Source organism: Sarcophilus harrisii, chromosome 4 (genome assembly GCF_902635505.1).
Source record: "Sarcophilus harrisii chromosome 4, mSarHar1.11, whole genome shotgun sequence".
Taxonomy (NCBI): Eukaryota; Metazoa; Chordata; class Mammalia; order Dasyuromorphia; family Dasyuridae; genus Sarcophilus; species Sarcophilus harrisii.
In genome coordinates, this window is record NC_045429.1 from 347,294,076 (window position 1) to 347,364,273 (window position 70,198).

The 70,198-nt window shown below is 35.1% G+C and overlaps 1 protein-coding gene across 1 annotated transcript; it reads right to left on the reverse strand.

Annotated features, from left to right (window-relative positions):
- Positions 1–24,248: 24,248 nt before the first annotated feature.
- C4H17orf67 (chromosome 4 C17orf67 homolog) lies at positions 24,249–59,004 on the reverse strand. Its single transcript, XM_003767965.2, has 4 exons — positions 58,950–59,004; positions 58,081–58,181; positions 30,563–30,697; positions 24,249–24,705 (listed from the first exon to the last, which is right to left on the reverse strand). The coding sequence occupies exons 1-3, from the start codon at positions 59,002–59,004 to the stop codon at positions 30,581–30,583; spliced, it is 273 nt and encodes a 90-aa protein (XP_003768013.1). The 3' UTR covers positions 24,249–24,705; positions 30,563–30,580.
- Between the last annotated feature and the right edge of the window lie 11,194 nt (positions 59,005–70,198).

Here is a 70,198-nt window from a genome sequence, read left to right on the forward strand (position 1 = left end):
CCTTCCATGTCCCTATGAGTTCAAAGCATGTAGTTTAACTCATAAAAGTATGCAGATTAACCAGGCAAAGTTCCCAGGGCCCTCCCAAGGAGGACTACCCTGGGCTCTAGCTCCATCCAGACCTATTCAACCCATCAATCAAACAATATTACATGTGGAATGTACATTCTATACAAAACATTATACTATTCTTACCATACTTCCAGATCCATGAATGTCATTTAATCTCTAATTTCTCCCAGGCTTTGACATTTACTCCCAGCCTGTGATTTTTTCTTGGCTCCAAAGAATCTGGGTTATTACATCTAATCTAAAAGTTTTTAATCCTTTCCCCCTTCAGCTTCTTAAAAAAAACTCAATTACTTCCCTCCTGATCTCAGAGAAGATGGTGCTCACAATACAATCAGGAAAAGTGGAGAATTTTGAACAATAGTAGGTCTACCAAGCAGTCTTAAAGAAGAGCAAACCACCCCATGAGCTAGTGCAAGACTAAAGGTAGTAAGTGAGCTATCATTTAATTGCATATGGCTCTGAACATCCCCAAATTTTCCTTATTTTTTGGTTTCTTTTCTTAGACTCTTTCCATCCACCCAGGGAAGCCAGCTAGATTCATTAATTGCAAGCGTATGTCCATGTGCATCATAGATTCACTGAATGTATCACATACCAAGCTTCAGATGGACATGTGTTGTTGATTTATATATTGCTAATATGTTATATCACGTGAGTGATTGTTGTGGGATCCTAAATGTTTGTCTTCATTTGTCATTTCATGTATATGAGACATCTTTAAAAAGAAAATGAATGGGGAAAGTGTAGTCATGTGATTGGTAAGATGGCATAGTAATTGTTTAACACAAGCCACTCCAACATAAAAACCTCAAAAAATAAATTTACACCAGTTAAAATAAAAGAACTCAAACTCAAGATAAGAATTATAAAATGTGGCATAAGGTAAAAGCTTCATGAAATAACATCAGAGAACCTGAATACATAAAGGTGCTACTCACTGTCCCCACTCCTAGCCAATGCTATATAGCAGGATTGGCTAGCAAAAAGTGGAGCAAAAATGTAGGACATGGAAATAGAAAATGATAGAGCAAAGATTTTGCTGCGCACACAGAAACATCTGGGAGGGGGAAGGCTCTTATGCCCATAGGAAAAAGGACTGGAAACCTCAAAGGTTTGTGTCTCAAGGCTTGATTACTGGGGTCCATGACCAGTTTTCCCACAGCACTAATTTTTTCTTTCTTTCTTTCTTCCAACTTCCTCTCTCTATCTCTTCCTTTTTTCCTTTCTCTATTCTTATCTCTTCTTTTTCCTCTCTTACCCTGTTCCTCTCTCTTTCTCTCTCTCTCTCTCTCTCTCTCTCTCTCTCTCTCTCTCTCTTTCTTTTTTTCCCCTCTCTCTCCCTCTTCCTCTCTCTGTCCCTCTCATTCTCTTTCCCTCTCTCCTTTTCTTTCTCTCTTTCTCCTTTCTCTCTCTCCCACATACATACACACGTACACACACACTGAGGAAAAAATACAGTAGACAAGTCTTCCCAGCCACAAAAAGGAAGTGGAGCAAAAATGTGGGCTATAGAAGCAGGAAAAGTTTGTACATCATAGAAACACCTAGAAGGAAAGGGGCTTTTATGACCATGGGTAAGAGTACTGAAAATCTAGTTAAAATCAATCCTGTTCTCACATGGTTTTTTTCAATGCAGAAAACCAACTAAATTCCCACAATCCCCAAACTCAGCATTTTGAAGATGATCAACCTTGGGAATCTGTGAAGCTGGAAGGAATGGAATGAAATAATGGAAGAAGGAAAAATTAAAGTATAAGGTATAAAGTATAAGAAAGACACATTACTGGTAATATAAGAAAATGACTGAAAAGAAAAAAAGTCCAAGAAAGAAAAACTTAATGCCCAAACAGATAAAGTAAGAGTGAAACCTATAAAGTTAAAAAGGAAAAAAATTAAACCACTAAAATTAAGGTCATAATACTTTGAAAAAATTTTATATTGTGAAGTAATATGAGCCAAAAATCTTCAGTAAAAAAAAAAGAGAGAGAGAAGAGAAATCTGTGGACTTTTAAAAAGATGAAGAAGAAAAGGAAAACTCTGGTATGGTTCAAAAAAAGAGATATAATTTTTAAAGGGAGCTATTAAGATGGAAATTATGTCCTAATTTAATTGATTAATTGTCACCATTTTAATATCAAATTACCAATTTTGCAAGTATCCAAAAGAAAGGATTTTGCAAGTATCCAAAAAAAGGATTCATCTATGAACATCGATTCCAACAATCCAAGATGACTCTGCAGCCATAAGAACTCAAAAAATATTGCAACACCTCCCCCAAAAAAACATATCTTGAAAAGTTGAACCTCATAATTTATTTTTCTGTCTCAAGTTCCACCCCACTCCAAATCATATTCTTTATAGCTAAGAAAGCAACTTTTTTACTTAAGTACAGGTCAGATGTCACTCCTCTACTCAATAAACTTTGGTGGCTTCTTACATCCCCTAATATAAATAAAACTTTTTCTGTTTGGCTCTTAAAGTCCTTCATAAATTGTGGCCAGCCTACCTTTCCAGTCTTCTTTTACATGTCTTCCTTTTTATTCTACTGTTCTTCCAAACTGACCTTTTTGCTGCTTCTTACACACAGTACTCAATCTCCCTTCTCTACTCTTTGGTATGATTGTCTATTGGGTCTGGAATTTATTCCTTTTCCATCTCTGCTTCTTAATGTTCATTACCTTCTTCAAAATTTAATTCACTTTTTACATGAAACCTTTCCTGGTCTTCTCTAAATTCCCTTACAAACATTTTGTACATATTCTACATATACTTATGTATGTATGTACATAATGTCTTCCCCAATAGAATGTAAGCTTCTTAAGAGTAGAAACAATTTCACTTTCATTTTTGTGTCTTCAATGCATTGCATAATGACTAGAACATAGTACACTTCTAATAAATGCTTGATAGATAAATGGATAGATAGATAATTAAATTTGATGAATTTGAAATATTGAAGGCAAGTGGTAGCCAAAGATTGAAGGGAATAGGAGCCTGTATAAAAAGACTAGCATCTAAATGGTGCAAATGGGAAGCAGACCATCTCTCCAAGAGTTATATATATATATGTATATGTATGTGTGTATATACATATAACACATTTTAAAGTTTAAATCTGCATTGTTAACATTTTCTCCATCACTTTCTTAAGTCTATTCAATCAACAAAACAATCTCTGATTTGTATTGCTTGCTGATTTCTGAGATATAAATACGCTCACCAAAAATTTAACAATCAGCTCTCAACCACATGGATTGGGTAGTGTCCTGTCAGACTATTATTTGGCTCAACAATATTTTCATTTTCACTATACTGATTGTAATGTAAGGAGAGATGTTCTACTCCTATTCAACTCCGGCTACTTTTTATCTACAATATTCCAAATTCATTTAATTTAATTATCTATCTATCTATCTATCATGTCAATATGTGAATATTTCTTTATCAAATTACTAAGACTACAACCTCTTTATCAGAATGTTAGGGGGAAGGGAATAAGCATTTATATACTGACTATTGTGATGGGTCTAATCCTCACAACAACCCTGTGAAGTAGGTGCTGTTATTGTCGCCATTTTACAGTTGAAGAAATTGCAGCAAGCAGAATGCTTTCCCAGGGTTATATAATTAGCAAGTGTGATTTGAACTCAGACTTTTCTGACTTTAGGCCCAGTACTCTATCCACTTCATCACTTAGTTGCCTCCATAATTAATTAATCAACTAGATCTGAGTTCCCAACACATTTTATTAAATAAATCATATTTAATAAAATGGAGAAACTTCTGCCATAAGCAGTTGCTTCATATATATATATATGTGTGTATATATATTTATGTATAAATATATGTATACATGTATATATATACTATATACATATATATATATCTCTAATTAAGTAGATATCAAAGTTATTGGTTATGCATTTTATTAACAAGATGATAATAGCAAAAAGACACAAATAATTATTTACAATAGTTTAGCAATGATCAAAGTCCCAGCTAAAGTCACCTCTAATTTTGGCTTCTATTATACCTCTCTTCACATCTGAAACACATAGTTCCATCATTCAGCTTCCCCAGATAGCAGTCAAAATCTCTCAAGAATCCTCCAAGTGTTAATTCACAATATAAAGATTAACCTCAGCCTTCTCACAGAATAATTTCTTTCTTTGTCCTTTCAGTCTCTCTATATAGCCCTGACAAGTCACTATCCAGAATAACAGTTTGAAACTCTCCAGGATTCTCATTTTTGGTACTATGGGATTCCTCTTTATGATACATCTTCATACAATTTGAATTGATATGTCAGGAAAAAAGTTCCTTTCATCCTCTTTTTTCTTATTACCTAATTTAATGTCTCTTCAGTCATTAATAAATTGTGACTATTCAAGACTATTCAAAAGCCTTTCAAAGAGACAGTTATATTTCCTATGATCTCTGTAGGAGAGTAATTTGAAACTAGTGTTATAATTGTATAAGCAAAAACTAATCATGTGAAACAAAGTGCTGACATAATAGAACCAGTAGCAAAAAATAAACAGAGGGAAACAAATATAACAATTATAATCTTAAATGAGAATAAATTTTAAAAGCAAATAAAATTGGATATGAAAATTGGATATGGAAACAAAATCCAACATTTGCTGCATATTAAAAAAAATAGATCAAAAAAGAAGCTTCAGGTTGTTTCTCAAAGCTCTGTATTATAATAATGTATACATTATAATATATGTAATTAATGTAGATTTGATATCTCCAAATGATTTGGGTACTGAAAACTTTTGAATCTGGGAAGAAATGTAACACTACTTTCAATAGCCTCTCCCACATGAGAAACTATTAATGTATCTTTAAGAGGCAACAAACTCTTGAGGGACTGGCAATTTAATTATCATTCACGAGAGACCTATCATAATTGAAGAGAGACTGAATAAAATACAAAGAGAAAGAGTATCAAGATAATTTCTTTCCTGAAAGAATTGTTTTAACTCTTATCTTAAAAAAGAAACATTATAAAAAATGTTCATGAAATATTTGACTCTATTTCAAGAAAGCTGAATAGTTGGCTGTGTTGCCAAAATTGATGAAAAATCAGCACTTGTCATATGTTTGGGTATAATCTTTTAACACTATAGATTGTACATAATCTTTCTTTTGTTTTTGTCAATTAATACATTTTAAAAGGGAAATATAGGATAAATGAATTTGTAGAGTTCTTTATCTGATATGATCTTTGCAACAACCCTGTGAAATCTCTAAAATAGAGGTTGTTATCTCTATTTTATATGTAAGGAAAATAACACTGAGAAAGGTTAAAGGACTTGCCCAGCATCACAGAAATAGTAAATTCCTGAGGCACTTACTGAACAAATTGTTGGAGAAGTTATATCTAAAAGACTTTTGGTATCTTGGGGATGACAACATTGAAGAATACATATATCTGTCAGCAACACAAGGGCCCTTGACAAATAAATACCATATACTAGGGCAAAGAAAAATTATAAATACATATGAAAAGGCCTAAATAATAAACACATTCTTTTGTAGAACATGATGCAACAAAAAAATTCAGAGAAAAAAAGCAAAAGTTACATTTGCAAATAGACTTAATAATGATAACCCAAAGAATGAGCGGGACAAAGAACAAATCATTGAAATAATCAGCAATTACAAAAGAATGATAATGACAAAACAAACAACATAATTTGGGGGATGCAATGAAAACAATACTCAGAAGAAAAAGTATTCCTTAATACATACATTAGCAAATATGTACAATAACTAAAAGTCAGTCTTTGAAAAGAATAACAAAATCAATACATTTTGAGCTCTACAATATTCAAATGAATTTGTGCTCTCATCAGTTTGGTAGTACTGCTCTTCAATGCAGATCACATCCCATGCATGCCTTCCCTTACTATGTGTCTCTTGTCCATGTGCTAGAGGCTTTCTTTGTTTCCCAATCTCATGATTTATAGTCTTAGAAATACTGAGAGCCACTGAGAGATTAATCAAGATGCCCAGGGTTAAATAGTCAGATGCATCCAAGGTTGTTTTTAAACCCAAGTATTTCTGAAAGGAGACTGACTCTCTTAGCCATTATTCCAGGCTGCCTCATAATATGAAAGCATTGAAGAACATGTTGGTTTAATTTGGAGAACCTAGTTGAGTTCTTTGCAGAATTTCTCTGCATCTCCTTACTATGCAACAGAGGTTGAAGCATAGACTATAATTACTTTCATACTAAACTTTTTGTATATACTTGTCATGGACATTGCAATTAAATCATCTTAGTCAATTCATTTCTTTACTTCTGAAAGAAGAATCTGTGATCTATACTTCCATATGCAAATAATCAAATCTATGATATCACCTATTTAAGAGTTTCCTTCAATATTGCAAATTACAGTCCATCCATATCTGCCTATCCAGTGTGGTTTTTACCCAAGTCTTTCCATAAGTTGGTCACAGGGCATTTACACAACATTACACAACATTTCTCAACTTCTTCCTGACACAGGAAATGGAGCACTTTGACCATCTACCAATTATTTCTTACCTTTGCAATCTAGCCAAATCTAGCCAATTTTTTTCCAATGATACATTTCCTTAATAATCTCTGTTCTTCCTTGAAGTCCCTCAGTAGTTTTATGTTGAAGTGTGCTCATTTTCAACATGCAACTCTCTATTGCCCTCTGTTATATTCATTTTTAATTATCCATATATATTATTCCATATCTCATTGCTATACTACTACACCCTTAAAATATTAGTATTTTTATTAAAGTTTTTTTTTATTTTTCAAGACATATGCATGGATATTTCTTCAACATTATTCCTTGTAAAACCTTGTGTTCCAATTTCCCTTCCTTTCCCCACACCATGCCCTCGATGGCAAGTAGTCTAATATATGTTAAACATGGTAGAAATATATGTTAAATCCAATATATGCATATATATTTGTACAATTATTATGCTGCACAAGAAAAAAAGAGAAGCAAAATAAAATGCAAGCAAACAACATAAAGAGTGAAAATGCTATGTTGTGAAAATGCTCAGTTCTCACAGTCCCTCTCTCTGGGGGTCAACTCTCTTCACTTCATCATTACAATTGGAACTGATTTGAATCATCTCTGTTGAAGAGAGCCATGTCCATCAGAATTGATCATTGTATAATCTTGTTATTGCCATATATAATGATCTCCTGGTTCTGCTCATTTTACTTAGCATCAGTTCATGTAAGTCTCTCCAGGCCTCTCTGAAATAATCCTGCTGATCGTTTCTTACAGAATAACAATATTCCATAAGAATGTTAATATTTTTAATAAGTCTTTGCTTCCATGAGATGCTTAAAGTCATTAGGAATTTTAAAATTTCCTAAAGACAATAGAGCCTGCTCTCTTATTATTTAACATGGCCCAATTCATGAACAATTTGTTCTATTTGTCCAAAATATACATGGCAATGAATAAACTTGATGGGTTATCTATCCAAGCACCCTGACATAATCTAGGAAATAAGTGATCTTCATTTGGTCTTTCCTTAGTGGCTGGTCAGATCAAACTCTTTTAAATATTATAGACCTTTTTTTACTAAGTTTGGCAATGTTTCAGGGTTTGATACAATCATATAGCATCATCCCTAAACTGGATACATCCAGAGAACTTCACCATCTTCAGGAAATGCCTCTTCAATTTGGACTCTGTGAAATCTCTATGATCACAATGATAATACCTTCAGTGAGCATTCAGATAGCTAATGAACTGAGTTATATCTGTTATGTCATTCATAGAGTCTATAATGATTTTGACAAGTGGAATTAAGAAATACCTTTTGAGGAATGAACTTTTAAAGAAGCATTTTGCTCCACCAAATAAAATGACAACAAATGGCAAACACTGTGATGTCTTATACTCATTATATCTTTCTGTCAAATGTGAAATGGTAAAAATATGTTCCATCATTGAATCTTGCCTGTAAAAGTCTTTTATCCTTTTAATATACTTCATCAAGTATGTTCCCTGATTAATGTAAAATCACTCACATTAAAAAAAATTGAATAGGTGGGAGAGTAAAAGTTTGCTGATGTTATTGAAGTCTCCCTTTTAAAAAGAAATAATGAAGACCAGGATTTTTTTTTTTTTGCATTTTACCCCTCCTTCAAATATTTGTATTTTTATCCATCAGGATGCTTATAACTGCATCTTCTGCCACATGATTTTTTTTGCATATATTTGATACAATCCAAGTATTTTTCACATATTTTTTCTTCAGTGTAATTTCTACCTCCCTTATAAATACACCCACTACTGTGATGTGTACACTCCCGAGTGTGGAGATTTCACTGTCCTTGATAATTAAAACAATTTGTCTCAGTAACCTTTAGATATCTTTTATCTTTTATTTGTTGTCTTTTCATTTTCAACCTATAATGCTCTTGTGATGACTTTGCTAAATCTGATTTCTTGCCAAACTTATTTAAATTGATTTTACCTTCCATGGTTTCTTTTTGCTTTATGAGACAATATTCTCATAACAGTTGTTGTATTTCTGCATGAATGTAGTCTGTGGCTCATAATCCACTTGCATAAGATTCTCCTCATTGGTGGAGATTGATTACTCAGTGCTCAGCACCTACATGAATGAAAGAGTTGGCAAAAGCTTGAAAGAAAAGAGATCTTGGTCTTCTATCTTCTAGGGTTGAGGGAGGGAAATGCATGTAGTTCCAGATTTTTTTTTTCAGGAAGAAGTTCCAGAAGGGAGAAGAGACTGACAAAAAGATGACATGTAGATGAAATGGCACGTTGATCTTATCATAATGCCCAATTTAGTATGCTAAAAACTCCCCCTTGAGATGAGACCTAAGATTTTCTCCTATAGATGAGATAAGATATCAATGCTCCCAGCAGGAGAGCTCACTCACTGTGTGTATTCACTCACTGTGTGTATTAACCAGTATATCCTCATATGTATACCTTCTCTGATTTCTGTTTGCTATTGGCTTGGATAAATGGGCTTATTTGCTGTTTGATGCATGTGCTCTTTGTGGAACTGGCATTTGGTGGGAAGGGAGCAAAACCTTGGATATATAGCTTGGGGCACTCATTCCCTGTTCAAAGATAGAAATCAGGAGCAGAATTTACAACTAAAAATTAATTTCCCTAGATATATAATATTTAGGGGGTAGATAGATACAATTCTAGCCCAGTAACTTTTCTCTCTGAGGAGAGGAAAGTGGCTAGCCTCTGGCACAAATCCCCTGCCTCTCCCTCTGGCAGCAATCAAAGTCTCCCTTGGGGAGGAGTAAAGGAGACTCAAGAGATATCTATTCATGTTTCCCTGTAAGCATAAGCCATATCTAGACAGACCCATGTGGACACACATAACCTACATGGTCAACAAAACACACACACCACACACCTCCTACATAAGACTTTATAAATGAGTTTATATTCTAAATCAGTGTTGCCTTTGGCCACCATTTCTCTCCACCTAGCAAGTAAGTCAAATATTTGCTGACTAAGACTCTTTCTGGGCTCTTTTTGTCTGCTTGTACATTTACAGAAGTTAAGTTTCTATGCAAAATTATTATATTCAATGACAATGTCATTTGTATTATCTGATGTTTATTTCTCATTCCTATTTACTTTTCAAAAAAGTCCAAATTTGAATTGTTTCCATTTTATATCATTTTTCTTATTATTATTCTTTCTTTATACTGTTTTTGAGACAAGTCAGTGATATGACTATATGTAGAAATTTGATTCAGGAATAACTGCTACATATGTTGTGAGTCTTTTCCTGTCTGTAGGAATTTAATCTATTTCATTTTTATGATGGTATTGAGACTTTCCTCCTCCAATGCCTACCAAATCTTTCCCTACCTTGATCAAAAGATGAGAAAAAACAAAAGACACACAGAGAGGAAACAAATCAGCAAAACAAAAATTATGAATGAGGTCAAATCACAATAAGAATCAATCAATAAGCATTTATTAAGAATTTACTATGTCAAGCCCTATTCTAGATGCTAGAGATATGAATACAAAAGTGAAACATCTGTTTACAAGGAGCTTACATTTTAAGAGAGGAAAAATATAAAGAATTATCAGAATCTACTATGCATAATTATATGCTAGCAGAATTTAGAATTTGAAGAAAATAAATAATTGCCTGAACAAAATAAAACATCTGAGTTAAAATACAAGAAATTATGATCTCAAGCAATCCAATATCAGAAAATGAAATTGAACAAGCCATAATGGAATTCCTGAAGGTAGCTGGTCATAAAAAAAAAAGCAAAAAAACCACAGAATATATAAAATAATTGTTTTCTATGACCATGTTGAATGTATACTAGATATGTAAAGTTTGTTCAACATTAACAAAACAATTAACATAATAACATTAAATATTTTTAAAAGTTTACGTTTAAAACCAAATATAAATGTCTAAAAGCATTATTTGTAATAGAGAAGCACTAAAAGCTTTGTCAGTAAATACAGAGGTAAAATAAGGATGTTCCCTCTCCTCAGTAATGATTGGTATAGTGCTAGAAATGTTAACAACAGTAATTTTAAAAAAAAGATGGGAATTAAAAGCATATGTATTTGGATATGATGTATAAACCCCCCAGAGAATCAGCTAAAATATTAATAAGTAAAATAGCAAGATACCAAAAACCCCTAAACTCCTCAATATTTTATATAATAATAAAAAACCTCAGAGGAAATAGCAAAAAGAAATATATTTGAAATGCTACAAAATGCATAAAATATCTGGAATTTATTTTAAGACAACTACTCAAGACTTACTTATATGCATAAAATTATAAAACATTCTTTATAGAAATAAAGGCATAGTGGAGAGAGTGCTAGGCCTGTAGTCAGTAAGATTCATCTTCATGAGTTCATATCTGACCTTAGACAATTCCTAGCTGTGTGACCCTAGAAAAGTCTCTTAAATCTGTTTCCTTTATTTTTTTTTCATCTATAAAAGGAGCTAGAGAAGGAAATAGCAAGAAAACCCCAAAGAGGGTTACAAAGATAGACATAACAACAATATTCACTTAAGCCAAACTAGTGTATAATATAAAAATTATAATTTTACCTAATTTAATTTTCAGATTTAGTGTTATGTCAAGTGAGTTATTAAAGGTTTAATTTATAGAGCCAAACAAAGAAAAATTCATTTGTAGGAAGAAAAGATCAAGAATATCCAGGATAAAGAGGGGGAGAGGAGAGAGAAGGAAGGAAAAGGATCATCCAGACCTTAAATTATATAAACTATTATATATAAACTATATTATAGAGAGTGATATTCAAAAAATTTTTACTAGTTAAAAATGGAAAAGTAACTATTTAAGAAAGAATCAAAAATAATAAAACTCAAGAACCCAATATTCCATTAATCCAAGATCATAAACTAATTAGGAAACAATTCCCTAATTAACAAGACCTGGAAAAACTTGAAAATAAATTGGCCAAAAAAAAAAAAAAGCCACATCTTTTAGATCAGCATCTTACATTATATACTACAGTTAAGTTCCAAATGGATATTTTAATTAAATGAAGTATCATTTTTAAATTGAAAGAAAATGAATGGAGATACCTTTCAAAACTATAGTTAGCAGAAGAATCAACAAAACAAGGAAATCTAGAGATAAAAACTAAAACAAGCAATTTTGATTATCTGAAGTTGAAATTTTTTGCATTAATGGGTTCATTATTATAGAAACTATTATAGGAAAGAAACCATCAACCTTGGAAATTGGAAATTGGGAGAGAAATCTCCACACCCAATATCTATGATATTCTAAGATAGATAAATATCTATGAGATTCTAAGATATTCTAAGTGGGAAATTAATACAATGTATTAAATCAATAACACATTCTTAATAGGTAGGAAGTCAAAGATCATAAACAAAATGTTTTTTAAAGGATTTAGATACTATTAATCTGAAAGATTATTCCACATCATCAATAATTAGAAAAATTCAAATTAAAAGTGCTCTGAGGTTTTATTCATATATAGTAAACGGACAAAGATGACAAAAGATGGAGTCTATTTTGAAAGAACTATAATAAGATAGGCATAGTAATGTTGATAGAACTGAATCATTCCAAACATTATGGAAGGCAATTTGGAAGTATGTTAAAAAACAGATCATTAAAATGTCAGTACACCTTGGGTTAGTTATAAAGACATTACTGGGCATTTAACTCAAATAAGTCCAAGACAGAAAGTAAGGTCTGGTATATATCAAATTCATAGCATCGCTTTTGGGGATAAACAAAGTAGACATCCATCAACTGTGAAATGATTCAAAAAGCTGATACATGAATAGATTATTACTATACCTTATAAAGTGACAAATAGGAAGAATTCAAAGAAGTATGGGAAGACATAAACTAACATAGAGTGAAGTAAACAGAAATAGGAAAGTAATAGATGTAATTGTTACAGTATAAATAAACAATTTACAACTAAATAGTATAATTATAACAACCTTGGCTTTTGAAAAGATATTGGAGAGGTCAATATAGAATGTAATATATGCTATCAGTTGTTTTGATTGGCTTAAGAAAAACTCTTTTTCTCCATTTTTATTCATTGCAACAAGGGAAAAGGTATAGGAGAGTAGAGTGATATTTGGAGATATATATGATTTGTAAAAAACTAAAGGTCATAAAATAAGATTTTTTAAGCAACAAATGTTAGAAAACAAAAAATAGAGAGGGTAGATCCCAGATGTATAATGTAACCTGCGAGTAAGACTGCCTGGATTAGGGCGACAGAAAGTTTGGGTAGCATCTGTTGGTATAAATATGCTAGGCTTAAAGTTAATCAATATGAACTTAAAAAGAATAAGGCTACCAGAAAGTAGATTTTTACAAAAACAGGAAATATGGTCTTATACCTGCCCTGACCACAACTCACAGTTTCCATCCCTATGCTGTTTCCACCTGTTGTAACTCAGCCCAGAGTCGTGGGGAAAGGGAGTTTGGTGGTAGGTGGTAGGTTGTATTGTTGTTGTTCTTTACTTGTTTTCAGTCATGTCTTATTCTTTATGACCCCATTAGGGGTTTTCTTGGCAAAGATACTGGAGTAGTTTGTCATTTCCTTCTCCAGCTCATTTACAGATGAGGTAACTGAGGCAAACAGAGTTAGATGACTTTTCCAGGATCATGCAGCTAAGAAGTGTCTGAGGCCAAATTTTAACTCAAATCTTAAATCCAGACTCATCACCTTATCTATTGCACCACCTGGAATTAAATCCTGCTTCGGTTTCTTGTATGTCATATGTGATATTTTCTCTCCGTGACCCTCAGTTTCCTCTTCAATCAAAGCATCCCAGATATACCTTTCACCTCTTGAGACACAATGTGGTAAATAAGATAGGACATTGGAATGAGAATTGGGAAGCCATGGGACTGAATCCTAACTAGCTACGTGACCATCAACAAGCTACTTAACTTCTCTAAGTCTCAGTTTCTTACTTGAAAAAATGGAATTAAAAGCATAGCTGTAGATTTGGAAGGAACTTCAGAAAGATATTCAAGAGAAACTCCCTTATTTTATAGAGAAGGACACAGGCACATAAATCTATGCCTAGACCAAGACACAAAGAGAGTAAAGACTCGATGTGGAATTTGAACCTTTCTCCTCTGACTCCTGAGTGAATGTTTTCTCCATTGCACCATGATATTTCCCATAATTCCTACTTCACAGGGTAGTAGCTAGAATATTAGAAAATCTTGAAAATTTGGGTTCAAGTCTCACCTAGTCTGTGTGATTATATGCCAGGCACTTACCCCCTCAGTACCCCCACACAACTCTCTCAGACTATAAGATAAAGAACAGTTGTCCCTCTGTATATAGATAGGAGTTTCCTCTCTGCAAGTGAAATCACAAATCCAGACAGACTACAACAACAGCAACAAAACTCATAGAAATGTTATGAAGCGCAAAGATATTTGAATTGTAGAAAGATCCTTAGAGATCTTCTAATAAAACCCATGGGGAGGGGGGGGGCAGCTAGTTGACACAGTGGATAGAGCACCAACCCTGAATTCAGGAGGAAATGAATTCAAATTTGACCTCAGACACATAACACTGTCTACCTGTGTGACCTTGGGCAGGTCACTTAAGCCCAATTGCCTCAGGGGAAAAAAATCCTTCATTTAAAGATGAAGAACCCCATTTATTAGCTGTGTGATTCTGAACAAGTCACTTAATCCTGACTGTCTCATGCAAAACAAGCAAACAAACTACAACATAAGATGAAGATCCCAAAGGTCAGAGAGATCCCAAGAAATATCAATACTTTTGTCAAAATTTTATTAGCATAATTCTAACTTCCTAGAATGAACTCCAGCAGATATATCTGCCACCTTGCATAGTCCCTTCCACACTGCCTATTTCCTTCTTTTGTCCTTGTCAAGGTCTTTAATCTACCCAAGGTTATACAAATATTAAATAATTGAGTAGGATTTCAGCCCAGGTCCAATGACTCCAAATACAGAATTCGTTTTACCATATGCAATTTACAAACCTTAACGCGCTATATAAATGTCAACTGTTTTTATTATTCTTAAATCCTGGGAACTTATGGTTAATTCTTCAACATTAGCACATTGGGGAAATGGCAGAAGACAATTTTCCAGGCCGGTCAGGATGTTCTCAAGTGGGTAGATTTCACTCCTAGTGGTTGAATCTACCTGGGAATCTAGTGATATGGTTGTCACTTCAAACATCAACATTCAAAAATTTGGAAAAGAGAAAAAAAGCCAAATACCTTTGTACCACTCCCACTTATCTGCTAGTTAGCAGAATGGGAGATAGAATTGCACATGGGTTCTCTCCCAAGAGGCACTGGAGAATAAAAAAGACACAGTATGAAGTTGGGTTTGGGATGGGATTTTTTTCCCCAAGTGTCTCCTCAGCAGGACCCTGCCAATCCGTCTCCTGGGGAGAATTTCACCCTTCAGAAAATATGACATTCTGTTTCCTGCCCTTGTTTGTTAACACACCCCATTGCTATCCATCTCAGTTTCGAGCAACTGCCAGACTACATTAACACCCTCCTCCTCGGTGAGACAGAAAATAGAAAAGAAATAATTCAGCAGATTTTATTTTCCGTGGCCCACCGAGTGGCACCACGATAACCAGAGAGGAGGAAACCACAATTGGATCCTGATTGATGCCGCCCAAGACCGGGAAGGGAGAAGACGGTTTAACCACCTCCTGCATTTCCTCGCAAAGAACATTGGCTTGTTATTTTAGTTGTCTGGGCTCCCCTTCTCTGCTAAGGAGAGATGCAGTAATTAAAGGGCAGAGGGAGGGAGCCCCCTCCCCCCAGGAATGCTACAAACTGTCAAAAGTGTCACTCAGAGCCCATCAGAACGGGGTGGTGGTCATTTGTGCAGACACAGTGACACCTAGTGGGCACCTGAGCAACTTACAGCCTCTCTACAACCCTTGACCTTAATGTGTAAGGAAAAGACTAGATAGATGATTGATAGATAGATCCATCTATAGATGATTGATAGATAGATCCATCTATAGATGATAGATAGATAGATAGATAGATAGATAGATAGATAGATAGAAATAGAGAGATCGATAGAGAGATGATAGAGATAGATGATAGAGAAAGAAAGAGAGATAAAGATAGATAGATGATAGAGAAGGATAGGAATAGATAGAGATAGGGATAGTTAGATGGTAGATAGGTAGAGATTGGTGGATATATGTAGATACAAATAGAAATAGAGATAGATAGGTAAGTAGAGATAGATTTAGAGAGAGAGAGAGAGATACAAAAATAGAGAGACAGAAATAAAGAGGGAGATTATATAGATAAGTATAGATAGGTACTGTATGATAGACAGACAGATAGATAGAAAGAGAGATTAGATAGAAAGACAGACACAGAGAGAAAGAATGATTAGATGGACAGATAGAAAGATAGAGAGACTGAATAGGTAGAAAGATAGAAATTAGAAAAAAGAAAGATAGGTGATAGATGATAAAGAGATAGAGGTTCAGTAGAAAGAGAGATAGAAAAAAAGAAAGATAGATGGATAGATAGATACAAAGATAAAGAGAGATTAGAGAGATACAAAGAAAGAAAAAGATTATATAAAGAGAGATAGAGACAGAGAAAGAAAGAGGGAGATTAGATAAAGAGATTAGATAGCAAGAAAAAGGGATTAGATAGCTTGAGAGAGAGAAAGTTGGCAAGAGAGAGATAGAAAAAGATAGATAAATAAATAGATACAAAGAGAGAAAAGAGAGATTAGATGAGAAGAAAGAAAAAAAGTAGATCTAGATAAATAAATAGAAAGATGAGGAGATTAGATAGATAGCTACAGGTAGATGGTACATATATACATACATACATATAGTAAACGGTGAATAGAGAGAATAAAGGGAGAGAAAAGAAGAGAGAGAAAGAGAGAAACAAAAACAAAGAGAACATTAAAAATTTTTCCCATATGCCAGGCACTATGCTAAGGACTGAGGATACCAAAACAAGAAAACAATATGGTCTCTACTCTCAAGGAATTTATGTTCTAAAGGGGAGCTGGAAGAGAAGAGAAGAAAGGAGAAAAAGAAACTAAGAAAGTGAGACTGCTTTTTTTTGCAGAAAGATAAAGATCAGAAATCATATGATTATTAATTTAGAGGTGGAAGATATCTCAAGTGCTAGTAAGTGTCTGAGAATGAACTTAAATTCAAGCCTTTTTGACTCCAGACCCAGCATTCTATCTACTGTGCATCCTGGATGCTTCAAGATTGATGACAACTCTATGGGATAAGTAGTGCAAGTCTTTGTATTCCCATTTTACAAATGAGGAAACTGAGGTTCGGGGAAATAAAGCAATTGACTAGGATTACTGCTGGTCAGAGTCAGAGTTGAGTCTCAAGTCCTTGTCTTTATTCCCGCATACTAATATTCCTACTATCTCATTACACTAGTTCTAAATGATAATGCCCAATTCTATAGATTAAGATGCCAAAGTTGGACGACCTGAATTAAAGCAGATGTCTGTGTTCCAAGGGGAAAGTTCCTGCATTTACCACCAGGTGGTGACTCTCCTAGAAGAAGAGACTGCCTCTTCTAGTTAACAGAAACCCAACAGAACATCTGATCCAATAATCCTCATTTTATCAGGAAGAAAATTAAGCTCATACAGCTAGTTAGTGACAGAATTAGGATGAGATCAGCTCTCTTGATTCCCAGTAGATGGGAAATAGTGTTCCATTTGGAGCCAGATGACCTGGATTTGAGTATTATATACTACTTATGTGACATTAGACACAATCCTTTGGGGATTCAGTTTCCTGATTTAGAAATTGAGGTTGGACTCAATGGTCTCAAAGGTCCCTTTCATCCCTAAATCCTGGGTTATAAATGCACTTTCATCACTTAATCACTGTGTGATCTTGGAAGTCCAACTCCATAATCCTTAAACTCCCAGTCCAATGCTTTTTCCATTGGGTCAAGCTTCCATTTCAGTTACACCTCACTTCCCATCTTGCATTTCATGGTCCATCCAAATTTGTCTCCTTGATATTCCATGCATAGGATGCTAACATTTTCTATATTGGTGTCCTTGCACAAGCTAAATTTCATGCCTAGAAAATACATCTCACCTCTTCCTCTTCTCAGAATCTCTAGATGCCTTCAAGGATCCATTCATAAGCTATGTCCTCCGTTAGATTTTTTCCAATTGTGTCAGTTGCTGTAGCCCTTTACCAACTTCTATATTGCTTTACATTCAGTTTGCATTTAGTTTGTCTTTGCTTAATCTGTGTACATGTAAATTCCTTGAGAGGAAGAAATGATTTTCTTTATATCTTTGAATAGTTGTTGAACAGTATTTCTTCCTTTTATCCTCCCTACACCAATGAAATCATAGGTTCAAACAAAAAAATTCTAATCAATAAAATTCTTATTGAGTACCTCCTCCCTTCCAGGCATTGTGTTAGATGCTAGAGATAAATATATGCAAGAGAGTGATAATTTCTGACCTCAAGGAGCTTACTTACTAGGAGGATACAACACATTTTGGAGAAAGGTGGCCAAGGAAGGAATTTTTTGTCTAGAGAGTCACAGGAATTATGAGTAGGGATATAGAGCCATAGATTATCCCACCTTTCCAGCATCAATAGCTTTCCAATACTATATAAGTAATGTCAAGACAAATATACATGATGACTCATACCTGTTGCTGAATCCAGTGAGATGATGCATATTTGTAATCATTGTTGCTGGGGAGACTAAAGCTAGTGGATTCCTTGAGTTCAGGAGTTTTGATCTGCAATTGGGCTAAAACCAGTTGTGTTCATTCTAAACTTTACATCAATATGGGAAATCTCTGGGATGCTGTTGTTATTATTATTACAGGAGGCTTCCAGTCACCAGGACTCCAGACCTCTCCAACTACACTCTTGCTAAGCTCAAATTATTTTATGGAGTAATATAACCATATCCTGATAACTGCTTAATAAATGGAGGGAAATATATATGTGTATATATATATATATACATACATAGATATACACATGCATACAGACACACACACTTAAGATGAATCTGCATTACCAACATTTTCTCAAGCCTAGACAACAAGGCACAAAACAATAAATCAATTCCTAATTTGTGGCAATTGCTGCTTCTGAGGTATAAGAGAAGCTAGATGGCACCATAATTCATAAAGTGCCAGGCTGGGAGTCAGAAAGATTCATCTGAATTCAAATCTGACCTCAGATACTTATTAGCTATGTGACCTTGAGCAAGTCAGTTAACTTTACCTCAGTTTTCTCATCCATAAAAATGAGCCTGAAAAAGATAATGGCAAACCACTCCAGTATTTTTGCCAAGAAAACCCCAAATGAGGTCATGAAGAGTTGGACATGGCTAAAAGAATTGAACAGAGGTGTAAATACTCACACTGAAATGTTAACAATTGGTTTTCACAAGGACATCTATCTATATAAAACTGTCATAAGGATAAAGATTAATACTTATTTAGCAAAGGTGGCCCTGTCCACCCTCATGCTAAACAGTCTTTCATGTAGGAGAAGTGTTCTGGGGCCAAGATGAGCAAATAGGAGCAGGGTGATATTAGATTAGCTAAGCTGTCTTATGTTGTCATAAAAATTGGCCTTGAACCAAAATGTTTCTAGGAACAAAAAGAAGCTTTTAAAAGCAGAATGAGTCTTCCTTCTGGAAAAAGAAGGGAAGAGAAGGGTTGGCATATGGGAGGAAAATGAGGATTTGGTAACTTTGGAAAGAGCAGTGATAGGGTCAGATGATTGCTAGCAGGAAGAGATTAGTAAGAGGAAAGGATGGAGGCAACAAGTAAGAATGAGGACTTCTTTTCCACAAGAAGTGGAAAATTTGAAATCTAGAGAGAGAAAAGATGTGATTGTGGTGGCAATTAGTTGGAAAAGACAGAAAGGAATAGAATCAAGAGCAAAAGTTACAAGGGAGGGTTTTCCATTTTACAAAGAAGGGTTCAATAGAGGAGGACAGGAAGGATTGGATGTAGCAGGAAATAACTGATTTAAAAATAAAAGGCATCAATAAAAAATGAAGAAGCAAACAAGTTCTGTAATAAAATGATAGCAAAATCAATCACATATGGGCTAGTTGACTATCTTACCTAAGATCTGCACTATAATACAGTAAATAATTATTGGTCACTAACCCCTTAGTGTGAATTAGTTTATGAGATTCTATCTTCCCTGACTGCTAGCAGAGATCAGGGAACCAAGGAAATGGGAGTTTGGGTGGTTTTATTGTTACCCAATAATCCAGGAAGAAACATCCCTTGATCTCCTATAGTGTGACAGATTACTAAAAAACAGCAACCCTGACAGAGTGGAAAGAGTGATGAATTTGGAATGAAGAAATCTGGTTTTGAATTTTGCTTTATTTATCAAATGAGAACATTGTGCAAAGAGCTTTACAAAACTCAAAGTGCCATATAAATGTCAGTTTTTCTATGCCCAAAGGGCTATAAAATCATGCATATCCTTTGACCTAAAAATATCACTACTAGTCATGAATCCCAAAAGAGATTTAAAAAAAAAAAAAGAAAAGGATCTATATATACAAAAATATTTATAATAGCTCTTTTCTCAGGTCAAAGAACTGGAAATTGAGGGGATACCCATAGATTGGGGAATGGCTAAATAAATTGTGGGATGTGATTGTGATGGAATATTATTATTCTATAAGAAATGATGGGCAGGATGTCCTCAGAAAAAAACTAGAAAAGTGTTCCATGAACTCAAAAAAAGTGAAATGTACTGTGTATAAAGTAATAGTAATGTTGTAAGATGATCAGCTGTAAATGAGTTTGCTATTCTCAGCAATACAATGATCCAAGACTACTCTGAAGAACTTATGATGAAAAGTACTAACCATACCCAGAGAAAAAACTGATTGTGTCTAAATACATATTGAAGCATATTTTTTAAACTTTATTTTTCTTAAGGGTTTTTTGGAGAGAAAGTAAGATTTGTATTTTCTTTCATAACATGACTTTTATGGAAATGTTTTATATAACTTCACATGTGCCTTTTCAATGGGAAGGGTTGGGATGAGGAGGAAGGGAGAGAATCTGAACCTCAAAGTTTTAAAAACAAATGTAAAAAATTGTTTTCCATTGAACTAAAAAAAATAAAAATGTTAATTTTTTTAAGTCACTTATCCTTATTACTACTTATTACATCATGATAATGATGATATTGGAGGAAGCTAAATAGTATAGTTCACAGAGTTCCAGGCCTGGAGTCAGGAAGATCTGAATTCAAATCTGGCCTCAGATACTTACTAATTATGTGATCCTGGGCAAGTCCCTTAACTTCTGTCTGCTCAATTTCCTTAATTGTAAAATGAAGATAAAAACCTTTATCTCTGGTAATTGTGAGGATTAAATGAGATAATATTTGTAAAGAACTAGCACAGTGCCTGACAGAGTAAGCACTTAAGAAATGTGTGTCCTCTTCCATTTTCATCATTATTATTACTATTACTGTTACTGTATATGACCTTCATTTCTCTGAACTCTCTGGGAATCTAAAAATGGATATCAGCTCAATGTGTCCTTCTATTTCTACATCTACAGTCTGCTATAAACTATTAACCTCTCAAAAAATACACATTTCAGTATTCACAAGCTCTATACTCCATCCAAACTGGACAACTAGTCATTCCCAAAGTTGATATCTTCCACCTGCATTATTTTTTACAAGTCATCCTCTATGCCGGGAATAGGACTCTCCCCTCAGTCTTGCCTCAAAATATCTTGTCTTCCTCCAAGATTTTCTTGCCATGTATTCTGTGATGCCTTCTCTAATCTCCCTAGTTATTCCTACTCTCTCCCTCTTCCGGTTTTTGTTTTTTTGGGGTTTTTTGCTCTATACTTAATGCATGTAGCCCTTCCTGCAAGTTTCCAAAGAATTCTCTCCTTGGAAGCTGCCCTTCTCCCTATGACTAATGGGATTGTTCGATGGAAGTTTACAAGAGGGTCTGGCTACATGTGTAGATGTTGTAAAGCAAATTTCTCCCCTCCCCTTTCCCCCAGGAAAATGTAAATTCCTTAACCGCAGAGACTTCACTTTTGTCTTTGTTGCCTCAGGACAAAACACAATGTCTAGCATACACTATGTTCCTTAATCTATGCTTAGAGAAAGAAATAGAAACATCTTTAGTATCCTATGTTGAATAAATTGAATGGGATGAACCAAGCTCAGAGAAAGGAAAGGCCAGGTGAAGTCCCAAGGTGGGCTGTTCCAGGACACTGGGGGCTAGAAAAGAGACATAGAGATATGAAAATGAAATATTAGAAAATATCTTGGGGCTAATGGACTGTAACTCCCAAACTTATCCTGGCTCTCCTTCCCATATCCACTTCCAAAAAAAGAGGTGTCAAAGACACAGTAGGTAGAGAAAGTAAGAACAAATCCTCCTTCCCTCCCTCTGCCTCAGTGATCTACCTTAAAAAAAAAAAAAAAAAAAAAAAAAAAAAAAAAAAAAAAAAAAGATTCAACAATTAACTTAAAAGAAGATATGGAGGAAGGAATTAGGGAGATAGTTGATTAGGAGTGAAAGTAACTGAGTTTGAATCACAGGGAAACTGAGGTTCAACAATATCAAATTCAAGGCTATAGGTGTATTAAGTAGCTAAATCAGCACTACAACTCAAGGCTCCTGAACCTTAATCATTGGTTTTTGTATTATGTTGAAAAAGAAAGCAACTTGAGGGAAGTGTGTCAGAAATATGTGATTTTTAAAAATCTGTAGCTATGCTAGAGGTTCATGCTCTGTAGATGGGAACACGTAGAATTCATTAAGTTTTTCACACACCATTTTCCCAAAATTGTACCAGTCACTAAGGTGGAAAAGACACAAGAAACTAAAGAGCCTCCTTCTAGAAATAAAGTCTGCTGTTGACTAATGCTTTCTCTATATTCCCAGAAACCCTCAAGACAGAAGAGAGAAGAATATAAGCTCCCTGAAGTCAGTGGCTTTCATTTTTTTTTTGTCTTTGCACCCATTTCTTAACAATAAATGCTTATTGATAATTGGGGGAACATGTATAAAAGAATTGTACATGTTTAGCACATATTGCTTGCTGTCTAAGGGAGTGGGGTGAGAGGAAGGGAGGGAGAAAAATTTGGAACACAAGGTTTTACCACAGTGAATGTTGAAAACTATCTATGAATGAATTTTGAAAATAAAAAGCTGAAAAAACCCAATAAATGTTTGTGAGTTGAGTTAAAACCCATTCCCTAGCTGCTAGAAACATTGTTGTTCGATCATGTCAGATGTGTCAGATTTTTCATGGCCCTATTTTGGGGTTCTCTTGGCAAAGATACTAAAGTAGTTTGCCATTTCCTTCTCCAGTTCATTTTACAAATTGGGAAACTGAGGCAAATTGGATTAAATGACTTGCCTAGGGTCACACAGCTGGTAACATAATACAGTGCCAAGCTTTTAAACAAAACTTGCTAAAATGATAAAAGTTCTGAGAAGAAAACTTCCACATGTGTGTAACCCTTCAAAATGTGGATTGAAAGGCTATCAGCCAGCCAATGTTGAGAAGAGGAGTTGAACTCCTTACTGCACTTTGGTCATAGCACAGGTCACTGGTTGGCTGGGGTCAGTGCACAGGAAGTTATAGGTGAGAAGAGCTGTCAGAGTTTAGCATATAAATGGGTCAGTTCAGGTTCAGTAGATTAAAAAATTAATGAGCTAGAGAGTACCTGGTAAATCAGCGGATAGAATGTGTAATTGGGAATGGTCAATGGGTGGAGAAAAAGGAGATTGTGCAATGGATGGAGTACCAGGACTGCTGTTTGCAAGATCTGAGTTCAAATCTCCTCTCAGATGCTTACTACATGTATGATCCTAGGCAAGTCATTTTGTCTGTTTTCTTACCTGTAAAATAAGAATAATAATACCACCTACCTCGCGGGATTGTTACAAGAACAAATAAGATAGAATTGTAAAATGCTTAGCACAGTACCTGGCACATAGTAAGCTTGATATAAATTAAAATTATTATTATTATTATCTTTCTACCTGTTGTATCTACCCAATGGAATGTAAGTCACTTAAAGAGAGGGGCTATTTTGTTTTGGTCTTTGGGTTCCCAGCACCTCTCCCAGACATTTTCACATAGTAGGTCCTCAATAAATGCTTGTGGGTTGAGTTAAAAACCCATTCCCTAGCTGTTCCTTTGCTAAAAATGCTGTTGTGTTAATTCAATCATTTCAGGCATGTCAGATTCTTCATGACACTATTTTGGAGTTTTCTAGGCAAATACTGGAGTGGTTTCCTATTTCCTTCTCCAGTTTATTTTACAGATAAAGAAAATGAGGCAAACTGGGTTGAGTGACTTGCCCAGGATCATACACCTGGTAAGTGTCCAAGGCCAGATTTGAACCCAGGAAGAGGAATCTTTTTAACTTCAGATTTAGCATTCTGTTCACTATGGTGTCACTTAGCCGCCCTTTATTAAATATAGTCCCTAGTTGTACCCAAAGCCAGGCCTGGCCCCATGTTCTTTGCTGATCCCCGGGTTTTCTCTTCCACTTGTCTGTCTGGCTTTCAAAGGAATCAAAGCATTACCAAAACAGATTGAATGCCAGTATTTATTTATTATGATAGGTAGTGGGGAGAGGAGGTAGGGCCCAGAGAATGCTAGTAGAGTATAACTGAAGCAATCAAAATACTAACACAACACAAGAGCTGTGCTTCACTGCTATAAACAATGTTTTCACCCAAATTCCTAAGCTCAGAGACCTCTTGGCAGCTCCTTAACTGGAACCTGTGCCTAACCTGCCCTGCCTCCCTCTTAAAACTAATAGACACTTGTGCTTCAAATTACTAATAACTAGAATCTGGGCAGGTGGGCAGCACGAAGCAGCAAACAAATGGATTCTCCATCCCTTAAGCAACCTTTGCAATTGGTGCATTGGTAAGATGGTACCAAATTCCACAGGTCCTGAAGACACCCATTCTTATAGTCAGGAAAAAAATGCAGGTGGACATTTATACTGATTAAATGCAATGTGGGCTGTTTCCTCAAAAAGCACTTGTTGGTATCTGCAAGAGAAGGAGAAAAGATCTTTTAGAACCAAAGTGAAGGCAGTGCTAGAAAGGCACTAGAGGGATGGTAGGGAAGGTATATGACTTGGGAGTCAGGAGATTTAGACTCAATCCCCAGCAAATACTACTAGCTATGTGACCCCCCCCCCCAGCAAGTCCTAAGATGGAGATCTAAAGCTGGAAAGAAGCTGAGGTCTGTGGTAAAAATCACTCTCTTTCAGGGTCCTCTCCCTCATTTAGGAAAAGGCTAATTTTTTGCCTAAAAGTGAAAAGAAAGATATCCCCAAATTTTGACTGGCCAAATGCATAAGACTGAAACTATGTTTTCCTGGTGGCCTTTGTCCCTTTTGATGTGACATAAAAAGGCCTGCCCATGTAGAGTTAAACTTTTAAACTTGGTAAATATCCCCAGGGCATGAGAATCATCATAACCTACCCTATTGACCCCTGTCTGAGTTAAGTGCTATAATATCCTTGTGAAGTATCATTTCTAGCTAGACTAAGTATACTTCCTCTTGTCAAGCACAGAATGACCCACAAGAATCCCCTTTGGTTCCAATATAGAACCTAGACTAAGGGGATTGGACTGAGTTGGGTCCATCCATTAAAATCCTTGTATTTTGCAAATGAGGAAACAAACCCAAAAGAGTTGAGTGATTTATATAAGATCACACAAATATTGTCAGTGATGGGATGTAAACTCCAGTCCTCTGCCTCAAGAGCCAGTCCTCCTTCCTCTGTGCCATACATTGTACCCCAATTATAAACTGTCCATCACAATAAGGGCACTACCTGTCTCACAGGATTGTTGTAAAGAGAGAACTTCATCAAACCTAAAAATGCCATAGGAAGATGAGCTACTCATCAATATTTACTGATAGGTTCCTTTGAAAGAGTTGGGCAAAGATCTTAGTCTGATAGCCACCTGAGATATGGGTTGTGCCATCCTAGAAATCTCAGACCCAGTGTATCCATGAATCACATAGTCATATGTGTATGTGTGCTTAGAACAACTTTTTAAACATTGGAAAATAATATGTTAGATACTGATGCATTTTTAAAGGAAGCTGTGATTTTAAAGTTTGGTTTCTTTTAATCAAATTTATGGGAGACTATTAGGAAAATGGGTATTAAAAAAATCACTTAGGGGAAGAAGTTTATCCCAACAGCAGAATTCAGCATTATCAGGTCTATTGCAAAACAATGTTCATGACTCCCTTAATAACAAATATAATCATTCATATTTCTATAGTGACTTAATATTCTCAAAGTACTTTCCTCACAACTCTGAAAGATGAGCAATGCAAGTATTATGAAACCAGTTTTACAGATAATAAAGCTGAGGGTCTGAAAACCAAAAGACCATTGAATCCAAAACTCAATTCTCTAAGTCCAAGGCTCTTCCTAGCATACATCATGCTTCCTCTTCTGGCCCAGAAGTTCTACTTGGACTTGTATATCCTTGTGAGAACGAGATCTAATAATGCTAAAATAGTTCACCTGAAGGAAGTTTGGTGTAATTAAAAGTATACTGATTCAGGAGTCAGAAGGCTTGTGTTCAAATACCACTTCTGTTCCTACTTATATTTTCTAGGGCAAGTCACTTAAATCCCTGGGCCTCAATTTCCTCATCTGTAAAATGAGGGGATAGGCAATAGACAAATGGTCAAAGAGTATGAATGAAATCCAAGATGTCAATAAACAATTATTTTAAAAAATGTTCCAAATCACTAATGGTTAGAGGAATGTAAATTAAACCAATTCTGAGATTCTCAGATTATTAAAGATAACCAAAAACATGGCAATTGTTGAATGAGCTATAGGAAAATAGGCATATTAACTCACTTTTGATGCAGCTATGAATTGGAAAGCAATTTAGAGTTATACTATAAAAGATACAAATCTATTCACATTCTATGATCCACCTGTATAACTAATACACAGGAGAAAGAAAAAAGAAAAAGAGGAAAAGAAGAAGGAAAGATAAAGGAAGAAAAAGAAAAAAGAAGGAAGAAGAAGAAGAAGAAGAAGAAGAAGAAGAAGAAGAAGAAGAAGAAGAAGAAGAAGAAGAAGAAGAAGAAGAAGAAGAAGAAGAAGAAGAAGAAGAAGAAGAAGAAGAAGAAGAAGAAGAAGAAGAAGAAGAAGAAGAAGAAGAAGAAGAAGAAGAAGAAGAAGAAGAAGAAGAAGAAGAAGAAGAAGAAGAAGAAGAAGAAGAAGAAGAAGAAGAAGAAGAAGAAGAAGAAGAAGAAGAAGAAGAAGAAGAAGAAGAAGAAGAAGAAGAAGAAGAAGAAGAAGAAGAAGAAGAAGAAGAAGAAGAAGAAGAAGAAGAAGAAGAAGAAGAAGAAGAAGAAGAAGAAGAAGAAGAAGAAGAAGAAGAAGAAGAAAAAGAAGAAGAAGAAAAAGAAGAAGAAGAAGAAGAAGAAGAAGAAGAAGAAGAAGAAGAAGAAGAAGAAGAAGAAGAAGAAGAAGAAGAAGAAGAAGAAGAAGAAGAAGAAGAAGAAGAAGAAGAAGAAGAAGAAGAAAATGAGGAGAAGAGGAGGAGGAGCAGAAAAAGAGGAGAAAAGGAGAAGAGGAGGGGAAGGAGAAGAAGAAGAAGAAAGAAGAAGAACAAGAACAAGGAGGAGGAGGAGGAAGAGAAGGAGAAAGGAGGAGGAGGAAGAAGAAGAAAATTCATAGGGACAAAAAATATTTCTGGAAGATCCTTTTTATAGTAGAAAAGAGTTAGAAATTTAGGGGTGATCATCTGTTAGGTAGTGGTTAAACAGATTGTGTTGTATAAATATAATAGACTATTACTAGACTATAAGAAATAATAAAATGGACATTTCAGAGAAACTTAGAATTTCTTGTTTATGTTCAATGTTTTTCTTCTATTGAGTATATAGAAAATATTCACTTAGTGCATGGTTTTAAAATTCAAAAATTAAAAAAAATTTAATGAGGGGATAGAATTAGAGGGCCTCTGAGATTCCTTCCTAGCCTTAACTCTGTGATCTTTTAAAAAGGAATGACTTGTGGAATAAAAACATGAGAGCTGTCATCAAATATCACAAGGCAAGAAGTAATTAATCACTTATTCCTTGAAAACTCCAAAAGAGAAACTAGTGCCAATGTATGAAAGCCACAGGTTTCAGATTTTGCTTAAATATAACAACTTTCTAACAATCAGAACTATTCAAAAATAGAATAAATTGCTTTGTAAATTCAGTCTCTTTGGAAACATTCAAGCAGCGGCTAAAAGAATACACTAATCAGAAATAATGTAGATGGGAATGTTGCATTTATTTGGAGGCTAGACTGGACGGTCAAGATTAAAATAAGTGATTTTGAGTTAGCTGGGACCTCAGTCATCTATACCCACCTGCTCATTTTAGAAATGAGATTACTAGGACTCAAAGGAAAGTGATTTGTCTAAAGTCTTACAGGTAGTTAAGTAGTAGAGTTGGGATTTGAATTCAGGTCCTCTGTCTCTCAATCTGGAATTATTTTTTTCTGTACCTCACCTCACTCCAGTTTCATCTTTAAAGTCTTTAGAGGCTCTAAATCCAAGTCTTTAAAGACTCTAAATCTGAAGTAAAAACCAAGTTCATAATTAAAATCACCTCCTAAATGCATATTACTACTAATGGGTTTTGCTTTCTTTTAAATCACATCAGATTTCCCCAAATTTAAGTTACCTTTAAAATGATGCCTAAATGAACCCTATTCCTCTTTCATTACTTTCGTTCTCTTTTTTTCACCAGTTGTTCCCTTCATGTTTCCTCCACCTCAAAAATGGATCCACTTTGCACTTTCTCCAGACATCTTTTTATTTTACCAAGATGTTACTGACATCTGGTGGTAAAATAGTTAACTGCAGATTTAAACTTAACCTCAGAATTGTATATAGACCTTTCTCCCCACTTTGCTTGCATCCCCTAGTTTCTAGGAATGCATCAGGGGGAAAATAGGATCTGCATGCATCGTATACCAGATCACTTACCACCTCAAGAAGGGGAACAAAAGTAAATGAGGGATAGAATTCGGAACTCAAAACTTTTTATTAAAAATTAACATGTAATTAAGAGGAAAATAAAATATTATTTTTAAAAGGGGTTCTTTAAATCTAGATTTCTTAAAATGAATAATAAATAAGTCATCTTTGTGGCCACTAAAAAATTGCTTCTGCTATGGACCAATGCTGGGTCACTCCTTTCCTTCCATCCACTTTGGATGAGAAGTCCCCCTCAACTTTGGGGATAAAAATTCTCCTCCCTAGCCCACTGCTCCCTTTTCTCTCACAACCACTACCATCCCCCCATCAGAAGGTAAGCTACTTGAAGGCAAGAATTGTCTTTAATTTTTGTGTTTGTATTCCCAGAGACTCCTTGGCACATAGTAAACTCTCAATAAATGCTTTTTATTCATTCATTCCCCCATGGATCTCCTTTAGTTCTAGCACAAATTTAAAATTCATTTTCTTGAGTTCTGGAGTTTTTCCAAAATCACCCAAGGCAAATACTTGTCTAGTCTATTTTTAGAGCCTTCCAGAAAGAGAATTCTACCATCAGGCAAAAATCAATAGACAAAAGCATTATTTTTAAGTGTCAAATTATAGGTTCAACAAAATATTATTCAATTCAATAAACATTTAAGTGCTTTGCTGTATACAATGCGCTGTACCAAATACTGGTAATCCAAAAATAGACATAACCCTGATCTTCAAAAAGTATCCATGCTAAAGAGGGATACAAAATGTATCTAAACAATGTAATAAAAGATAAATCCACTTAGAAGGAAGAATAAATACACTAGAAATCAGGGTGTACAGGAAAGCTCTCTAGAGAATAACTTTAAGTCCCAGGTAAAATTCACCTTCTACAGGAAGCCTGTCCCAATCTCTCTTAATTCTAGTGCCTTCCCTCTCTTATTTATTTCCTATTTATTCTGTACATATCATTTGTATATATTCATTTGCTTACTGTCTCCCCCATTTATATTATGACTTCCTTGAGATCAGGGATCTCCTTTTGCATCCTCAGTACTTAGCACTGTGCCTGACACATAATAGGCACTTCATAAATCTTTATTGACTGACTGACTGACAATGGAGAAAACCCTAGCAATGGAGTTTTGAGGAGATGGGTTCTGGTGTCTATTCTCTATGATTGTGGTTAAGTCATTTATCACTTCCTGGGTCTCAGTTTCTTGACCAATAAAATGAAGATTCTAAACTAGATTCCCTCTGAAGTCCCTTTTAGTTCTGGATCTGTGATCCAATGATCCTTAGAGGAAGATCCCTGAAAGGTTGAGTTGAAGAAAGTGTACATTCCTAGCATGGCAGATAGAGAGCCTGTACAAAAATCCAGAGAAACACTATGTATACTTTGACTGGAAGGTAGAAACTGTGAAAGGGAATAATGAGAAGTGAGGTTGGGAAGAAAGCAGGGAGACAAGAGCTTCCATGGAGGGCTTCATATTCAAGGCTGAGGCATCTGTATTTTCTCCTCAAAAAGATAGGAAGCTACTGATCCTGATCAGAACTATTTTGTATTTTGGCAGCTATATAAAGAAGGATTAAAGAGGAGGAAAGATTGGGAGTTAGAAAACAAGTTGAGTATAATACAAATAATGCATATTTTCTTTTTACCATCCAAGGTAGCATACAAGATTCTATAGGTCTTACCTACTCAACAGAATCAGAAAACAGGCACAAAATATAACCAGTTGCTGGCTCACTTTGCCCTCCCACGTATCAATTCTCCCCTATCTTAAAGCATTAGGAGAGAAACAGTGATAAGTAAAAAGAAGAAAGAGGAAAATTCACCTAAATGAGTCTATTTTACAAGGGAAAGAATTCTGGGAGAGAATGTACCTGATCATTCTGGACCTATTAGACAGGATGGACCAGATTCCTATCACAGTGAGGCTTGCAATGTGGATTCAGCCAGTGCTCCAAAAACTGCTCCTCTGCTCTCTGTTCCAGCTGAAGAAGGTATAGCATATACTCCTATTGAAAATAAAACATCACATTATGGAGTGGGGAAAATGAATTCATTTAGGCTCATCTGTTCACTCAATCAATTGGCTTATTTTAAACACTGTTTTAGGCAATGGATTTACAAAGAATAAATATGAAATATCCCTGAAGGAAATTACAACTTATCAGGGAAGACAGCATATATACTATGACTAACACAAAATATATGTGAAATAAATACAAGGAGGTTTGGTGGGGAGATGCTAGTCTTTGGGAGAGATCAGGAAAAACCATGTGGAGAAAGTAATGTTTGAAGTGGGTTTTTAAGGCAACTAAGGATTCTAAGAGACAAAGATGGGGAAGGAGTGTATTTCCACCATTGGGGATAACAAACACCAAGGTATGGACATAAGAGAAATGGAATATTGTCTCTGAGGAATACTGAGGACAGTCTATATAGACCATGGAATGCATGAAGAGTAATACATAATAATACTATTAAGATAGGATGGAGCCAGATTGCAAATAACTTAAATGTCAATCAAATGAATATATATATATTATTTTGGAAATTACAGGGACACTTGGAATTTGCCAACTTGGCTAGTAACATGTTCAGATCTGGGCTTTAGGAAAATCACTTTGGAGGCTTTCTGGAAAAGGAGAAAGATCAATTAAGAGGTTATTGCAATAGGTCAAGTGAAAGGTAGAGTGGTAGATATATAAAGTATTTTTTAAATCTGCATAGAAATCATCTTTAAACCTATACAGACTAATGAGATCATCAATGGAGAGGGCAAAGAACGAAGAAGGCCCAAGATGGAATTTAGGAGAAAAAAATAAGTGACTCAGCAAAGGAATCTGAGGAAGAATGTCAGATACGAGAATGTAAAACAGAATCATAAGGGACGATGTCAACTTCAGAGTAAAAATGGTACAGTCTTATGAATGAAGACTATGAAGATTCAAGTGGTGCTATAGAATAAGTGGCTGAAGACTCATTTGAAATGTGATTTCTTTTCAGTGATTTAACCAAGATGTAATTTTACTAGTGTAGAAATTGTATCTATGGTGCAGCAGATAACTACTCCTTTTCGTAAAAATAGTCTTTACTCTAAATGGATTTCCTATAAGGACTATTAACTCAATATATTCAAAATAGAATTCATTATCTTTCCTTCCACCCATTTCACTCCTCTTCCTAATTGCTCTATTTTTTGAGGGGTCATTGTCCTTCCAATCACCCAGATTCACCTCAAATTCATTTTAAACTCCTCATTCTCTCTTACTGGACATATTCAATCAATTAAGTCTTATGAAATTTACTTCCATCATATCTCTCACATTTTTCCTTTATCTCCAATCACAGGACTACCCTAATTTAGGCCCTTATTCAATTTTAATCTCGACTACTGCATAGCCTCCTAATTGGGTTCCCTGATTCAAATTTCTCCAAAACATCCTCAACACAGCAGCTCAATTAGTGTTCCTAAAGCACTGGTTTGACCATGTCATTCTTCTACTAAATAAATCCAAGAGGCTTTCTTTAATTTCTAGGATAGAAAAAAATTCTTCTGCTTGTCACTTAAAAGCATTCATAAACTTACAAAAAGTGATACAAAGTGAAGTAAGCAAACCAGAAAAATACCATACCCTATAAACAGCAATATTGTGTAATGATCAGCTGTAATTGACTTAGCTTTTCTCAGCAATAAAATGATCCAAGAATATTCCAAAAAGCTTATGATGGAAAATATTATCCACATCCAGGAAAAGAGCTAATGGATTATGAATGGAGATCAAAGCATATTATTTCCATTTTATTCTTTCATGGTTTTTTTTTCCTTTTTATTCTGTTTCCTCTTTTACAACATGACTTATATGGAAATGTTTTACATGATTGCATGCATATATATATATACCTCATATCAAATTGTTTATGGAGGGGAAAGGGAAAGGAAAGGAGAAAATTTGGAACTTAAAATTTTATTTTAAAAATGAATGTTCACATGAGTTTCTTAATAGAAGGTTGGGGAGAATAAAAAAATGTTAAAAATTGTCTGTATATGTAATTGGAAAAAAATACCATTTAAAACAAAACAAAAGCCATTTACATCCTAGTTCCAATCTATCTTTCCAGCCTTATTCCACATCCTTCCCCTTCAAACATCTTTTAGTCTATCCCAAGTGACCTTCTTGCTCTTCCTCACAAATGACCTTCCATCTCTGGCTTCTGTTTTGTCCCCAGTGCCTAAAATGTACTGCCTTCTCACTTTCCCCATCTTGGAATACCCAGCTTCCTTCAAATCTCATTTCAAATCCTACCTCCCACTTCCTAATCTCCTCATTTGAAATGAATGTCCTCCAAAATCACCTTACATTTTTGTATATACTAAGATGTGTATATGCTGTCTCATATACATTCAATAAAATATGTTTCATTTTTCACTTCTGTCATTGTATCCCCAATGTATAACACAGTAACTGGTACCCAGTAGTTTTTTAATAAATAACCACTCATTGAGTGATCCATGAATTGCAGTGGCCAATTTCCTTTAAACTGGGAGAAGAGGGGGAGGCATTAACGAATAGAGCCATTAACAATGCCAGAAAAATCACAGCATCAAAAAGGACTTTAGACATTCTCAAATTCAACCACTTACCTAGGACAAAAAATCCTTTCTGTGTCAACCATCCTCTGCCTAGGTTGCAAGTAAAGAGCTCATTCAACATAACACAAGCCATGCCATTGTTAGATAGCTCTGTAACTGTTTTCCCCATTACATCTGTAACTGTTTTCCTCCTTACATTGACACTGAAACCTGTGCAACTATAACCTCCACCCATTGAATACAGAGAGCAAATGCAGTCCCATAAATCTTTGACTATTTTAAGATCATTTTCCCATCTACCATCACTGCAACCTCAAACCTTCCTTTCTCTAGTCTAAGTTTCCTGAGTTCCTTCAATAATTCTTTTATAGGATTAGATTCAAAAGTGGACAAGATCTTGGAAATCTTACAGTTTTACAGATGAGTGAAGAGAAGCCTGGGGAGTGACATGACTTGATCAAAATCACCTGGTGATTGTTGTTCTTGGTCCGGCATTTTCAAAGAGGACCAGTGACATCATAGGTGATGTCCTAACTTGTGCATGAATTGGACTTAGGGGAGGCAGAATTGCACAAAGTCATCAGCTTTGAGCTCTCATCCAGAGTCATCAAAGGTCAGTGTCAAGACAAAAGTCAAGATGACTGACAATGACCCAGGATGCAGTGGATGACCTTGATGTCTTTGATGTCTGACTAATTTCTAAGCACTCAGTAGTACCTGCTTCAGTTGTTTTCCCGATCATTGGATCACATTGTTCTCATCCATTTATTCCACCAGGGGAAGTCTTTACACTCTTGGTGTGTCTAGATTGCAAGTAAAGAGCTCATTCCTTACTTGCCTTAACCCTACCTTACCAATGGATTTGGGACTTGTCTGTTATCCTCAACCTGATTTAGCCCTTAGATGGCTTACTATGGTATGTGGCCACTGCACGTGTTATAGCTTCTTAAAGCCACAGGTGAGAGTTGGATGAGAGGTAGACACCAAAGGGTTGAGCATCCCAGAAAAGGGGTCAGCAAATCCTCACATCAGTAATGCCAGTCTAAATACCCCATATACTCCACACTGGTAATAAGTAACAGAACAGCATTCAAGCCAATTCTTCTGACTGCAAATCTATCAGTTTTTCCACTGCTCCATTTTTCCTCCATTTGAGAAAACATCTAGACCTCTCATCATCATGGTCATCCTCTGATGAACACAAATTGTGTCCATGCCTCTTTTAGCCTTGAAAAAACTTTAATTAGGTGCTACCATCTCAAATAATTATCATCTTACAATTGTCCCTTTCTCAACTAAATTCCCTGAAAATGTCATCTGCATTGTGACCCTATTTCCTCTCCTTTCATTTTTTTTCTTTTCATTTTATGCTTCCAATCTCATCATTCAATTGAAATTCTCTCTCCAAATTTACCTTTGTATATCTCTTAGTGCTGAATGCATAGCAAGCACTTAATAAATGTTTGCTGATAAATCTAATTGTTCTTTCTCAGCTCTCATCCATCTTCACTCCTTGTAGCATTTTGACCCAACTGATAGACTTCTACCTGGATTCTGTTCTCTGAGTTTTCATGGCACCACTCCTTCTGGTTTTCTTTCTCCCTATCTGGCCATTTGACTTCAGTCTCCTAATTGTTATATGATAGCTATGCTGACGTTTCTATACAGCCAGCCTTAGTCTCTCTGCTGAGTTCTAATCTTGCATCACCAGCTGCCTAATAGACATCTCAGAGGAATCTTAAACTCAGCATGTCCAAAAGTGAACTCATTATTCCTCCTTGCCCAAAACCTACCCCTCTTCTATAATTCTTTATTACTGCCAAGAGCTTCACTATCTTCTTAGTCATCTACATTCACAATTCCAATGTCATTGATTTCTCAAGTTAACTCACCCTTTATATTCAGTCAATTGACAAATTTTATCATTTTTATTTCCATAACATCTCTTGCATATGTCCTCATTTCTCCCCCCACACAGTCAACATCCTAATTCATATTCTTATCACCTTTTGTTTGAATTATTGCAACAGATTTCTCATTGGTCTTCCTGACTCAGGTCTCTCCCCACTGTAGTTTGTTCTGCACTTAAGTACCAAAGTTGTGGCCCTAAAGTATAATTCTAATCATGACACTCCAAATCAATAAACTTCAGTGCCTTTCTATTACCTCTAGGACCAAATATAAAATTCTCCATTTGACAGTTAAAGCTCTTCATAATGTGACATCTTTCTATATTTCCCACCTTCTTATTTTTTTCTTCCCATCATTATGTTTTCTATGTGAAAAGTCTCTTGTATTCTGTCTGTTCCTCACCCCTCTCCTTCGGAGGAAGCATTTCTTCTCAACACTCCTCAGCACAATGAAGATATAATCACCAGAATGAAGATATAATCACCAGGGTGAGTATAGTACCTAACTAAATAGCATCATGTTAGTAGATATCAGTACTGCCTACTGATTAAGCTTAGGAGTTGAAGGGAAACTTAAAGAAGAAAGCCTAAGCATAGCAAAATATCTACTAGTAGCTGTTGATTATCTTACAATTATCAAATAATAAGAATAATATGATAAATAGTAAATAATAAGAATAGATTTAAGATCTATTTTATTAATTCTCCTAGGAGAAAGAGCTCTAGATTAAAAGTCAGAAGACTAGGATTCTAGTTCTGGTTCTGCTATAATTAGCATGTGACTTTGAAGAATATAATACAAAAAAACATTTTAGGGATTAGCACCATAGGTGCTAGGGGAGATACAAAGTTTGGACAAGACACAGTCTCTGTCCTCAAAGACTGATCACTGTACCCTTTCTGGACTCAGTTTCCTCATCTTTAAAAACTAATTATGTAACTATAAGCTCAATAAGGTCTCTTCTGTTTCCATAATTATTACTGCAAGTGTTTTTTTTTAATCCATTGGCTTTTCCTCTCCACTCCACATCCTTAAAATTTGATACCAAATCTCTTACACACAGACATGTAAGAAGAAAAACATACTGATGTTATTCATGTCACTATTTAAGTATCTCTTGGTGAGAAGGAAAAATAATTATGTTGAAGTGCAGATGCTTCATTGTAGGTAGAATAAGATTTGATACTTTTCTACAAGACTTCTATCCTGTCTTCCTGCTTCTACCCATTATTATTTTTTTGGCTAAGGCTGATTGGCTGAAGGAAGTCTCTCCTCAAATCCTTTACATATTTTCAGTAAGAAGCCAAGGGAGCCATTGTTCAGACTCACAAGGAGCTCCCTCTTCCCTACTGGAAGTTTGGAGCTGACTGAAAAAACTGCCTACTGGTGACCTAGAGACTAGGACATCTGTTGCATTCTGATTAGTTTGATTAAAACAACAGTGATAACCAAAACAAATTAAAACTGCATGGTTCCCACTGAAAAGCAAAGGAACTCAGTCAAGTTGGACATTACACAGTTCATTCTTTTGAAGCTTCATGTCATGCTTTCTTTCTTTAAAAATGAAACACACTCAGTAGTGAATTCAGACTTCCTAAATGTCTTTCCAAAATGTTTAGTAATCTCCATTTGCATAATAATTAATACCTCACATTTTTATATTATGTCAGCATGGTGTAGTGGAAATAATATTTTATTTAGAATCAAGGGACTTGGGTTCAAGCCACAGCCTGTCCACCTGACCATTTGTGTGACTTTGAGCAAGGAAATTTATTTCTCTGGGGCTTAACTTCCTTATTTGAAAAATCTGGACTAGACAATCTTTAAAGTCTCTTAAGGTTAACAAAACATTTTTCTCACAACAAACATGGAATGGATTTTACAAATACTATCCTCCTATTTTACAATTAAAAAAAAACGAGGTCTAATGAGGTAAAATGGCTTGTTCAGAGTCATATAACTTATGAGAAAGGATACAAGGATATGAACAAAATCTCCTGACTTCAAATACTTCTATCATACCATGTTGTATAAATACTTCTGTTTATTGTATAAATGTTAGTATTACATTAGGTTTTTTTTAATTTCATCAATGAGAGGTGGAGCCAAGTTGAGTAAAGGCAGAGAATTCCCTAAATTCTCCCCTAAGCCTCTCTAAATAATTTTAAATAACTCTAAACAAATTCTAGAGCAGCAGAAGCCACAAGAAGACAAAGAGAAACAATTTTCCATCCCAAGATAACTTGGAAGGTTGACATGTTTCTTTAGGGTGAGAGTGGAACACAATCCAGTCACAAGCCATGCCAGCAGAATGGGCCCTAGCAAATCAGAAGCCAGTCTTGGGAGCCAATCAATTAGCAGGAGCAATGGTGATTTCTGGCTCTGAGGCCACAGAAGATAAGGTGGTCAAAGAACTGGTCAGAAGGAAATTATAGGGAGTCTCTTTGCTAGCACTGTTTGTTGCTCTGTTCATATTCAGATCCTCACAGTCCTGGCAGTCAGTCCCAGAAGAGGAGGAGTATTAGCATATCATACTTGCAGTCATAATGGAGCAAGGACCTTCCTTATAGTACCAGGGGAAAAAATAGTAATTTTAGTTGCAGACCAGAGCACAGGCTAGGAAAGTAGTAAACATGTCTCATATTAGATCATATCTTCTTGGAAGAACTGAAAACTTAGCGATCCCTAGAACTATCTCTGAAAACAGCTACACAAAACCCCTGAGGCTTAGGACAGTGCACACTCTACTCTGGAAGCAGAATTTAAGTCAAGTAACAGACTGAGAAAATGAGCAAACAACAAAAAAAGATTCTGACCATAGAAAGTTATTATGGTGAGAAGGAAGATCAAAACACACATTCAGAAGATAACAAAGTTAAAGCTCCTATATCTAAGCCTCCAAGAAAAATACGAATTGGTCTCAGGCTATGGGAAAACTCAAAAAGGATTTTGAAAAATCAAGTAAGAGAAATAGAAGAAAAACTAGGGAAATGAGAGCAATACAAGAAAATCATGAAAAACAAGTCAACAGCTTAGTAGGAGACCAAAAAATGCTGAAGAAAAGAACACCTTTAAAAAAAAGACTAAGCCAAATGATAAAGGAAGTACAAAAAGCCAGTGAGGATAAGAATGCCTTAAAAAGCAGAATTGTCCAAATGGGAGAAAAAATCCACTGAAGAAAACAAGTCCTTTAAATAAAAATTAGGCTGGTGGGAAAGGAGACATGAAAGCTCACTGAAGAAAATAATTCCTTAAAAATTACTACGAAGGGAGGATTCTGGGAATCTGGTGGAGTCGGTTGGCAAATTTCAAGTTCTCCCAATTTCCCCTACAAATAGAATAAATTTGCTTCTGAACATAGATTGGTGGAAAAACCAAGAAGACTTGGGGCAAAACGGGGGTCCTCCTGATATAACTCAACAAGATCTGAAGAAAGGCCCTGGGCTGGGGATTAATTTGTCTGAAGTGCAACCATCTCCAGGTTACCTCTGCAGAAACATCAAGTGGGGATCCCCAAGTTATCTGGCTGTGGCTGGAGCCCCAGCAGGAACCACAGACACTTTCATCTCCCAGACAGTTTGTCGAATGAGGATTTGAATCCAGGAAGACAGAATGAACCTCCACTGATTAGGAACGCCAGACCCAGCTGTGCTACTGGTCATGTCCCTGGATGAGAAGGAATCAGTATACCAGGAGTGCAGAGGCAGTGAGGCAGGGGTGCTACTGGTTGTGGAAACTTGCAGGAGGGTGGAGCTCTTGGTTTGGGGTTCCTGGTCAAAATGGAGAGCTGAAAGGATGCTTGAGGCATCATCTCCCCCACCCCATGTTTAGAGGTGCTTACACTAATGCTTTTTAATTTTAAAAAGATGAGCTGCCAAGAAGAAAGAACCTCACCATTAAAGTATATTATAGGAACAGGGAAGATTGGGATTCATCTTAAGAGGGAGACATTTTAGTAAAAAAAAAAAAAAAAAAAAAAAAGCTTCTACCTCAAGGAGTACCATGAAATGGCTCCCTGATCAGAGAGAATTTGTAGAAGAATACAAAAATCAAATGAGAGCCATTGAGGAAAAAGTAAAGAAAAAAATTAAAATCATCCAAGAAAAACAAGATTAAGAAAAATATTTAACCAATTAGAAAAGGAGGTAGAGTCTCAAAGATGAAAATAATTCTTTAAAAATTAGAATTGGTCAAGAGGAAGCCAGTGAAGCTATGAAAGACCAAGAAATAACAAAACAGATCATAAAGAATGAGAAAATAGAACAGAATGTGAAACATTGTATAAGAAAAACATCTGCTATGATAAAAGACCACAGGTCTTAGAATCCTTTCTATAGATAAACAAAAGAATTAGGGCTGCTGCCAAAAATATCATCTCTAGCAAAATTATCTATAAGATAAAAGAGATATTCAAGGAACTTGCAGAGTTCCAAGATTTTCTATCAATCAAACCTGAACTTAGAAATTTTAACATATAAAAACCAACATTAAAGAACAATTTTAAGGAACTCAACATGGACAAACTGTTTAAATGTGAACAAATTGATTATGTCTTTTTTACTTGGGAAATATACTTTAAGATTTACATCAATAATAAGGTAAGCTCAAAGATTGGCAGAGTAAAGGTAAAAATAGTAATCAAGTTACAAAAACGAGATGCACAGGAAAAATAGACACAGAGGCATCAGAAGAGGGAGGAGAGCTCCTAATTCTGAAAACCTATTCCCATCAGGAATGGGTTTAATATACATATTTCTACATTTGTATAAATAAATATATCTTTTCTTAACTGCGGCTTGCTTGGGAGTGGGGAGGGATGATAGGAAGATATGTGTGTGTCTATTTGTGTCTGTATGTATGTACATATATTCTTTCTTAACTATATTCTCCTTGAGGGTGGTGGGAGGTTTAAAAGGGGAAAAAAAGAATAAAGTAAATAAAGTGTGCTGCAGAGAACAAAAGAACAATTTACAAGGAATTAAAGAAAAGATGGAACATGCATGAATATAATTTCTTCTATTTATATATATATGTGTGTACAGACATATATATGTATATATATATATATATATATATATACACTTTTTTGAATTGATAATTTGTTGTTATATATTTTGAATCCTGATGTTCTGCTGGCTCTTGATAATGTTCTCTTTTGTTTTATATTGCTTTTCTGTTTTTCTTTTTGCTTACTCTGTTTCTCCAAATAAAATAAATTTGAAAAAAAAAATTAGAACTAAGCAAATGCGTGCTAATGACATTATGAGAAATCAAGAAACAATAAAACAAAGATAAAACATCTGATCTGGGAAAAAGATCCAGGAGAGATAATTTTAAAATTATTGAACTACCTGAAAATCATGATTTTAAAAAAAAGGAGCCAAGAAATTGTCAAGAAAAATTGCCCTTATATTCTAGAACCAGAGGGCAAAACAGAAATTGAAAGAATCCACCATCACCTCCCAAAAGAGACAGCAAAATGAAAACTCCCAGAAATATTATAGCCAAATTCAGAGCTGCCAGATCAAGAAGTAAATCTTGCAAGTAACCAGGAAGATGTTTCTTCAAGTATTGTGAAGCCAGGGTCAGGATAACATAAAATTTAGCATGATATTCCAGAGGACAAAGAAACTAGGATTACAACACAAGAATCACCTACCCAGCAAAACTGGGTATATTCCTTCAAAGGGAAAATACACATTCAATGAAACAGAGGACTTTGAAGCATTCTTGATGAAAAGACCAGAACTGAATAAAAAATTTTACTTTCAAATACAAGTCTTTGGAGAAGTATAAAAAGGTAAATAGGCAAGGAAAATCATAGGAGACTCAATGAGGTTGGATTGTTTGCAACCATACATGAGAGATGATACTTAAAATTCAAAAGAAAATTTTCATTATTAAGGCAGTTAGAGGGAGCATATATAGACAGTGGGCATAGGTGTTACTTGAATGTGAAGGAATGATGTCTAAAAAGATGAAATTAAGGGGTGAGAAATATAGTGGGAGAGAGGGAAATTGGCTTAAAGAGAGAATAACATACACACCCAATTGAGTATAGGAATCTACCTTAACCTACAGGAAAGTAGGAAGGGAAGGATATAAAAGGAAAAAGGAGTGATGGAAAGAAATGCAGATTGAGGGCTAGAATAGTCAGAAGCAAAACACTTTGGGAAGGGACAGGGTGAAAGGAAAGACTAGACTAATACAGTTGGCAAGAGTAATTGTAGGGAGGGTAATTTGAAACAAGTTTCTCTGCTAAAGGCCTCATTTCTCAAAGACAAAGATCTATGTCAAATTTATAAAAATAAGAGCCATTGATAGAGTTTTGAACTTATTCAACAGTTCTATAGAACAAATTGGGACTATGTCCAAAAGGCTATAAAATCATGCAAACCCTTTGATTTAGCAATACCACTACTGAATCTCTATACCAAAAGAGACTTAAAAAATAAAAAGGAAAAGGACCTATATGTACAAAATAAATAGTTATAGTAGTTCTTTTCTGGTGGCAAAAAAAAAGAAAAAAGAAAATTGAGGAGATGCCCATCAATTAGGGAATGTCTAAATAAATTGTGGTTTGTGATTATGATGGAGTACTATTATGCTATAAGAAATGATGAGCAGGATGCTTTTAGAAGAACCTAGAAAAATTTCCATGAGCTGATGCAAAACGAGATGTCCTGTGTACATAGTAACAGCAATATTGTAAGATGATCAGCTGTGAATGACATAACTATTCTCAGTATACAATGATTCAAGAGAACTCTGAGGAACTTATGATGAGGAATGTAATCCATATTCAGAGAAAGAACTGGTCATGTCTGAATACAGATTGAAGCATATTTTTTTCATTTTCTTTATTTTTTGATGGGATTGCTTTTAGTCTGTTTTCTTTCATAACATGACTGTTATGGACTTGTTTTACATGACTGTACATGTGTAACATATCAAATTGCTTGCATTTTCAATGAGGGGGAGAATGGGTAAAAATAAAATGCTAAATTAAAAAATTTAATTTCATCAATGATATTCTCCCTTTTGAGAATGATTAGCCTTCCTACACCTCTGACTTTTTTTCTATTTTTTGTGTTCATGTATTTAACTTTCACTCACTCCCTAATATTAGAATGTAAGCTTCTTGAGGGAAGAATAGTTTTCACCTTTTTTATATATTCCCATGTTTTAATATAATGTCTGGAATGAATTAATAAATGCTTTTGATTAATAAATGATTTTAATTTAAAATGCTTTCTGATTTGATCAAATGATTTTGATTATTTGAATTAATACAATTCATATTTCATCAATGAGATTCTAAAGTTTTTGTGAGTTATTATTGCCAAAAAAGAGTAACTACCAACCCATCTGCATTCTTTCTCATCGCTATAAAATCTTTATGAGAATATTTTATGCACATATTGGGAGTTTCCTGGATGAAAAGATGAGGAAGCTTTTGCAGCCATTTTCTATTGATTTTTATAGTTATACAATTTGCTGGAAGGTGTTAGATAATACAAAATTCTACTGTGTAAATTGCTCCTTGATAATTGCCCCAAATTTTTAAGCAAATTTTGAGTCACCAAAGAAAAATATACAAAGGTAGCTGGATGGCACAGTAGATAGCTATCTGGGCCTCGGATTAAGAAGTCACTTAACCATAAATTTTTTTTATATAAACTGAGGATAATTAGTAGAACCTACTCCCCAGGGTTGTTGTGAGAATAAAATGAGATAATATTTGTTAAAAAAAATTATAAATCTTAAAGTGTTAAATAAATGTTATCTATAATTACTTTATAGTTTATATTTCAACAAGTCTCTTTTGCCCATATTAAATTCTCATACTTGGAAATCAAATCAGTTTGTGACAATCAATATTTATGCCATACATCCTGCACAATTATGGCATAAATACTGATTGTCACAAACTTATTGGCAGTCTAATTTAAGTATGCAATTTCATCAATGGAGGAAACTTTTTGAGGCTTTTACCTTTTTCTTAACAAAGCAAAGCATTGAAAGGTCACTCAACTGTGTAGTAGTTATAGTACTAATAAGGATCTTCTAGAAACATGTTTTGAATTATGTCAACAAATGAGGAAAATAGAGAAAGGGAGAGAAAACAATCCCCAGTATCCACTTCTGGTAAACAAAGTCTAATCATGAAGGCAGTTGAGCAAATAAGACAGGTAGCTATTTTCCTTCATAAGGGAGGAGAATTTGATACAGAGGAAGGTCAAGATGCAATTGCAAAGGAAGCTTTGGCCACTCGAAATTAGAGAGGTTTGGCAGAGAATGAATTCTCCAGGTCTGTGGAGTCAGGACAGGAATAATGCTATCTCCAGTTGTCCTGACTATATCTGGACACTAGACCCTGATGGTTCTGGGAGGAGAAAGTGAGACTGATGACTTTGCTCAGCCTTCCTTCACTTAAATCCAAATCATTTCCATGTCACAGCATCATCTCCCTGATAGTCTCTTCAAGAAGAAGGGAAAACAACAACAAATGCTAGTTTGAATAACTTTGTTCACCAGCACCACCCAGAGGTTATAGAAGAAAAGAACCATTGAAACATTTTAACAGAATATAAACAAATATGACCATAAATCATAAATGGCCTTAGAGGCCACTGAATCTAACCCATTCATTCTACAGACAATGAAACTGAGACCCGCGGAAGTAAACATTAAGGAACCTATTTAAACTCAGGTTCTCTAACTTATTCTGCCTCCCCAATATTGTATTCTAATGCAATAAGTTCCTAACCAGAACCATCCAAAGAATACAGTAAACAAGGTTACAAGAGACCATACAGTAAAAGTACAATGGTACATTTGCTTTGTATCACTTGTCTATTTGGCAAACTCTAGTAAAATATACTTTTTAAGCAAAAACCAAAAACTGACAGTTTTGCACTCTCTGTACTCTTGGCCAGACTATTTGAACAAAACAAAAAAAAAAAGTTCAGAAATATTTCCCCCAAGTCGAGTGAACAAAAAAGAAAGCAAGAACAGGGATTCTTATATATATGCAAGTACTTTCTATCAGGGAAGTATCTATCTGTTTATCCTTAGAATCAGGGAACTGCTGTTGCACCACTCAATAAGAATAAAAGGGAAAACTATATCTTAACTAAGGCCATAGGCAAATATGTATATATGGATATCACAAGTGAAGCTAGTATTATGATAGAGAAGATAAGGTGGGCATCTTTACTTGTTAACAAGAATCAGATTTATTCTAATAGAAGAGAGGTAATTCTTAGATTTTCAAATACTATAGTAATTTCCCATCTGTAGCAATGACAGTCCTTTGCTGGAAGTTTCTCTCCAAGTCATTATTTTATGAGAGAAAATATCTGAGATTTTAATAAATAAAAGAAAAAAGATTTGGAATACTTGCTCACACATTCAAATATTTCAATAATCAAGATAACTGGAGAAAAAGCAGCCACAGAGACATATAACTGTTACCCTCCCTCTCCAAAAAATGTACTTTTTACTATTGTCCTTAAGAGGTAACCAAAAGGTAGAAGGGCCACAGCCACTTCTGAGTCCTTTCCAAGGGGAAAGTTATTTAATTAATTATCCCTATATGTTAAGGTCATCAGGTAACATCACAGTTTCCCCACTCCATCTCCAAATTAGGAAAGTACAGTACTAGATAATAGTGTTAGAACAAGAAAAGACAGGGTGATATGGAGAATAATTGATTTCAATGGTGTAGGGAACCCTGATGAGAAAATAATCTCTATCAATGAAGGTCAGTAGCTTCTCTGCAAGTTACAGTCTTGGAGAGTTAATTGGGACTCTGAGAGGTTAAGGGATTGTCCAATATCACAAAGTCAGTGTTATTATTATAATTATTGAGGAAACAGAGGCAAACAGAGTTTGTTTATCCAAGATTGTACAGTAAATATCTGAAGATGGATTTGAATTCAGGTCTTCTTGATTCCAGAGCCATTCTACTGAGCTATCAACTGCCTCTCCATTACTGTGTGAATTGGCTATAGTTTTGCCACCAATGACCAGAAACATGTCAGAAAAGGAAATGGACTGGTCATCTGACAAAGTCAATAGGTCACCATTGTATAACATTGATTTAAAACTGACTTAATGGTCAATTGATGTTAAATGTTAGGAAGACATTTAAAAGGTAGGTTTCCAAAGCATCATGGTAGGACATAAGTTGAAAAGGTAAGGTTTGTTGCAGTCTTATAATGAAATGGAATAGTCACATTAATGAGATCATAGGTCCCTTGAAGTATCAGTGTCTTTCATTAAGCATTGAACTGAATACCTAATTACAAGAACAAAACAAAATGTATATACTAGTTTATTCTTTCTACTTTGCCTGCAAACACATAAAGCAATCTTTCACCATTAAGCACAGAGAGAATCCTGAAGAAAGAAGAACTGTTCTAGACTTCAGTTTATTTTTTCTTTGCCAAATGAGTAACTCTGGGTGACTCACTTTTCTTCAATAAATTTAGAAGCAAAACTTAAAAATTAATGAAAGTCACCATGGGTGGTAACGGACCAACACGGAGAACTTAAGATCATACTGGAAAGTTCCTCAAAGATCACTTTATCCAAACCCTCCTTTCACAGCAAAGGAAGCTGAGACCTAGAGAAGTTGAGTTACAGGCCAAAGGTTGCGAGTGATAGAGCTGGGATTAAGACACACATGCTCTGGCTCTAAATCCACTTCACCACATTTGTCATCATTTGCCCTTCCTCATAGTGTCCAAACATTATGGAGATAGAGAGGGAATTGGTGAGTAAGTATATGTCTCTGGGCAAATCTTCTCTCATATATCCTCCATACTGATATTCAATATATGATTGGTTGTCCTGAGAAAGCCATTCAGACCTATTTGACCAGTGTTACCTATGTTCTAAAATCAGGGGTTCTTAACATGGGGCCCATGAATTTGGACCTCTTGACTCTAGGGCTAGCACTCTATCCACTGCACCATCTAGCTGCCCCCATGAATTTGGGTTTTTATAAAATATACACGTATATGGGCACATGTATGTATATACATAAATATCTGTATGTGTCTAATTTCACTCTAATTGGTTTTATTTGTAATCCTAATATTTTGCATTTAAAAACCATTATCCTAAGCTTATACATGAGTTTCACCAGACTATCAAAGGGCTACGTGTCATAAGAAAAATTCCTCTGCAGTCTAGACCCATATTTTCCCTTTCTCTATTAAAAATCTGCTCTCAGCTAAGATTTCTACTCTGAAAAGGGATTGTCCAACATTTTATGTTCATGTGTTTATAACCACTTGCTACTTATTCAATAATCTGCTCTCCTATATATTTGCATTTCGATAAAAGATCTTTCCTTGACCCAGAAGACAAAATTCCTCTTTTTTGGAGATAAAACTCCCTTTGAGGTGGGCTCAGTTTCTTTTTATTTTAATGTACTTTATTTTTCCAAATACATGCAAAGATAGTTTTCAATATTTACCTTTGCAAAACCTTGTATTCCAAATTTTTCTCCTTCTCTCTTAGCCCTCCCCAAGACAGCAAGCAATCCAATAGGTTAAACATGTACAGTTCTTCTAAATATATTTCCATATTCATCATGCTTTGCAAGAAAAAAAATCGAACAAAAGGAAAAAAAACACAAGAAAGAAAAAAAAGCAAACATACAATAACAACAAAAAGATGAAAATACTATTATTTTGAACCACATTCAATCAATTTCCTTAGTTCTCTCTCTGGATGTGGATGGCACTTTCCATCACAAGTCTATTGGAGTTGCTTTGAATCACCTCATTGTTGAAAAGAGACACAAGATTAACTTCCTAATATCTTTATTTAAAGCTTTGGAGATGTGGCCCTTCAGGTTTTGCATCTTAAAGACCATTTAGTATACTCAATCCCATTTTACAGATAAAGAGCCTGGCCTGAGAAAGGTGAGATAGCTTACTCAGGGTCACACAGCTACTGGAAGATCCAAGGCTGGGAAAACCTGATTCTCCTAATGCTCATTTGATGCTTATTCATTAAAAATAATAAAATAGCATTCATATGATGGTTTAAGATATGTATTTTTACATAAACTATTTTATTTGACCCTCAAAAAAACCCTATAATTTCTCATTTTACAGATTAAAAAAAAAAAAAACTGAGGCACAGAAAGTGAATTGCCCATAAAAACATAAAGAATAAATGCAGTAAGAATCAGAAGTTCTTCCTGATGCCAAATCTATCATGCAAATCTAGTATTCTGTTTAATGCTCTACATAGTCTTTGAGGCCAGGAACAATGAGAACATAAAAACACTTCAAAGAATAGTCAGTACATAGTTCCCTTTCCTAAAGGCCAGTTGAAATCATTGGTGCAGAAAAAACAAGCCCAAAGCCTGCAGGAGTTTCCATGGTATTTCATTATTTATTGAAAATGTTATGAAAATGAATCCCCCACAAGGCTGAAAAATGATCATTGTTCAAAGACGAAGAGCCAAATGTCCAATCTGCTGGAAACCACAAATTCAGCAGCGTCACCCAGACTTAATGATTGACTCAAATGTTCCTGGACTGAGAAAGAAGGGGCAGATGGAAAATCGGTTTCAACTACTATAGGTTAATTGCTGAAGAAAAAAATAATAATAAGGACCAGAGTACCACCTCAGATGTCAAATGAAACTAATTGTAACAGGCCTTTCATTATGGCATTTTAAAGGTACAGTAATCAAATGACTGACCTCACAAGGAGCTAATTAAGTCAGAAAATAATAAGGATGATAACACATTTCGTTGATACATTAAGGTTTACAAAGCATTTTCTCATTTCAACTTTATGGAGTAGGTAATATAAATATTTTAATCCCCATTTTATGAATTCAATTCAATTCAAATAATGCTTAAGGCATTAAAATACAAACAGAAAAACAAAATGGTCCTGTCTCACAAGACTTACATAATTTTGGAAGCAAAACAACATGTACACGTATAATTCCTATAAAATATGTACAAAATAAATATAATAGTGTGGGATCATAGGGGAGCAATAACAACAAAGATAATCAGATAAGGCCACTTGTAGGAAGAATGCTTGAATTCAGCTTTAAAAGGAGCTAAGGGTTCAAAGAGGGAAAACATTGAGTCATGTAGGAAAATGTCTATATAGACACAGAGAGGGAGATAGAATATCAAGTCCAGAAAACTGCAAGTAGATTAATGAGGAGACAGGGTTAGAGAGACTTAGTGACTTGTTCGGAGAAATGTAGTGAGGGTATGAGATAGATGGAAACTAAGCATCCAATTCAAGTTTACTTTCATTTAAGTACTTATAATATACAAGGCATCATGTTAAGAGCTGGAGATACAAAAAAACCAAAACAAGCCTCAAGAAGCTTACATTTTAATCTGAGTGGAGGAGATATTATGATATATAAACAGATGCATATATATATGTGTGTGTGTGTGTGTGTGTATAAATTGTTTGAGGAAAAGCAGAAGACCAGAATGCTTTCTTGTCAAATAGCAGTCAACATCCCAGCAGAAACTTTTTTTAGAGTGGTTAAATCCTTCCATTGCAATCTTCACTAGGAGGTGGGAGTTCAGGGGAGAGAACTGTTCCATCAACATTTGGAAGAAATTTTGCTCATTAAATAAACTAAAGGCAAGTTTATAGGCAGAGGAGTTATTTGATGGTCAATGAACTGTTTCCCAAAAAGGAAAAAGTGAATATGTCCCACCATCCAAAAAATACCATAGATTAATATTTTAAATGATGAAAATCTCAATAGCCTTGACTCAGGCTTTAAGATCACAAGGAACAAATGGATAATGAAGTTACTATGTCCAGCAGGCTGAGTGTGAAGGGATATTTTAGGATTATTTACAACAAAGCTACTATGATTTATATACCACCATGAAGAACATTCCTTGAGGGCACATGGACCAAATCAAAGAATATTTGCTTAGAAAAGAGGTAGTCCCAGAGCACTTGAGCACTTAAACATGTATTCACAAAGGAAATAATTTATACTTGGATGTCATCTTTCTAGAGATTTCCATTGGTCATCCTGGCAACAAAACCATTTTCCTTCTTAAATTGGGGCTTTAAGAGAAAACTTGAATTTGGTCAGTTTAGATGAGGTGATGGAAAAGACCTCTTAAAAACAACCCAAGAGTTCCAAGAATTGTTCTCTAAAAGAATTACTCTCCGTAGTAACTAACCTGTGCCACAAGGAATGGAATTTCTGGCCGAAGATATTCAGTCACCTTAGATCAGGAAAGAAGAAACTTAGAGAAAGAAAAGAGCAGAGCCATTTATTCGTTATCACATGGCAAGCCAGGTCCGGAGATAAGGCAGCTTGAGTGGCTACCTCTCTCCAGCTAAAGAGCTAAACAAGTTCTTCCTCACTCACTTGAAAATAGTTGGAGAGAAAGAGAGATTTCATTTCTTCTTTCTCGGTTCCTTCTCCCCTCTCTAGCTCCTTTGGAAAGAACGTGATAGGTTGTTTCAGTCCTGTGGAGATGTCCCTCAGACTTGCTTGGTATTCAGGGGCTAAAGATGAAATTAAATACACACACACACACACCTACACCTGATAGCACTAACAATAGAAAAGAAAGGGTTATCTGGATGCCTATATCATTGTTTGGAATGGAATAAAATAAAATGGAAATGTATTTATTAAATGGTTATTAGATGGTTATTAAATGGTTATTATTAAATTGTGCTACATGCTGGAAATACAAATATAAGCAAGTAAAACAGTCATGCTCAGAGGTCTTGTATTCTCATAGAGGAAATTAACATATAGATGATTGCTGGTGAAAGAGAAGTATTTTGGTAGTTTTTATTTGATGACCATTTTCAGAGCTACAATTAGAAAAAGGGCATTCAAGGACAGAGGCAAGGTGTAATATGGTGGGTTTAAGTTCTTATAGAGGGTCCTGGTGGCTTCCCTGGGGAAAATTCCAGATGATAACACTAGATTCCACTCGCAAAGTGATGAAAAACAAAACTAAGAATTGAGAGGTCGTCAGAGGATGTGGAGACCTTTTATATCAGGAGGAAGTCTTTGACATAATTATAGATATCTTAAATGCCAAATGAGAGAAATAGACAGTCAGTGACTACAAAGGAGTGACTGCCAGAGAGTGGGGAAGTTGAGGAAGGTTTTCCTAATTGAGATAGAACTTGAACTGGATCCTGAAGAAAGGGCAATATAAGTTGAGAAGACAATAAAAACCATTCTAGGCAGGAGTAACAGCAGGAGCAGAGGTAGAAAAGTGAAAATACGTGCTATCTAGGGGGGAAACTGTGATTAGTCTGGTTTGGTGAAAGAAAATGGCTCATGTAAAGAAATAATCAGAGCTAAGATGTTCCCAGAGTAAAGCTCACTTGCAGGAGCTTCAAGGAAGCCATTCCAAACAGTAGTTCTTAGTATGGCACCAGCCTTTCTCCCACACTTCTAGACAAGACATAAAAACTAGGAGAAACATAATTCTTGGCTGGTATTCATAAAGGCTGGCCCATTATACTGTTATTTCGGAACTGATTATCTTGGAAGAAGAAAGATTCAATTAGCTATTCTGCTTCTTTGTGGCAGGGCATCCAGGAAGCTTAGTAGTTTCCCTGTACATCCCTGTGTGTGACCTAGGAAAGCCTAGTGTGCTACGTTGGACTGTCACGTTATCAACAATCTTGGGCCCAGAGAAAACCAGGGCCCATGCTAGCCGATCTTCCTAGCAGTTTTGGACTTTCTGGACCATATCCCCATATGAGTTTCTGCTCCTTTGTCCTAAAGCTTTTTAGTTCTCTTTCATGAAATCTTGTTCTCTATTAAAATAAAAGCTTCTCAGGGGAAGAGGTTGTCTTTTTTATTGTTTTTGTATCTTCATTCCTTAGCACAGTGTCTAGAACATAGTGAACATTTGCATACTTGTTGCCTTGCTTCCTTATCTGTTAGACAATCAAGTGAGAGGGAATAGCCAATATCAGGTCCTGTTCTGTTTTTAAAAGCATCAGGGAATGAAGAGAAAATAAAGGTTTTGGATATCTGAAGTTAGGAGAGAGAAGGAAGACTGAATAACATGGAGGGGAAGAACAAAAAGTTGACATTGGAAATACAGAAGTTTAGTCAACAGACTTCATAACTTTATTGAGAGGCAGTACCACTTACTTTCAACTCAGTGAGAACAAATGAATATTTTGTGATTGTGGTCATCAGATTAAGAACTATGTGACTTGCCTAGAGTTACAAAGGTCTGAAATGCCTGAGGCTCCAGGCCTGGCACTGCTTGCACTATGGTGCCACCTTGCCACCTTCAAGGTGGGATTACAATTATTAGAAGTAGAATTGAACAATGAGGATCAAGTCCAATCCCCTCCTTTTATAAAAAAAAGAAAAGAAAAGAAAAAGAAAAAAAGAAAGAAAGAAACCAAGACCCAGAGAGAAATGATTCACTAAGGCTATAGTGAGTTAGCAGAAAGCAAGACAAAACTGAGGTTTTGACTTTAAATGGTGCAGGGTTGTTGACTCTTAAATCAGTTTTTTTCTCATTATTTCATAATTCTTCTCAGTGTGGATGAAGGAAATGTGGCAGGTGGACTCCATTCCCTAGGCTCAGTAGGAGTTCTTAACTGCCGAATACAGGATCCACAGAGTTAGAACTTCTTGGAAGTCCTTGGAGTTCCCACAAAAAGGAAAATATTTTGGTCATGGGCTGCAATGGAATGTATGCCGCTGATCTTCAAATGATTTGGGAAGAAATTTTTTTCCTTTTTTTAAATAAGGATTTCATTATAAAGGATTTTATTCTCAATGGATTTGTTCACTTAAATATTGTTGTTTAAAATAAATTTAAAATAAATCCATGAATTGAAAATAAAATAATTTTTTTAAAGTGAAAGGCATGGAACGACTTGCACAAAGTAATGAAGAGCAAAATAAACAGAACCAAAAGACCATTGTATACAGAAACAGCAATTTTTTTTTAAAAAATGACTTTGGACAACTGAGTCCTTTTGAGTATCATAAATATGCAAATTAAAAATAAAGGACATATGAAGTAAACAGAGTAAAATAAAATAACTGAATGATGCTACTGTAACAAATTGTGATCACTACATTTGTAAGTGATCCATAAAATCCCTCCTTTTTTCCTGTATGAGTAAATCACTTCCCTCTCTCTCAAATCATCGGTAAAATGAAAGGGTTAGACAGGTAATACAAGTTCTACATCTTAGTCCCTTCTAGCCCACAGGGCTTGAACATCAAAACCATGGACCCTTTTCCCAGGGGCATTTAGTGAAAGGAGAGTACCAAACAAACATTTCTCCCATAAATTTGAGGGACATTCTCTCTTAGATGCATACAGCCTTTGCAAGAAGAGTCACACACAGGAAATACACATAAAGGGACACATACATAGGAAACACACCCCTTTGATGCTGAAGGGCCACTGCCATCTTGCTACTGCTCTTACCAATCCTGCTCTCCTCCTGCCTCCAGTTAACTTCTCTGTGATGCTGTTTGGCCAAATAGATGCTGCTCAGTTGGATGCAGCAATCAGAGCTCAGCAAAGACAAACATATCCAGCTGACATTGGGCATTGGGCAGAATGCAGGAGATCAAAGGGTCTACAAGATCATGCTGATGATATCACTAGAAGAAATCAACAGCCCTGTATCATTTAAAGTCAAAGTTGTCCTAGCCACATGTTTAAAGTCCACTTATGTTTCTTATATGGAAGTGTTGTATATGTCCCAGATATATAAGAGAATTTTTTTTGCTACTTTTCTTATAATTTCTTTTCACTAAATTCCTTGGCTTTGAAATAATTATTTTCTCCATCTGAGCATCAAAAGTGAACATATAAGCTCAAGAATTAGTTTGGGGGAGGGAATTCAACATATCTTGAATTTGGGAGACATACCCTGAAAGTTGATGGGGGAAAAAGGAGTGTTACTAAATAATTATATCATCTTGCATCCTACCCATCTGTTGGGTCTTTTTATTCCCTATTGACCCAAGTCTTTTTGTTGCTCAGTTGTTTCAGTCTTATTCATCTCTTTGTGACCCCATTTAAGGTTTTCTTATCAAAGACACTGAAATGGTCTGCAATTTCCTTTTCCAGCTTGTTTTACAGATGAGGAAACTGAGGCAAACAGGGTTAAGTGACTCACCCAAGGTCACACAGCTAGTAAGTATCTAAGGTCAGATTTGAATTCAGGTCTTTCTGACTCCAAGCCCAGTGCTCTATCCACTGTGCTATCTGGCTGCCCCACACCAAATCTCTTTGTCTACTATAAACATTTCTGATAAATGGGGTAATGGTGATCATAGATTTATACAGGTAAAGAAAAAAGATCACCTAAGTTCATAAACTCATACACTTAGAAGGGATCTTAAAAATCATTTAATCCAAGTCCCTCATTTTATAGATGAGGAAACTAAGGCCAGAAAGTTGAAATGAATTATATAAGATGAAAATGGCAAAGTTTCAGGGATATGTTTTAATGATTACTTAATCAATTGTCACAAAAGTATATTTCAGTTATGCAATACCAACAAAACCTTTGGGGAAAAAAATCACAAAATACTTTGAGTTGAATCCCTTAATTTTGCAGATAAGGAACATAGAGTTCATTTGCCCAAGGTCACACTTAATTAGTAGCAGAGTTGAAGCTAATACATTAGCATAATTCTTTAAGAGGCTTTTAACCAAGACGACAGATTGCTCAGCTCCCCCACATCTACTTCAGGAAGAATTTGAAATCCACACCAAAACAAGCTGATTATGAAACACTATGAGAAACTTACAGAAATTGTTTCCACCTCAAAACTGAACAAAAAGCCACCCAGAAATTTTCAAACAAGAGAAGTAGGTGCTATCGGCAAAACCAGGACCAGCAAAGGCAAATAACCCAACAGTCTCCAAACATGGAAAATACTGGTCCACCAAAATGTGTAGCCCACATGTCTCCATGTCTGGAGGCAACAAAAGCAGTGGACTTGGAATACTAGCAGGGGTGTTCCAGAGCCAGCTCTTACCAGCTCCAGAAAGCTGATTGTCACCAAATGTTACAAATCAGGGTTTGACAATTTGACAACAGCCAGTGTTTCTGATAAAAGCCTCATTTCTAAAATATTTACAAAACTAAGTCAAATTTATAAGAATACAAGTCATTCCCCAATTAATAAATGATCAAAAGATATGAACAGATAATTTTCAGATGAAGAAAGTTAAGTTATTTATAGTTATATGAAAAGATGCTCTAAATCTCTATTGATTAGAGAAATGCAGATCAAAAAAATCTGACCTAATACTTCACACCTACTAGATTGGCTAAGAAGACAGGAAAAGACAATGATCGATGTTGAAAGAAATATGAAAAAACTGGAACATATGCATTGTTGGTGGAGTTGTGAACTGATCCAGCCATTCTGGAGAACACTTTGGAACTGTGCCCAAAGAGCTATCAAACTGTGCAACAGTGTCCAGAGTGTTGACCCAACAGTGTCACTGCTAGAGCTGTATCCCAAAGAGATCACAAAAGAGGGGAAAGGATCCAAATGTGTGAAAATGTTTGTAACAGCTCTTTTGATGGTGGTAAGGAACTAGAAAATGAGTGAATACCCATCAGTCAGGGAATAGCTGAATGAGTTATGATATCTGAATCTAATGCAATATTATTGTTCTATATGAATTGATGAGCAGGCTGATTTCAAAAAAGCCTGTAAAGACATAGGTGAACTGACACTAAGTGAACTAGAAGAGAACCAAGAAAATCTTGTACATAGCAAAATTATGGGATGATCAACTATGACAGACTTAGCTCTTTTCAGCAATACATTGATATAAGACAATTCCAATAGACTTGGAATAAAAAATGCCACCTGCATCCAGAAAGAGAAAGCTATGGAGACTGAATGTGAATCAAAACATTATTTTCACATTTTTTTTATTGTTTGCTTTTTCTTTCCCATGGTTTTTATCTTTTGTTCTGATTTTTCTTTCACAAAGTGACTAATATGGAAATATGTTTTAAATGATTGTACATGTATAACCTCTATCAGATGTCCTGCTGTCTTGGGGAGGGAACAGGAAAAAGAGAAAGGGAGATAAAAATTGGAACTCAAAATTTTACAAAATGAATGTTGAAAGCTATCTCTACATATAAAAACAAAATACTATGTTATTCAAATAAAAATTTAAAAGGGCTTTATTTATTGTTTTATTAGAAGTCTAGACTTAAGTGATTAAAGAAATGTTTATACTGCATATTAAATTTAAAGTATGTCATATGAATGCTTTTTTGGAGACCTGGTTGTTTAACATTTAATAATATAGACTTGAAGCAACCAGTGCAGCATAGCAGTGCTTAGGAAAGAACAGTGCTCAAACCAAGAATGCCCAAGTATTCAGAGACTTTGAAATCCCAAGCAGTCTGCTCTGAGAAACCATGGATGTCTCTGAAGATCCAGATGATACCCAAAATTCCACCTTATAAGAAAAGAATAATTCCATAAAAGTTGTGAGCAGAGACCCATGGGGGAAAAAATGGATTTTCCACAAAGACTACAAAGATTCCTAGAAGAAATGGAATTTAAAAAATTTTTAAAAACAAAATAACATTTCTAAAAGAAAGAATTGGAAAGAGAATAAGTAGATTAGAAAATAAAGTGATAAACCTTACCCAAATAACAGAATCCCTAAAAACTATAATAGATCAAACAGAAACCAATGACTTCATAAGGCTACAAGAAATATTAGCATTAAATCAAAAGACTGAAAAAATAGAAGAAAATATAAGAGAGCTAATACCAAAAAAAAAAAAAAAAAAAGACCTTGGAAAGCAACAGAATTTAAGAATCATTTAACCAAACCACTCACCAAAGCCAGGACACCATATTTCCAGAAATCAGAAATGAAAATTGCCCTCATACATTAGAACTGAGAACAAAGAAAAGATGGGAGAAAATTTCAAAAGGAAAAGTCTCAGGAATGTCAGCCAAAAACCAGAGCTCCCATAGTGAAGAAAAAATACTATGAGCATCCAAAAAGAAGCAATTCAAGTATCAAGAAGCCAAGTCAGGATCATGAGACCTGGAAGTATCTACTATAAATAAAAGGAAATCTTAAAATACAGCATTCTGGAAGGAAAAAAGATATTGCCTTACAACCAAGAATAACTTACCCTACAAAGTTGAGTATAATCCTGTAAGGGGATAGAGAGTGGGAAATAATGGATTTTTAATGGAGTAAAGGACTTCCAAGTATTTCTGATGAAACGACCAGAGTTGAGTAGAAACTTTGAAATGCAAACACAAGATTCAACAGAAACCTGGAAAAGTTTTTCTTTCCTCTTAGGACAGAGTGCTCAGGACCTCAGAGTTCCTGTGTATTTGGGCTTCTTTTCAGCAATGGAAGAGGCTAGACCAGTATGAGATGCTAACATTCTCACAATGGAAAAAGAAACAAGTATCTTTTCAGAACCTTGATATCTTCACAAACTGTGAGAATTAAATAAGAAAAACAAAGGCCCTGTATTGCTTTTATTCTAAAGGTTTGAGGGGAGAAAGAAAAAGAATTTAGTGTAGAAATACATCAAACTTGTCAGAAAAGCAAGCTGGGATGGAGGAAGGGAATGAGAAAAGTAGGGCATGTTAAAAGAGAGGAAAGTATCAGAAAGGCAACAGCCACAAGCAAAACAAAATCAGTCTTAAGGAGTAGATTTAAAAAAATTAAAGAACTAGAATCTAGAGAGTCATCTATCAAGTAGGGAATGACTAAACAAATTGTGTGTATGAATGTAATGGACTATTAACACACCCTAAAAAATTTTTTAAACAAGATGATTTCAGAGATATTGGATATTCTGTAATATGAACTAATGCAAAGTGACTAAGTAGAACCAAAAGAATATTTTCTACACAGACATGAACCATGTTAAAAAACAACAACTTTGAAAAACTAACTTTTGCCCCCAGAGGGACCTATGATGAAATACTACCTATCTCTTAAGAGAAATGATAGACTCAAGGTGCAAAAAGAAACATAAATTTTTGGACATGGTCATTGTGTGCATTCATTTTGCTTAACTTGACTTATTTGTTACAAGATAGTTGGGGTTGAAAGGGGTTGGAGGCCAATTGAAACATTTTCCTTTTTGAAATATACAGAAGGAAGTTTAGAAGGAAGCCAGAGAAGCAGGACAATTTTGAAAGCAATATGGAATTTATTTTATAAATAAAAAAGCAAGTATTATGAAATGGAAATTCAGTTTCCTTTTTTTGTGTGTTCTGCTGGGTAGGTAGAAATGAGAATGAGAATAAAAACAAAAAAGGAGAGAAGAAAACAGTATTTTAAGATTTGTACTACATTTTATGCATATTATCTCATTTGAAACTCATAACAATCCCATAAAATGGGATTTATAGAAATTAATACTGCAGTTTTGTTAATATGGAAACTGAGTCCCAGGGAAATTAAATGATTTATCTATTATCATGGAACTGATATCCAAAGCAGGATTTGAATCTTGGCCTTGTGATTTGAGTCCAGCATGGTGCCCACTGAGAACTGAGCCTAGTATCAATCAACAAGTCCTTGCTATAGGCCAGGCATGGCGCTAAGCACTGAGAAAACAAAAAAAGGAAACAATAGTCCCTTAGTACTTGTCCAGTGTTCTTGCCCCTCCCTCAAATTCTGTCCCTCAGTATGAAATTGATAAATAATAATAATAAATATTTAATAGATGCTTGGTTTTAAAATTGTAATATTTGGCTTAGAAATTGCCCTAATTTGATGTTTAAATTATCTTTCTTCAGTTGGAGACCTTGAATAGTTATGATTTAAAATGACCTTGTTTTCTTTAAAATTGATTTTAAAAAGCATTCACCCGCATTGGCTCATCAGGAAAACCAGGTTTGCTGGGCCGATCTTGCCTCCGACTTCTTAGTAGTTGCTTAGCTTGTTTTTCTGTCAGTATGGGGGAAGAATCTAAAGGGGATGAGGGAGTAGAGGGAAGAGATGCAGGTATTAAAGTTAACAAGAAGTTGATTGTTTAGTTCACCATGAAACAGCAAAATATTTGCAAGTGTGATTTGAGTTAACACACAAGAGTGTTCTTTCTTTGAGGGCCCCATCCCAAGATACAGTGCATTCCAGGAGGTTTGGAATGGAATTTTGAATATTTTTAAATATATTTGTGATGACAATAAAGGAGATCAGCTCACCTGAAAAAAATAATGTAAAATATTTTCCTTCTATATTGTAAGTAGTTCATTCTATTAAAAAATATCTGTTAATTTGAAAAGTTTGCATTTTTAAAAATATACAATATTTTTATGTCCTGTTTAATTTTTCTGATGGCTTCTAGATCCTTTCTTAAAAATTTAAAAATAATACTTTATGCAACAACTCTAAGCTAGTGCTCAAGACTAAAAATGTTATTTCATTTTTCTTGGGAGATGTTTCCAAGAATGAGAAAATCATGGGCAATTTAAATATTCCCACATAAAAGAAATCTGTCTAATAAAGCCACATTTATCAATTTTTTTCAAATAATTACTCACAATATTAATTTAAAAGTAAAGCAGCTTATTCTATTTCCAATGGTGTTAACAAGGGATTCTAGAAAGCTGTTATGAAAGAGTACCAAATATTGGCTTTATCTTCGCAAAGTGCTATTTTGAAACCAGAATAACAGACACTATTCCCATCTTAGAAATAAATAATGCTGTGATTTTTCATAAATTGATCTCATACCTGAAAAGATGGTCAGAGTGAACAAAAAGAGGACCAGGGCCAGTAGCATCTTCATTTTGACCTCTCTCTCCCTCTGCCCCTTCTAAAGTGAGCTTCTAACACTGAGGTGCCAGCCACCTACTTGAAGGAAGCTGCATCAAGCACAGATGTTTGTTTTTGCACTGTCCAATGGGACCCATGGCATGATTTTTAATCCATCTGGTCATGAGTTTTCCGGATGGTTTTGATTAATAGCTCAAATATTTCCTTCCTAATTCCTCTAAAATTTTATCCTGAAATATGTCTCTGATGGGTCTCTCAGTCCTAATTATCTTGGCTCTCTGATATGTATAAATGAGGCAGCATGACTAAGTACATAAAATACCAGCGCCTGGACCCTTACTCAAGAGAACTGAGTTCAAATCCTATCTCAGAAATTTACCAGCAATGCAGTCATGAAAAAGTCCCTTAAATTTTCAAATCCTTAATTTCCTCATTTGCAAAATGACATAAATATAAAATGTTTATTTTGAAAGACTTCATGACATAACAGATAGAGAGCCAAACATGGAAACCTAATTTAAGTTATGCCTAATTCACCTAATTGTTTGGTGAACTTCAGCAAATTAATTAATCTCTCAGAGCCCCAAGCAACTCTTTAAGACTATAAGTTGTACAATGAGATGATTCAAGGCAATTCCAATAGAAGTCATGGAGAGAGCCATTCACATCCAGAAAGAGAACTATGAAGAGTGAAAACATAATATTTTCTGCTTTGTTGTAATTGTTGTTTGTTTGTGTGATTCTTTTTTTCTCTTGTTTTTTTTTCTTTTGATCTGATTTTTCTTGCACATCATGCTGAATATGGAAATATGTTTAAAGGAATTGCACATATTTAATTTATATTGGATTACTTGCTATCTAGGGAGGGAGGAAAGGAAGGAGAAAATTTTGGAATAGAGATTTTCCAAAAAGGAATGTTGAAAACTATCTTTGCATGTATTTGGGGGAAAATTTAAAGCTATTTTAAAAGTTTTTAAAAGATTATAAATTTCAGAGAAATTATTGTTCTGCACAAGTGGAGGGAATTTCCTCATCCAGGAATACCCTACATCAATGAACTCACAAAGCCAGAACAATAAAAACAATATCTGTGCTACCTCCTTGGAATGGAGTTCCTCAAAGTGATGTCAAAGTGAGGTTTGTAACTCTAACCCAAAATACACTACTTTAAAGATGTGTAGTTTAGAGTTAACTAGGTATGGAAATTGATAAGAAGATCTAAGTTTGAATATAGCATCAGACACTTACCAGCTGTGAGTCCCTGGGCAAATCACTTGATGCTAATTAACAACACCAAAAGGTAGGTAGTTTTGAAAATCTAAAAAACATTAAAAATATGGATTTTTATTATTAAATCAATATTTATTTTTCCCATTATTATAATTAAATATCTAAATATTAAATTAATAATAATATGTTAAAATATAGTTAAATATATAATAAATATAATTTTTTAAAATAATACATTAAATATTAAAAATAAATAATTAAAAATTATTCATGTTTGCTGTTAACATTTTACTGAGAACTGTGTTTATGAGAAATGTTGAGTAATATTATACATAGAAGATTCAATATCTACTATCATTGCCATCACCATCAAGAATATGTTTGGGTTTTTTTTTTTAAGGCAACTGATTGCCTTTAAATGACTTATCCAGATTCATACAGTTAGTAAGTGTGGATTTAAACTCAGGATTTAAGCTCTGACTTCAGAGCTAGTGCTCTATCCACTGTACCACTTACCTTCCCCAAGAACATAATTTTAAAATGATTCAATAAGTTCATTTAATTCTTTTCAAATCTAATCAACTTTAAAATAAAGGATTATGGAACATCCATTATAGATAATGTGACAAATGGTTAGAGGTATGGCCTTGGGATCAAAAACACTTAAATTTAAGTCCTGCCACTGACACAGTCCTACTACACCAGTAACATGGAAACTTCCTTAGGCTGATGTGGTGCAGCTTCTAGGGGAGATGTAGCAATAATCCTAAGGTCTCCTGGCCTTGGGAGTGATGAATTGGAAATGATTTATTTCTTCCCATAGGCTATCCTGCCCCAGTTTACTTCTATATAACCAGGATGCTATGGCTACACATATTGCTGCCTGTCAGATAACAGTCTATTGATTAGTGATAACAAATCAATAACTAATCAACAGCATCACTAATGTTACTAATGAGCAACAATAATGAGGTGCTTAAAGTTGACACAGTCGCAGAACAAAATTGGGTGTCCACCATTTGACTTAGTGACATTTTAAGCCTAAAAACACACCTCTGGAAGATTCCTCCCTTGAGCTCTGCCCAGAGAATTATGGGTACTGTACCTGTGCACAAAGTCAGAACCAGATCACTACTCAACTCTACCCCTTAGCCATAAAATTAACATATCAGTGACATGAAGCTCCTGATTTCTCGTTTTCCAAAGAACCTTGGTTCTTTGCTAACGTTTTTTAAAATTTAGCCTGCTTTAATTGGTGTTACAATTATAATAAACTTTGCCCCTTGACTTGGAGATGGGTCCAAGCCTGTAATGTCTTTTGAGACACTAGTCTTTCCACAAAGGCAGTATGAGATACACCTTGGAGGCAGGAAGGCCTAGGTTCAAGTTTTCCCTCTGCTATGAATAAGTCACTTAGATTCTTATTATCCCCCCTCCTCAGCTTAGGGTCACTCTCCAAGAATATAAGTTCTTTTTCATGAATGGAAGGAGTTTCCCTCAATAAAATCAAAGGTATGGACAAAAAAAAAAATGCTTACTTCATGATAGGTAACTAAGAATGGAGTTAGGTGATCCTGTGAATTCAGCATTAGGCCTGAAATTCAGGAAAACCTGAATTCAAATTCAGCCTCAGACCCTCCTAGCTATGTGACTCTAGACAAATCACTTAATTCTCTTTGCTTTAACTGTAAGGAAACCTCACAGAGTTGTTAGGATCAAATGAGATGATATTTGTAAATAGCCACAGAGCCTGGAACATAGTAGGTGACTATAGAAAAACTTATTCCCTCCCTTCTTTCACTGCTGAAAGAGTGCATGTGTTACTTTTTTTTTTTTTTTTTTTTTTTTTTTTTTTTGCATATTCCTTAGTCAAAGTTCTGTTTTTCTCCTTGCAGGACCAATCAAGAGAACAGTCATTTTTCTGAAGCCAGGATACACAACCAATTTAGGTTTCCTAAAATAAGTCTCTTCCCATCAGTTACATAAGCAGTAGCAGTTTCTAGTGCAATCCAAAAGCCACATAGTACTTGTCCCTTTTTCAAAGGAATTCTTAACTCTCACAAAAGTTGTCAAGATCAAGTCTACCTGTTTTAGAGATGACATTCTAATACAATCATCATCATACACATCATTTAATATTTTCTGAGCAACAGAAGAAATCAAGTGTTAATTCACATAATAACTTGGGTACTGAAAGGGCATAATGGTGAGGGAAATGGCTGGGAGAAAAGGTGTAGTGGTAGTAAATATGGCAACACCCCAACTCAAATTTTGTGGGCCAAAGAAAATGTTTTCAAACTAAATTTTTTAAAAAACTAAATGAAAGATTATTAAATCTTTCCACTACTTTAATCAGCCAAATTACCATATATATTTGCTAATTCACAAAGTAAAGTTGATCAATTAAATCAGCAAGCATTTATTTAGCATCTGTTATATTCCAAGCACTTTCCCAATTGCTGGATGTACAAGGACAAAAATTGAAAAAAAAAATCTCTGCCCTCAAGAAGCTTCCTTTCTTCCAAAAGAGACATGTTTACCCAAAAGTATATACAAAAATGTTTGGAATCTATCCCTTTCTTTCTTTGGCTCTGGAATCAAATAGATCAAATGGAATCAAATTCATTCTAATAGGGGACTGATTCTAAAAAGGGGTTTGGGTGCTAAGCTTCTCTCTGTGTCCTTGATTCATAGCTGCTATCCCAAAGTAACTCATGACTTAAGAGCCTTACAGTTTCCTCAAAAAGTGAGGGATTTCCCAAAATAAGGTCTTTTACAAAGATACTCATTGTAAATTATAGGGATTAGTAAAAGAAAAGCAGTTTATTTCTTCTGCCCCTGAAAAAGGTATAAAATACAAAAAACGAATAAGCACACATTGATGAACATGGAGAACACAATGTTCTATTGTTAATAGTAAATTTGAATTTTATTTCTTATAGTAAAATATTGTTTTCAGAGGAATCTGCCCAGTGTTGTAGACTTGAATAGAGCACAGATGCTATGAGTCAATATGCTCCCCCCATACTCTATGAACACCGATGACTACAGTATTTTTCATCATCAGTTTCTCCTTTCTTTCTGTCCTAGGAGGGCATGGAATGGTATTCAGGAGATCTACATTTGTGCCCTAGCACTGTCTCTACTCATTGGTCCATGTGATTTTTGGACAAGTCCCTGTTGTTGGACTATATACATGCACAGGTCTCCCTTGCTCTAATAAAGTCATTTCTCAAACCTTGAGATCTTTCTTCAATCTCCCTCAATTGCTCACTAGCCTTCATAAGAGTATACGCCTCCTCTAATTCCTTGAGTTACCCATTCATACATTAACCACTTGTAAGATGAATTGCTCCCATCATGCTATGGAGACAATTCCCTCAAAGGCTACCAATGATGTCCTATTAATCAAAACAGAATTAGAATTGTCAGGTTCATTAGAGTTCATCAAGCCCAACTCTCTCCTCTCTATAGATGAGGAAGCAACTTGAAAGAGAAATGATGGTGAATTCACATCTTCCTAACTCTTAACTCTGCTCTTGATCTACTGAACTACCTAACTACTTAGGTCTTTTCTAATAGACTATTCCTATCCCTTCTTCTTCTGTATCTGCTAAACTTAACCTTATTAATCACCCTCTCCTTCCCAAAACTTCTCCTTTAACTTCCCATCCTCCATTTCTTTTCTCTCACCAAATGCTACTCTTGATGTGGTGCAGCTTCTGGGGAGGATGTAGAATAACCCCCAAGGTCACCTTGGGGAGTTATCTAGTTTAAAATAATATTTTTTTATCTGATCCGGATGTTAAGGTCACAAATATTAAGGGCTGTGAGATAACAGCCTGTTGGTCCGTGATAATGCATTTTCTAAGACTAATGAGCAACAATAATGAGGTGCTTAAAGTTAAGGCAAGTGCAGAACAAAACTAGGTATCTCACTTGACCTAGTGATGTTTCAATCCTGAAAACTTACCTCCAGAAGGTTCCCCCATGAGCTCTGTCCAGAGAACTATAGGTATTGTACCTGCACACAAGGTCAAAACCAGACCACTCCTCATACCATAACCATAAAATTAACATATCAGTGACATGAAGTACCTAGTCCCTCATTTTTCCCTATAAATTTAACTTCTTACTCCTAGTTTTTTGCTAACTTCTTTTGGAATTTAGTCCACTTTAACTGGCATTACAATTATAATAAAATTTGCTCCTTGACTTGGAGATGGGTTTGAGCCTGCAAATTCTTTTGAGATACCTCATGACTCTGGTCTGGAACTCCAACATTTTTGGGGTCCCCCTTGAACTGTAACATTCTATCTTTTTTATTGGCTCCCCTTAATTCTCCCATCCTCTAAAAAAGATAATTCACATTTATTTAGTACTTAGATCCAGGTATATGCACATGTGTGTACAAGTACTATAGAATTAGATGTTGAATTGCTAATTAATTTTTGGAATAAGTGACTGGGATCACAAAGGGGTCCCTCTGGGTTGAATAAGGGGCAGGAATGCCAGGTTCTTTTACACTTACTTGAAAAGATCACAATGGCTGCAAGTGGGGAGTAAGGCATTAATCCCACTTTAATAAGGCACAGGAAGTAATAAGGTAAAAAGTGCATTATATACAGAGACAAATGGGAGGGGGAGGGGAGAAGGTTCAGAGGCAGAAACCATGAGGATGGAATTGTAAAGGAAGACAGACAGAATAGGGAAAGAAGGGGGAAGGGGAGACACCGAAAGTAATTTATGTAATTATTGGAGTCAGGAGCACTCGCACAGCATGGATCCTTAGGAATGGGAGAGTACTTGGGAAGCACAAGTTTGGTTCCTTATTTGTATAGGATTTTGTTGGAGGACAAACTAATTTTTATTCATGCCACTTTGGCCTTAGTTCATTAATATATTCATATCATCTCAAAATTATGAGCCTTATCTGGTGTTCTGCAGGGGTTATTGCAGATATCTGGAGCTTATCTAAGGCTTACAGACCATGCACAGTTAGCCAAACTAAAAGATCCTTACAATAGTTCCCACAATTTAGCATGTAGTCAAAGGATATGGCTTTTAGTTTATTACCTTCTTATTAATTATTTATTTGGTTTGTTCTTAATTATCAGTTTTTAAATATATTGTAATTTATCATTTATTATTTTTTTTTATTTTAATTTAGGAGACAGTTTGCAAGTAACCATTAAACTCCTTTTATCAACTAGGTGCTGGGCCTGGAGTCAGAAGACTTAACTTTATGAGAATCTGGCCTTCCACATTTACTAGCTGGGTGACACAGGATGAGTCATTTAACTCTGTTTGCCTCCGTTTCCTCATCTATAAAATGAGCTGAAGAAGGAAATATCACTCACTATCAAGAAAACTCCAAATGGAGTCCCACTTGACAAAAAAACAACTAAACAAAAACAAGCACTTTTTGCACTCATGGTCCTTTTTCATGGAGGAATTTTACATGACCCTGTCTCAAATCTGAGCTCATGTGTTTCTGGCAGCATTCATGTATGAACAGTGCAAAGTGTGCATGTTATGTGTTCAGAACCAAGGCTAGAGCGACACTGAATGAGGCAACACAAGCAAGAGTTGCCAGAAACTGCTCAGATTCATTACGTTAGATTTTGAATTAATAAGCTAAAATCCAGAAACCTACTATTGCCAAATTTTTCATGATCCCCATATTCAGTTATGTGACTCCATATGAGGTCACAACCCATAGTTTAAGCTTTGTCTTCAAGGACTAAGGATAATTCCTACAGAAGATATACAATCTTTCCTGCCATTCATTGTATTAGTCTCCCCACTGCCTAATACAGAGTCTAGCTCATAAGAGGTATTTAATTAATTCTTATTGGTTGAATTAATTGATTCAATTGAATCAATTGATTTCAATTGAATTGAAAATTCATTTCAATGAATTTTTGATTGATTGGGGAAACTAAATTGAGTCTAAAAGATCATTTTTAAGATATCTGACATTTTTTGTATTTGCTCATGAATATCTCTGAGTTCCTTATATCTTTAAGCATTTTCTAGTGGGGAATGAAATAAAATTTATTCTATACCTGTATGTATATTGAGTACCTTTATGAGAGGGGATGCTGTTACCCCTACTTTGGGAGGAAACTTTAAACATAACCCATGTGTAAGAGATAGAGCTAGTAATAGGCCTCAAAGATAGAGTCAGAGCTAAAGAGAGAGGAACCTGACCCCCTAGAAAGGAAACCTAGTAGGATCATTTTAAGTCAGTAGTCCCTGTGGTTGTTTTTCAGTGCTGTCTAATTTTTTGTGACCCTATTTAGGATTTTCTTAGCACAGATAATCGAGTGTTTTGCCTTTTCCTTCACTAAAATATTTTACAGATGAGGAAACTAAGGCAATCAGAATTAAGTGACTTGCCCTGGTACTAGGTACAGATAAGCTAATAACTGTCTTGTTTCCAATACCAACAGAATCACAGGCCCAATACAATTCCCTCCTCTCTTTCTCTGCCGGATTGTTAACTCCTTTTGAAGGCAAAAACTGACTGAGTCATCAGAAAGAACCTTCATCACAAATGCTCTCACTGTGTGGGAAGATTTTTCTCAGATTTTATAGAAATGGAAAAATAGTCATATGGTCAGAAGCTATTGTTATTCTTTGAGTTGCCTTTTTTTTTTAGTCGTGATAAAATCCTCCCTCAAGTATTTTGTATATTCTTCACATTAAGACAGGGTGAGAATATTGATATTTTAACAACTTCCAAATTGTGTCCCCTCTATCGTGGCCCCATTCTATGGATAACTGGTCTAATCCAGATACTCTTCTCATCTTTGTTTTTTAAAGAGCCATTCCTATTTTCTTTGATAACACGTTAGGGACTAATGATATTAAAATTCAATTGCAGTGGCTATGCTGTCATTAATGGGGAAAAAAACTTGTTCTAGAAATTTAGATATTTTCCTCCAGTTAAACACACTCAAGATAATCTTTCTCGAGACTGTTGCTAAATTTTCTATTAAGATTTTTCTAAACTCTACTTCTCATTGTTTCATGGGGTGATATTGCTCATAACTTTCCACCATCATCCTCCAGAAGTTTTTAAAAGCATATTTGTATTCTAAACCAGTATTACCCTTAACTACCATATCACCCTTTTGGACAAAGAGATCATAGAAAATAATTAAGCTCTTCCAGACTCTTCACTGTGGTAAATGATAAATGAAAGATCATACTTCATGAGAAAAGGGTTATAATCTATATGATGGCCTATATAATAGATGTGTTTTCTAGATTAATTTTCCATTTTTCACTGCCAATAGTTTGTTTATATAGATTATCTCATTTTTATTCATATTTGTATCATATCACTTTTACTCTTTCTTCTACTTTGATATTGATTTTAAGCATTGTTCTAACAAGTTAGTGGTCTAACTATATAAATGATTTGTGTATCCACTTTCATGTCAATAATAAATCATTTCCTATTCTTTAAAATAGAAAATTTTATTTTTTTTCATTCAGCATTCACAATATCCAACTCTCTAAGATCTTCTTGAAAAAATGTATTCATGATATGTGGTAGTGAAGCTTCTGAGGAGTCTTTAATTTTCATACTCTTTTGCTTCTTAATCTTGAACCATACTATCCAACACAATTTTTGCCATCCTTCCTCTCCTTTTTATTGAAATCACTGAGTACTAAAGTAAATTAAAACTCATTTCAGTCAGTCATTCAGTATGTCAGTAAACATTTATTAAATGTCTATAATGTGCCAGGCACTGTGCTTAGCACTGAGAATACAAAGAAAGGCAAAAGACATTAGCCACTCAGAGAGGTTGCAGTCAAGGGGTAAGACAACATGCAAACAATTATGTGCAATCTATAAACAAAATTAATAGGAAGGAATCGACAGTGAAAACATTAGAATTAAAGAAGATTGGTAGGAAGAAGAAATTTAGACAGGACATGAAGCCAGGAGGCAAAGGTAAAGTGGGAGAGCATTTATGCATAACTATACTGGGAATTAGCCCATCAAAAACACTGCAGCAAAGTTCTAAATAAAGGACAGGAGAAGAAGAAAAATGGAAGAATTGTAATGGTGCTATTCTAGCTATCACAGCTAGAAGAAACAATGATAAATGAAATAAAATAGAAATAGCTTGAATTTAGAAAACTTTATCAAATTTTTCAAGAACCTCTCTATTACTATTCATTAATCTATACTAAACTCAATTTATTATTCATTCATTTCTACTATACTCTATTACTTATTACTCTCTACTGAACTCTATTGATTACTCATTACTCTCCACTGTATTCATTCTCTGCAACAGAAGGGATTGGTGAGGGGCAGTGTTAAGAGAACTGGATTTTAAAATGAAGGACAAAAACAGGCTCTGGTATTTAGTACCTGCATGAGAATTTTGTTGAGCTGTGACTTTCTCACCTATTAAAATGAAGCAGTTGGACTGGATAGTTTCAAAGGGCCCTTTTATCTCTATATCTATGCATATGGTTCATAAGCAATTTTCTTTTGTTTTCAAGTGTTCATCATGACAATCAGGGAAGTGCTGTGAAATGATGTCTCTTGTTACTTTTGAATTTATTATCAAAAATAATTCTTCCATTTCTTTAATTTTCTCTCCCAGGAGAAACTGTGAGCTATCCCGAATAGAGCTTGTTCATAGAGTTTTTTGCATGTTGTCTACCTCCTTTAGATATTGGAGAGCAGGGACTGTCCTTTGCCTTCCTTTGTATCCTGAGTCTTAGCACAGAGCCTGGAACAGAGTTACAAGAGTCCTCAAACTTTTTAAATAGGGGGCCAGTTCACTGTCCCTCAGACTGTTGGAGGGTCAGACTATAGTAAAAACAAAAACTTTGTTTTGTGGGCCTTTAAATAAACTTCCTAACCCAGGGTGAGGGGGATAAACATCCTCAGCTGCCGAATCTGGCCCGCAGGCCGTAGTTTAAGGACCCCTGCCTGGGAGCTTAATAAATATTTACTGAATGACTGATTAGTTGTAACTTCTGTCTTCTGTTTTCCCTGATAGCATGAATGTCAAGATTGATATAATTCCATTCTTCCGATAGAAGCATGATTAATTGGAGTACTAAAATGAGTATATAGAGATTGATCTCACATTTAGAATATCAACAATTAAGTTAATGTATATAGATCACCTAAAAACTAAATTATTTTTTAATACTCTCTGCCTATTTTTCTACCACTCTTCCAAACCATGTTATATTTTTCTTTGTTTCATGGATTTCCTTAGCGAAAAAATTCATCACATTGTGGCCACCCTCCTAATGATAAACTATTCTGTATGGAGCTAAGCTAATTTAAGTATAGTCTATTATCAGGACCCTGCTCAAGAAGGTTACCCAGATTAGTTAAATCTGCTAGGATTTATAGTCCACTGGCATAGCTGTTGGAAACCCAAGGTTACCTCCACACCATAATGACACTAAGTAAGATGTGTGTGTGTGTATGTGTGTGTGTGTGTGTGTGTGTGTGAGTGTTTGACAAAGAGAAAGTGGCAGAAATGCTTATAGGAAGCTTGTAAAAAGAGCAATCTATGACAGGGACCCACCAGGGCCACAGCAAAGGATGCATTAATTCTCAGTTTGGGACTGTGCAAAAAGAAGGAAATTAAAAAGGGGCAAAGCTAAAATCCAAATTGGACCACCAGGAGATAAGTCCAGAAGCCAGAGTTTCTAACAAAGCCCTAGCTAGCAGAACCAGAACTGCAATAATTTCACTTCTGGTACCTAAAGCATTTTTAAAAAATTGGAAGCTAACATGCTAGCAACCTGCCAAACAGGGTCTACCCATCCAAGTTTACAGGAAGGAGTAGAATCTGGTCCTATCACAAAATCCCATTGTAGAAACCAATATGAGTAAGCAGAAAAGATTGCCAAATACAATGAAAAGATATGCATTAAAAGAAATGCAACTAGTAAATGCAAAAGAAAGTAACCCTGCAAAAAAC

Bases quoted from the DNA above. Each gene is read 5' to 3' on its own strand.
- C4H17orf67 (XM_003767965.2), bottom strand. From the start codon at position 59,004: ATGAAGATGCTACTGGCCCTGGTCCTCTTTTTGTTCACTCTGACCATC. The intron at 58,182-58,949 runs GTATGAGATCAA...CATCCCCTTTAG, and splicing joins CACTCTGACCATCTTTTCAG to ATTCTTCCCCCATACTGACA. The intron at 30,698-58,080 runs GTGAATGCTTTT...TATTTTCAATAG, and splicing joins TTCCTGATGAGCCAATGCGG to GAGTATATGCTATACCTTCT.